Genomic DNA, 72,089 nt, shown 5'->3' on the forward strand with positions numbered 1-72,089 from the left:
ATTCAGGTGAATCGGCCAATACATTCTCAAGTGAATCCTTCTGAATCGGTCAAAAATAATTAAAAAATATTAAGCGATCTGCTCTCGTTTTAAACCCAAAAACTGTAGAGCACTTTTTTGAAATCACAACTCCTGTTCTTGTATCCTTGCATCTGAAAATATTTTATTTTTCTATGATTTTTTTTACCAAGTGTGGCCGAATGGTGATGCAACACCGGGTACAGTTCCCTGATCACAAATGCATATTCATACCTGTCTAAGATAGAACGAAGAGACATAATTGACTGCAAAACAGGCAGACATCGATAGAGGGCAAGGGACTAAAGCTTATTATCATCATGTTCATAAAAGAGAGCATTTACAGAGTAAACACTTAATTTGGAGCACTGAGAATCTGTACTTACAATCAAAGAGATTAGTTAGTGTTTCAACAGTTCAAACTTTAAACTAGCCTTGAACCAAACATTTGATACAACAGAAAATCCAAAGCGAGGAACAAATCTGAACAAAGAACAGTCTGCTCTCCACATTCCTTCATGATAGAGGATAAGCACTGAGATGAACTCCGACTTCTGCCGGGGTACCAAGAATCAAACTCCACTGCATATACAAAGATTCCTGAATACCCTCCCCTTCTTCGCAGCAAAGGACTAGCGGATAGACTATGAATCGCCATCTACAGCATGTACAAGAGATTGAGGCCTCAGCAAATGCCAGACTTCTCGCAACCACCATTTCCTGAAGTCTCATACTGTCCAGACAAACCTTCAGATCAAGAAGCCATTAAAAGCACGCAATATGAGCTTGTTTTAATAGCCTTATTTTGAAACTGGCACAGAAAGTGCACGCATAAAGTAAACAATCATAAGACATTGGAACAAAGAAGTTTAACGGACTCTTAAATGCCTCCCAAGAAAATTGCATAAGCTGCTAGCACTGTGGTATAACATTAATCCGACCACCCATTGACATCCTCAGAAAACCATGCTCTTAATTCAGGATAGAAACAACCTCCCAACCAGATTATTTTTCCCTTTTCCTTTTATGAGTATACTGTGTAGGGCAGAATAAAATTAAGCTGCTCCACGTGAGAAAATGTTCTGTTCAGCCTATTCCATACAAAGAAAGAATTTGGGAAGAATTGAGAAAAAAAGATAATAGGATAATTTCTGGCTTGGATTCTATATTCTCAGGAAAAGGCAAATACTCCTTCAAGCATATCATCATGATCATCATCATCAGTTTTCTCCTTCACTGTATGGCTGCTGCTGCTATCATCCACTTGAGCATCAACTTCAGTCAATTGACATCCATCTATTTCTGATACTTTACAGTAGCCCTGCTGAAAATACTGGACAACGTCTAGAGAGGCATTTGTCTCTGCAGACCCAGACTCTGGATGAAAGTGTGGAATCAAGTACGATAGATTAGGTTCAGATGTTACTGAGCTTCCAGTACAACTCTCAACACCATCAACAGAGAGGACATCTTTTGCAACTTTGCTTCCAATAGAAGGTGATCGAGTCTCTGCAAGCAAACCAGCACTTTGTCAAAACATTGTTGTTTTCATCTCTCATTAACACAAGGGAGCATGGTGACATGATCCGTGGTACTTTAACCACAGCCTGATCCCCAACATTGATTACTCAGGTTGGCTAGTCTGTTTTTACCTCTTGAAGAATCCGGTCCATTTGGCTTGTGGCTCATCTGACTTGCTCCATGCAAGGACTCAAGACAAGCTGGCTTATCCACAGACAGAAGCACAGCAGGATCTTGTGGCCCCAAATAACCATCACGGTTTGAGGAAAGCACATTACTGGTTCTTGGAGAACCTTACAGAAGTAAAAAGATACAATAAGTTTTTTGAATCACATTTTATTGGGAATCAAGTGCAGCATGTTTTAAATGTTAGATTGAAAAAAAAAAAAAAAACACATACAGAAATCAGAAGATAGTATCGGCTTTATATTCATTATACCTCCTACTGGGCCGGGCCCTAAATCATCCGGTTGGGCACGCATCAAGTATGGTGAGAACCAGCTGGTTCAGGCTGTCGAACCAAGCTGAGCCCAGTCCAAGCTATCTACGTTAGTCCCACACCTGAACTGGACCAAGCCTGGATCACCCAGCCCACTTGGTGCACCTCTGGTACCAAAGCCGAACCATGTCTATGCACAAAGGGGACAGGTAGAAAAAACAGCAGAGAGAAAAAGGAGGGTCCTTCCCTTGTAATATATATATATATATATATATATATATATATATATATATATATATATATATATATATATATATATATATATATATATATATATTTGGTGCTATTGAAGGCACAGAATTATATGAAACTATTGAGCTGAAAATCATAGGTTCAAGCTTTAACGACTCAATCTGACAACATAGATGTGTTCAAGATGGTTTGTTTGCTAAGGATCAAACCTAGGATCGTGTTATTTTGATCCAAAAATATGATTTTTTGAGTGATGAAATTTTTATGCACTGTGGACCGTTAATTTTTGAAGCCCTTAAAAAACCTGCTTATGTGTCACAATCATATGATTCAAAACTCATTCCTCACTAAACAAAACTTGTAGATCACATCCATAAGATTTAATCTACAAAAAAAAATGCTAAAATGTATGATTTACAGCTCAATAGTTCCATATAATTTCATGCCTTCAATAGCACCAAATATTAACCCTATCTATACATATATAAACTGTCCAACCAAAAGAAAATCCAAAATCTACAACTAATGATGATCATGTGTTTATTCTCTAATGACTGGGTTTCTCCATCAATCGATGGATTTTTATCATTTATTAACATGTTTCAAATTATGACTTTTCGATATTTAGACATATTTTTGAAAACACTCAAAATAACAGCCTACAATACTTTGTATTGTAAACTTTTAAATGCATTGTAAACCATTGATTTTTCACATTTGAAAAACATGTATAGATGTAAAATCTTTGAGTAAAGCATATTTCTTACTAAATAAATTATAAAGAACATATAAGATCTGATCAATGAAACACTCAAACATTGGATAAGGAAAGCCATCCGATCATCATTAGTTTTAGACTTTGGAACCCCCTTTCTTAGTTGTCAAAGGCAACCTAGGTGACCTAGGCACAGCCCCACTGCATGGGCGACTAGGTTTGGGTGGTGGGGCCCTATATTGCTGCCTAGGCTTTTTTAGAGCTTGATATATTTTTTTGAAGACATCATTTGTCTTCTTCTTCTTCTTCTTCGAGGAGGAGGAGGAAGAGAAGATATGTTATTTGTCAATTGCTTGTATTATGTCTATTGTTGAGAATAAAAAGAAGAAAACGAAAACATATTATTTATCTATTGCTTGTATTATGTCTATTGTTGAGAAGAAAAAGAAGAAGAAGCCATTATTTGTCTATTGCTAGTATTATGTTTATTGTTGTTAATTTTTTTGTATATATGATTTTATTTTTTGTATATTGTTTATTCACATTGTTAGTTGTATGGTTTGTTTATTCAAATTGTTAATTTATTCTTAATTTGTTTGGGAATTGCTTTACAGTGTTCAACGACATATTATTTGTCTATTGCTTATTTTTGATTGATTTTATATTGTATACATGTTTTTTATTATGTCTTTTTATTTATTTTTATTTGAGGTACCACCTAGGCCTTTTTAGGGGCTCACCACCTAGGCTCTACCTAGGGCCTATGACAACTAAACTTCCTTTAGGTTTTATAGTATTTTTCTTGCAAAAAATATAAAGAAACAATTAGAAGAGGTTTTAAAAATTAAAAGAAACAAAAAATTTAAATATATAAAAAGACATTTTGTTTAGAATCTCAGGAAAATATTGCGATATTTTAGGTTTTGGCGATATTTTGAAAATCTCAAGAAAATATCGACTGCCCTTGAAATACTGATAATATTGTGATATTTTCAAAATATTGGCGATATCAGTGACCATGATATATATATATATATATATATATATATCATGCATAATCCATTTTCATCCACATATAATTCTGGATGGCAAAATCATCCCAATTTTTCATAGAAGAACCTACAGATTCCAATCCCCTCTACTCAGCAGGTTAGACCCAACATCCTCATGCAGACATACCAAAGACCTAGTTACCCTCAGTCATCCTCTACTTATCCCTTAGTTATACCTCAGAAACTTCCACAACAATCATCTTTCGAGGATAGACTTCTCCAAGCATTTTAGGAGGTGAAAATCTTCAATCAAAATGCCTTTGAGGAGTGTAATCAAGTGTTGAATACCCATACGCAGTCTATTGCGAAACTCGAGACACAGATGGGTCAATTAGTAGAGGCATTGAGTAGGAGATCCGATGGTAGCTTGCCCAGCCAGCCTGTCATGAATCCTAAGGGCAAAAAACACAGTTGTGGAGGACTGTACATGACCGATACATCACAACATATATATATATATATAGATAGATAGATAGATAGAGAGAGAGAGAGAGAGAGTAGCAGTTCTTAAAGTCTTATCTCTTAAACCCTCCTAAACAGTTTCAAAGGACAAAGTTTTAGGTGTTTGCTTAATCCGAACTTATAGATATATTCACTATAACTTGGTAGAAAAACAAGTACTATAATAAGCACTTTTCATTCTTAGATGTGTTTTTACAGTGATAGAAATCAATAGCTCATATTGCATCATGCTTAAATTAAAATCAAGATTTCTTCTTACATTGATTCAATCCAAATCATGGTTATAGTGTAAAAAATGATGAACATAGATTTAGGGTTAAGCAAAAGAAACATGCGGCTATGGTTTTTAGAATTGTTTAGGACATAAACTGCCAAGGAGCTACTCATTACTCTCTCTCCATATATATAAGGTTTATTTTATATTAAACTAATTGTAATTAACATTAGCTACATTCAACTAATTAAAAAGTCTAAAATGCTTTAAAAAACAATGTTATATTTGAAAATATATGATCACTTTTTGAGGTGAAAATAATAAATTGTACTTTTTGTATTCAAATTTGAAAAGGACACCTTTTTATTTTTTTAAGAAAAAGGTGCTTTACTTTTTGTTTCCCTCTAAATAAATACTTACATAAAAGTGATCATGAATTTTCAAAAATACCATTGCTCTTAAAGGTAATTTAGTCATTAAAATTAGTTGAATGCAACAACATTTTTTTTATGATGAGCCAAAGCGAGGAAAACCCCCGGTGGAACCCCACGACCACCCTTCCTTATGTGGCAACCAATGTTAAACACAATATATATAGGAAAATGGAAACCTACAAAATGGGCATGGTGCTAAATGAAACTTTTTTTTTATATTTACACAAAGAAACCAACCCCTAGATAAGAGATCTAGTCGCGTTGGCTTTGCCCTAACGATCGTTGTCCTGGCAACATAAAATGTCATACTTACCCCTTGCCACCAGGGAGTCACCATGCTTCGGCTTGCGCAAGGGCTGATGACCATGAGATTTGAACCTAGACCACTATGCCAAACCCCTTTGGGCCAATGCTAAATGAAGCATGCTAATGGATTTCTGGTGTTTTTTCAAAATTATGACCGTACATATATGATATATATGATCGTACTGAGAGTCACCGCGCTCCGCTGAGAGAGAGAGAGAGAGAGAGACAGAGAGAGAGAGAGAGAGAGAGAGAGAGGGGGGAAGGGCCCGAGGCTCGACGAGGCAGGGCAGGTCGAGCCTTTATATATATATATATATATATATATATATATATATATATATATATATATAGAGAGAGAGAGAGAGAGAGAGAGAGAGAGAGAGAGAGAGAGAGAGAGAGACACTCCCGCAACCCTGCACCTAAGTTTTTTTAAAGTGCCGCATCGCCGCACTCGCACACGCACCTATGTGACATAGATCAAACCTTATATATCTGTTCTTTATAGTCTATTTAGTAAGAAATATGCTTTACACAGACTTTGCAACATCTAGACATGTTTTTTGAAACGGGAAAAATCAAATGCTCACAATGCATTTAATATTTTACAATACGAAGTATTGTGGGCCGTTGATTTTTAACGCTTTCAAAAACACATCTAATATCGAAAATTCATAATCTAAAATACATTTTTTATTAAATGAATGATAAAAATCCAATATGTAAAGTTTGATCGATGAAAAACTTGATCGATCGTTAGAGAAGAAATATCGTCCATCATCGATCGGTTGTAGATTTTGGACCTTGCTTTGGTTGGCCGGTATATATATATATATATATATATATATATATATATATATATATATATATATATATATATATATATATATATATATATATATATAGAGAGAGAGAGAGAGAGAGAGAGAGAGAGAGAGAGAAGGTGGTAGCTGCTAACCACTTTTCTAGCTAATCAAGCTTTTAAAGGGTTTTTTCATGTTTTCCTTAAATTTGACCATTCAGATGTGTTCAAAATGCTTGATTTTATAGGAATTGACTCTTAAATCATCTGATTCTGATACACAGACAGGTTTTTATAACAACAACAACAACTACGCCTTCATCCCAAAACAATTAGGGTCGGCGATATGAACCAAAAAAGAAAATCATTTTCGGTCTTCCACATGAATCCTTCTCCTCCAATCATTTCTATCCAATGCCATGTCCTCGGTGAGGTTCAAAGCATTCATATCCTTTCCTATCATCTCCATCCATGTCTTCCTAGGCCTACCCCGACCTCTTTTAACTAATATATTTTCCCATTTCTCCATCCTTCTAAGTGGAGCATCATTAGGCCTTCGCCGAATATGTCCAAACCACCGTAAACGATTCTCTCTCATCTTATTTTCAATGGGTGGGAACGCCTACCTTCTTACGTATCTCCGCATTCCGAATCTTATCTTTTATTGTATTTTCACACATCCATCTAAGCATACGCATCTCAGCTACACTCATTTTTTGAATATGATGTCTCTTGGCAGCCTAACATTCCGTACCATATAGGTTTAAAAATTGATGGTTTAAGATTTTCATAAATATTCAAGGCTTAAAAAATCATGTTTTTATCAAAAAACATGATCCAAGTGTTTTGTACGGCTAAATTTAAAGAAAACATGAAAAAATCGCTTCAAAAACTTGGTTAACTGGTAGTTAGCTAGAAAAGTGGTTAGCAACTCTCTCTCTCTCTCTCTCTCTCTATATATATATATATATATATATATATATATATATATATATATGGGTTAATATTTGAAATAACCATCATGAACACATCCATGTGGTCAGATTGAGTTGATAGTGCTTGAAACTATGATTTTCAGCTCAATAGTTCCATATAGATTGGTGCCTTCAATAGCACCAAATATTAACCCTATATATACATATATTGGCCTATTATAGTGCATGACAAATTATTATACATAAACATATGAAAAGGACATGGAAAAGGTCTTATGGCCATGAAGACGTGTGAGCTGGGCAAGCTTTTGGGACTAAGCTAGGTCCAAAATGGGTCAAGCCTGATAAGACCATTGAGCTGGGCTCACATGCATCCACCCTAACATCGAGCTAGAGCACCATGAAACTGAACCAGGGAAGCACTACCCAGCAAGTCCAGGAGGGATCTTAAAAAATCATCAAGTGCACTGGGCCGATAAGACTTGCCAAGTTGGATCAATACACCCAATCATGACATGACTAAATCAATTTACTTACCAGCAATTGTGCCATTCATTAGTTCCTGAGATTTAGGAATATTTTCCCCCTGGGGTAATCTTTTCATATCGCGAGCATCAAAAGATGAAGCACTAGCATATCTTCCCGGAACACCCCTCCTGGAACAAAGAAATCCAACAAAAAGCAAACATCAAAGTAACGTATCAAAAGTATTGGTGGTTTTTGTCTCGTTAAATTGAGAAACAAAAGGCAAGGGAACCATAGGCAAAGGATTTTTCCTGAATAAATGAAAGACAGACAATTTACCCTAACAAACTGAATTTTACCCAAAACTAAATAATCATTTTACAAGCTACACAGGTATAGCTCCTGTGAATCTTCCATTAAAAATTGAACATATGGAGATAAAGTATGGAAACAACAAGGTTGTATTTGTGCAATGTGTGTGTCAGACACACATACACACACACAAAACAAAAAATGGTGCATATTGAGACTACAAAGAACTTCACTGAAAATGAGAATATGTACATTGATAACCAGGGAAAACCACCTCACTCACTTGCGAGTTCATTGGTGTAAAAAACCCATGCCCCCCTTGACACCAGTACACTCAGCTTCGGCGTTGCAGTAAGGGAAACACATTGATGGGTTTATCTATCTATCTATCTCTCTCTCTCTCTCTCTATATATATATATATATATAGTGTTTTTCCATAATGATCCCTACCTTTTTGGGTTCTAGAACAATTTCGTACTACCATCAAACAGCAGTTAAAGTAACCATGCTCAATGACATCAAAATGACATAAATATTTCTATTTTCCTCTTTTCCTCCTTTCTATGTCAGAACCACTTGGTCCTTTGCAGCAATTCTGCAACCAAGTTTTCGACAAGTGGTCGAATGAGCACTACCATCTCTCTTTGCCTTGTACTGGTGGTTCCTTAATTGAAAATCATTTACATCTCGGTGAATATGGTGCCTTAAAGGTTGAGAGGGAGTGAACAAGTTGCTTGCGTAGAAAAGCATGGAAAGTCCAGACTACTCGCATCCATAATTTCCTAGCATGGATGATCCTAGTTGACTCCAGAACTATAAGAAAATCAGCTCTGGTCAAGTATCTTCAAAGCTTCCTAGAGACTCACAAGCACCACAGGAGAAATAGATTCAACAAAATTAGAACTCACCAGTTCATGATATTCTTGTTGGCAATGAGTTTCTCAAGGTCAAGGGGACGCAAAACAAGTTTTCAAACAATTCATTAAGAATAAGTGAAGAGAAATGTGCATTGAAAAAGAATTCAATATCTTTTGTCTCTCATCATCCAGAGATACATAAGTGGGAACATTCATCAGCGTCCCCACTGTAAATGACCCAAAGCTTCCTGGTGTGGACAAGTAGTACCTCTCAAATGTACAAGCACCAACCCAGAACAGTTGTTACTTGAAAGACATCCACAACTTGGGAAAGTCAAGCTGATAGATATTGGAGTTATCAAGCAGAGGCTGGACGCCAAGCAAGTTATTTCAAATAAGATCCGAAGTGATAGGTTTCCATAATATGTGTTTTGTCAAAGCTTCCAGTAAACCATGTGAAATATGAAAGTTTACTCCTGACATTGGATAAGAACAAGGAGCTAAGCAAACAACAATGAGGAATCACATGTGGAAGGATTTAATGCAACAAATACAGAATTTCTTGTTTATCAGGTTTTAAACAGCAAAATAATATCAGCAAAACACAAAAGGATAAAAGCGTGCTGGGGATCTCAAAATAAATAAATGAACTTTTGTTAAGGCACCAAAGGCACTTACAACTGGAGTAAAAACTTCTAAAGAACCACTCACAATCCTTCCCTCGTGCCTCTCCCCAAAAGGGAAAACACATTTGTGCCTTACCAAGTTACCATAGAAATAGACTATTTTCATGAAAGCAAAATCTATTTTAAGTTCATCTGTCAAAATCATAGGGCTGGCCATACCTAACATTTAACTTCTAGAATCCTACATGAAAAAGGAGCTGTGCACATGTTACACTATAGCCTTTTGATGAATCCTTACAAGAACTAAAAGAAAATACCAAAGAAGAGATCTCAAAAAAATGGATAACCTTAAACTCACCCAAAGCTCTGATCAGATTGGAAGCCATGAAAATGGTCAAAGACTGGCAATAAATCCTTTTCCCTAATTTCAATCTCTTGAACAGGCACCTTCTCGATTTCTATCTCTCCACCAGAGCAGTCATGACCATCCATCCCATTAGTCATTGCAGAACTCATTACGTAGAAACAGATCTGGAGAAAAAAAATTGAAAAAAATAATTAGCGAAAAAGAAACATTTACACCAGGCAAAAACATGATAAAAAATAGAATATCCACCTTTGATGTTTGCCATATGGGAATCCTTCCTGAATTTATTTGTACTTCAGCATTTGATAAATACAGGCGACAACTTTCATCAGTCTTATGATCTTTTCCATCCACCCCATTGCTCAATGTTTTCAAGCAATTTGTTCGCATATCATCACAATCAGTGGAATCCACAGAGGTCCTACTACTCCCTACTCTATCAAATATAATAGAAGTTATATTTCCCTCTCTTTCAGGCCAATTTGTTCTTCGGCAAACATCCCACCATTGAAGAGGTTCAGTAATAACCTTAAAGTCCTCATCCTGATTTGATCCTAAAGACCCAGCAACAGTTCTTGGTGAGTGATTATTACAATATGATTCTATGCTGAATGAAGGAAGGAGGTCATGTTGAATGACATGACCTGATGGAGAGTACACCAACAAATGCTCTAAATAATTGGATTTTAAACGACCTGACTGAGGAACATGTACTGAATTGTGAAAAACTGCAGAAATAGCACCATATGGTGCATTTTTCTTTGCTGCAGAGGTAACTGCAGGACCACTAACTGTATTAAGCCATCCACCACTACCATTCTTTATCCTGCTTACAACAGAAAGTGTAATAGGGGGTGGAGGTGGTGGCAGAGGCAAAGAATTACGCATATTCAGCGTGCAAGATCCAGAAGGTAACCACCAAGGTGATGGGGAATCAAGAAACAGGGCTGAACCATCAACACAAGAAGCATGTGAGTAAAGAGCAACTTCACCACCAAAAGGAGATAATGCAAAAATATGGCATGTGCCCCTGGATGAGATAATTGCAATCCACTGGCTGTAGTTGCTGAAACAGATATCTTGTATGACCTATTAAAAATGTAAATGTAATAGTCAACTTCAACCCAAAAATGAAATGTAAACTTATCATGAGCATCATAATTTCTTACCGCAGAGGTCATTCCACGATATAGTTTGTATAGGTGTACATGTGATGCACTCAAATCATAACAGACAGAGTCTGGATCACCAGCAACACGCAGTGGCATTATGCGGAAGACATTCATATTGTTTCCATGTACAGATGCAGTTACCAAAAGGGTGCCACTAGGGTCAAAGCAAAGAGCAGATATCGGACTGGTGTGAGCCCTAAAGTGAGCAATAGTGGCTTTTGTCACAAAATCCTTGACTACAACCTGCAGTAAATGATTTCTAGAATCATCAAATTATCAACTGAATACTACTAATCACATGGGATTTTGCAGTGGATACATCATACAAAGATTAAAGAGAACTGCATTTTCCAGTCAGAGTTGAAGATCTCACCACACCAGCATTATCATTTTCAGTTGAGTGTGCAGATGATGTAACCCTGCCCACCGACCAGCTCCCATTTGATGAAACAGGCGAACTAGAACCATCAGGTAAGATGTCTTGGCAGTATTTAGACAAGGTTTTATACCCCATATCTCCAATATTAATCAAACCAGCAGCAAGGTGCTTGCCTGATTCCACGGCTAACCGGGCCATCAAGCTCCCACTCCCAGGTGAAGTTGATGGACTGGCACCAGGAGAGGGAGTGAGGTTTTGGGGACTAAGACGACCTGTGTTTGATATCACAGACTGATTTGAAGCACAACACAACCACCGTTGTCCCACCGCCATTGGACCATACCCAATGTTAACACCTGTGACTCCTTGACCCAGCAGGGGAATAGGGTAAGTAATTACACTGAATTTATTCTCAAGAGTGACAGGATCAAAACAGTATATCTGCCACCAAAGGAGAACAAGTAAGGCTTTCAAGAACAGATATTGTAATAAAACCTATGATATCCATTACAATATTTTTTTTTGGCACCCAGAAGATAATAATGCTTACTTGTGCTGCCAATGCCACAGCTATGATTCGTGGACTGCAACGAATTAAGTAAACTGTAGAACGGAACCTCAGAACATGCACGTAGCTGTGAGACCTCAGGGAATAAAACCGCACAACTGTCGAACTGGAACTGTTTGCTTCTTGAGGATGACTTGTTCCATCCCGTAATTTTCCACCAGAACTGCCACCTTGAACCAAGGTAGTGCCGTTTGCTTCACCTGCAACAACTAAAAGCAGTGGATGTGATTCTCTAAAGCCACCATCACCCTCTGACTTTGATGGAAGAGACTGCATTTGTAAAAATGTGACTGGACCATCACGCTTTGACACCAGTTCGCGAACATTGGAAGCATTTTCAACATCAAGAACTTGGAACCCATTGGAATAACCAAGCAATAGAACGTGCTTGAAAGCAGAAGGGGCAAGCTCTAACTTGTCAAATCCAGCCCACAGTACCTGTTTGATCAGTGACAGTTTCAAACAACATAAGCATCGAAAAAAATATATTTATGGCAGACATGACTGCATAAGATGGAAAATACCTGATAACATTTCAATTATTCCATAACTATTTTTGTTTTTTACCAAGGCAACTGGGATTACACAGGTGCCTACCTATTTACAGTAATAGAAGTGGTTACATAATGCTAAGTTAGAATTATGGAGACAGACATTGGAAGCAAGAGGTTTTAAGTTGAGTAAGAGTAAGACAGAATATATGGAATGTCGGTTTAGTAAGCAACGAAGTAGTGATGGGAGTGTAGTGAAGCTTGGTGAGCAAGAAATACCGGTGGATGACTGTTTCAAATATTTGGGATTTATCATTCAAAAGTACAGAGAAATTGATGGAGATGTAAATCATAGGATAAAGGTTGGGTGGATGAAATGGAAAAGTGCAACTGGAGTGTTGTGTGATCGTAGAATGCCAGTGCGGTTGAAGGGAAAGTTTTATAGGATGACAATTAGGTCCGCTTTACTATATGGTACGGAATGTTGGGTTGCCAAGAGACATCATATTCAAAAAATGAGTGTAACTGAGATGCGTATGCTTAGATGGATGTGTGGAAATACAATAAAAGATAAGATTCGAAACGACGAGATACGTAAGAAGGTAGGCGTTGCATCCATTGAAAATAAGATGAGAGAGAATCGGTTACGGTGGTTTGGATATATTCGGCGAAGGCCTAATGATGCTCCAGTTAGAAGGATGAAGAAATGGGAAAATATATTAGTTAAAAGAGGTCGGGGTAGGCCTAAGAAGACTTGGATGAAGATGATAGGAAAGGATATGAATGCTTTGAACCTCACCGAGGACATGGCATTGGATAAAAATGATTGGAGGAGAAGGATTCATAAAGACCCAGAATGATTTTCTTTTTTGGTTCATACCGCCGACCCCAATTGTTTTGGGATAATTGTTGTTGTTGTTGTTGTTGTTGTAGAAGTGGTTACATAATGTTGTTAGTGGGAAACCACTCAATTGGTTTGTCTTTTTCCAGATCCTGTCTTGTCAAACTACCGCCAAGTTAGCAATAACTTTGAGCTACATGATTACAATCTTTGGATATCAAAGAACATTTATGTTGATTTTGCAAGAGTTTTAGTCTGCATATGATGTAGAGAAGAAGAGAGAGAGCAGATGGAGACACTCTATGGGACGTTCCTCTATTCATGAACAAGAGGATGTCCCTATGTGTGTATTTATAGAATAAAATAGAGTTACAATAGGACTGTTATTCAGCAGTTTGTGTTTAAGTAAAACTGGTCCAGCACAATGACGAAAATACCACGCCACCTAGAGTCCTAATTATAATAGGACTGGTATGACCCATAGTCACAGATATCGGCGATATTTTGAAAATATCGTGATATTATCGCGTTATATTCGTCAAATGATATTATAGGTAAAATATCATGATACTTTGAAAATATCATCAATTTGATAATATCATGATCCAATTCGATAATATCGTGGTATTATCAATTATTGTTACTGTTTTTACTTATTTTCTACATCTTAAAGGTGTTTTTCTTCTTTATATTGTATTTTTTACTTATTTTTTTAGTATATATGTATTTTATTATCTAAACATAATATTTTCTTACTTTTTTTTTGTTATTATATATATTTTGTTTTTTTATGCCTTGAGATTTTCCCGAGAATTTTTCGAGATTTATCACCAAACCGATATTATCGTGAAAAATAGCTTGGACGAGATATAGCCGATATCAATATTTGTGACTATGGTATGGCCAAAATATTCTCTTTACGTCTCCTTAACACTCCCCCTCAAACTGTGCAAGGGTTAAGACCATAGACAATTTGTTTTTAAGTATCCAATGACGAAGAAAGGGTAATGGTTTGGTCAAGAGATCAGCCACTTGATGTTCTTCAAAAATAAAATGAGGTTGTACTTATCCTTCGCTCGTTCACGGACAAAACGTTAATTAAATTCATCATGCTTCTTCCCATGCTAAACAGGATTAGTTGCAACCGCCACTGCACTTAGATTATCATAATATATAAGAGATTTATTTATCGACTGCCTCAAGGCCAAGATAAGGTGACTAGTCCATAAAATTTCAGCCATGATAACAACCATTGCTCTATATTCCGCTTTCGTGCTTGATCTGGCCACTGTTCTTTGTCGCTTGCTAGACCATGCGACTAAATGTCTTCCCAAAAATACTCCATAACCTATAATTGACCTTCTCGTAGAGGGATCAACTACCTAATCTACGTGTGAATATGCAACCACCACAAGGTTCATCGAATATGAATGATTTGTTGGTTTGGAGTATACAAGACCATAAAAAATCATGCCTTTGATGTATCTAATAATTCTTTTCAAAGCATCCATGAATTGTGCTAACTGGTTAACGACATAGGCCAAATCTGGTCCGGTAAAGGTGAGGTATTGAAGTGCCCCTACTATGCTTTTGAATCTTTTTGGGGAGTCCAAGTCATCATTGTCACTATTTCCATGCAGTTTTGTATTTAGCGCCACTGATATTTTAGCAGGGTTACAATTTGTCATACCACTGCATTGTAAGAGATCTTGGGCATATTTTCTTTGTGAAAAAGCCAAAGAATCGGGTGTTCTATCCACCTATACACCAAGAAAACACCTGAGAACACCAAGATCCTTCATATGAAACTTGTGATGTAGAAAGTTCTTCAGGTCGTGGATGTGTGACTAACTACCTATAATGATGATGTCGTCAATATAGACAAAAAGCAATGTCATATCACGAACATCAATGTGGGTGAATAAAGAGAAATCACATTTATTATGTGTGAAGCCAATAGAACGAACTATTGTATTGAATGTCTCAAACCACACCTTGGAAGCCTCCTTTAGCCCATAAATAGCCTTTCTTAATCTCAAGGTTGTATTTGCAACATCACCTTCGAGGATGCTCCATATATACTTCATATAATTCTCCGTAAAGAAGCACATTCTTCACATCAAGTTGATACAACTGCCAACCAAAAGTGACAGCAAGAGAAATGATAACATGAATTGTCCCCATTCTAACAACAGGATTGAAGATTTCATCAAAGTCAAGACCATGTTTTTAAGTATATCTTTTGGCAACTAATCTTGCCTTATATCTCTCAATACTATTGTTAGCCTTATACTTAATCTTATAGACCCATTTACATCCAACAATATTTGTATTTATGGGTCCGACCACAACCTTCCAAGTACCACACTCATGCAGGGCATTGATTTCTTCATTCATAGCTTTAACCCACCAATTATTTTTACACGCCTAAGTAAAACTGCATGGTTCATTTTCTTCATGGATAGTGGTCACAAACAATTTAAAATTAATAGAAAACATTGTAATGAGATATGCAGAAATACAAAGAGTGCTATAAGCACTTGCAATGTCCTACAATGGACAAACAAAAGAGACAATAGCCAAGTCCACAAAGGGACAACACATACACAAGCCTTGAGATAGGCAAAAATATAAGTCTCTTTATTGAAAGAAAGAGAGCTCTCAAGCATAAAACAAATACAAAGGGGTTCACCCCTATTTATACAAAAGAAAGGAGAGAAAGAGGGGCCACGTGGCCTCAAAAGAAGAGCCACAAAAGGGGGCTCTCATGGAGTCATTGGGAACCCCCAATGGTCACAACTGTGACCGTTGGGGGCCCCAACGACTCTAGGGGGGCGCTTAGGTGGCTTAAAGAAATAAAAAAAAATAATTATAGAAAATAAAAAAAGAAGAAGAAAAACAAGTACCCCTATCGGGTATAGTGTGAAATGACCATAATACCCCTATTAAGTATTATGATGTATTTGAATAAATATATATATATATATATGTATTGATACATATATTTTAACACCCCCCCCCCTCAAACTTTATAGGGAGATGATAGAAAGTTTGTCAAGAAGAAACATGAAGCGGCGAGCGGGAAGAGCTTTAGTGAAGAAGTCCGTCAGCTGATATTCCGAAGTGATATATGAGAGAGTAATTGTTCTTCGTAAAAATTCATCCCGAACATAATGTCAGTCCATCTCGATATGTTTGGTGCGCTCATGGAATGTGTGATTGCTTGCAATATATATCGCACTCTTGTTGTCACTGCATAACTTTGAAGCTCCAGCAATATCAACCCCCATGTCTTTGAGAAGACTGTGAAGCCAAACTAGTTTCATTGTTGTGGTTGTCATAGCCTGGTATTCAGCTTCAGTTGAAGATAGCGAGACTTTCTGTTGCTTCTTGCATCTCCATGAAAAGAAGACGTCATTTGTATAAGTCTGACCCGATCCATTTATATAATGGATCGGGTCCAGACCCAATTCGTGTAGAATGTATATTAACACTCTATTAAGGGGTATTTTCGTACCCTAGTTTATACATTAATTATATTAATAGAATGAGAGGGCAGTCACGATGGACTGCCCCCCCTTTCCTCTGGAACTTCTCTCTCTTTCTCTCTCTCTCTCCCCCCTCTCTCTGCCGATGACAGGTCTGTGCTGAATAACGAGCGTTCTTTCTTACATGGTATCAGAGCACAGGTGCGTGGATCTGCGAGGGCTGTCTTGTTTTCTGTCCATCAGCGTGAATCTGGGAACGTAAGGCACAAGTTCGTAAGGCACAGCGTGAATCTGGAAACAGCACAGGTGCGTGGATCTGCGTGGGCTCGTTCTCTGTCCATCCAGATTCCCTCTTTCCTGATCTAAACGAGGCTGGTTGATCTCGGTTTCACGATAACAGGTTCCCTCTTTCCTCTTGTAAAAAAAAAAACTCGCTGTCCATCAGCGTGAATCTGGGAACGTAAGGCACAACCTCACGATAACAGGTTCCCTCTTTCCTCTTGTGATTCTTTTTCCCTTTGTGATTATATTTCTGTGAAACTCGATCCTCTTTTTTGTGATTCTACATATGTTGGCTCTGTGAAACAGACTTTCCTTTTCTGTTAATCTGTGTTTTTTTTTCTTTTGTTAATCCCTGCTGTTTTCTGTTGGTTCTGAAAAGAACTGCCTGCCGAATGTCTCCTGCTAAACGTGAATCTATTTTTCATTTCAAATCACTGTGTTTCCTTTTCTGTTAATCTGTGATTTTCTTTTGTTAATCCCTGCTGTTTTCTGTTTTCGTTGGTTCTGAAAAGAAGTGTCTGCTGAATATCCCCTGCTAATCATTGTTGCTCTCTCTGTTGACATATGTTTTCTCTCATCTGAAAATATTTCTGTCATCTGTCAGCCGAGTATTCTCACTGGTCGAGTGCTCTGTCATCATCTACATATATTAGTTGAGCAGTGTTTTGTTTTTCATACCTAAGTGTCAGTTCAAACATATTCATCAAATGGATTTTACTCATGGGAATTCATGTCTGTCCTCAAGTTTTCTCGGCCAACTAGTCTATGAAAAACTGAATAACTGCAACTTCTTAACCTGGAAAAGACAAATCATCCCGTTTATAAAGAGTCAGGACCTCTCTGGTCATCTGGATGGATCGATTCCACCACCTCCAGAATTCCTTTCGCAAGAAAAAGCCGACGATAAAGGAGAACAATCTGTTGTTCTTCACAAGAATCCAGAATATGTTGCTTGGATGAAGAGGGATCAATCGCTAGTGGCATACATCACTTCCACTCTCTCACAGGAGGTCCTTATTGCTCTTCCTGATGATTGTTCGGCAAAAGAGCTATGGGATACGTTAGTTCAAACATATTCTCAAATTTCTGAGGCAAGGATTATGTTTCTTAAGCGAGAGTTTCAAATGCTGAAGAAAGATTCCATGTCCATTATGGAATACCTGAATAAAATGAAAGGCATCACAGATCAGCTGGCCGTTGTTGGGTGTCTTGTCAGTGAAAAAGATAAAGTACAACAAACCTTGAGTGGATTGGGGTCAGACTACCATGTCATGACGACAACCTTACTATGTTTACCAGAACTTCCAAAGTTTGAAGATCTTCGTGCGAAATTATTGCAATATGAGATGACTCTGAAAGGATCTTCTGAAGACTCTCATAGGAATTCAGGAACACAAGATGTGCTGGCTATGGGAATGAGTTATGGTCGAGGATGAGGAAGTCCTTTTCGAGGAAAAGGAGGTCAAGGAAGAAATAACTATGGAGGTCGTGGCATACTTCCAACACCCAATATGCAGGGACAAAGACCTATTCCCACCTGCTTCCTATGCAACAAGAAAGGGCACATTAAAGCAAATTGCTAGTTTAATCCTCAAAACAAAGGGAAAGCTCCACAAGCAGAGGCTAGGAAGGATGGAGAAGTAAAAGAGTTGTTGTTGGCAGCCTTGGCAGGATTGAATATGAAGCAAAATGACAAAGGAATTTGGTATGTCGACTCCGGAGCAGCTACTCATGTTACGAGTGATGTAGGTAAACTCTTGACTCTTACTCCATATGTTGGAAAGAATAGCATAGTCACAGGAGATGGATCCCATCATGCAATCTCACATACTGGAAATGCCATTATACACATGTTAAAGTCCTCTCTTAAACTTCCAAGTGTCATCCATGCACCTAATATTCAAAAGAACATTGTTTTTGTTTCAAAACTTGTTGATGATGCTAATGTTTCAGTTGAATTTACTCCCTCTTCTGTTTATGTCAAGGATCTTCGCACGAGGAAGACATTCGCTGAAGGAAAACGATGGGGCAACATGTACATCTTTCAAGAAGATCCTTCCTCCATTCATTCCAACTATTCATCCTTGAAGCCTCACCAACGTCAAGTTTTAGATTCTGATTTTATATTTACTATTTCTGAAAGTAATAAGCCAAGATTTTGGCATAGTCGTCTTGGTCATTGTGGTCGTCATTTCATTGAAAAACTTGTCTTGAATAATCTTATTCCTAAGTCCAGTCTGAGTTCAGAAGTCGTTGATATAAAGTGTTCTAGTTGTCATTTATGTAAGAGTCATGTTTTACCTTTTGCTTCTATTAATAAAAGAGCTTCAAGGCCATTTGAGGTCATTTGTTCAGATGTCTGAGGTCCTGCTCCAATTACTTTTTTTTCTGGCAGTAAATACTATCTTATTTTCATTGATAGTTACTCACGTTATACTTGGATATTTTTTATGAAGCACAAATCAGAAGTCTTTGGATTGTTCCAGAAATTTCACTCTTTTGTTCAAAATCATTTCTCTACCAACATTCTTAATTTCCAGTGTGATGGAGGAGGTGAATTCTCATCGAGTGACTTTGTTAATTTCCTTCAACATAATGGGATAAAGAGAAGAGTGTCTTGCCCTCATACACCTCAACAAAATGGGATTGCTGAGAGGAAGCATCGACATATTGTTGAGACTGCAATGAGCATGATGCACGGGAGCAATCTCCCCGTATCATTATGGACTGAGGCCTTCCACTCCACAGTTCATGTGATAAATCGATTGCCCATGAGTATCTTAGAAAATAAGTCACCATACTTCTCTCTTTTTGGCATACAACCTGATTACCATGAATTACGTGTGTTTGGGTCTATTTGCTATGTTCACATTGACAGCTCACTCAGGCACAAGTTCCAAGATAAGGCCTTAAAATGCAGGTTTGTAGGATATGCAGAAGATTACAAAGGGTACAGGTGTTATGATCCCCTGAGTAAGCGTGTCAAAATATCAAGGAATGTAATTTTCGATGAAATGAACTTTGCTGATCAGGATACTAATTCAACTATGGTGGATACTGATAACTCAAGCTCCAGCATTGAGGTATACTACCCATGGTTAAATTCAGAACTCTTCGCCAATGGTAAAGTAGACTGTCCAGAAAATTGCAGTCAGAAGGAACCACATGAGGATTCAGCCAATGAGACTCAAACGGAGGAGACTGTTACATATGACTTGGAGCCAACAAGGTATAAGGGTATTGTGTACACCCGACGAGAGAAAGAGCCCTCATTCATTTCTTGTACGAATACGGATCCATTTGGATCATCCGCTTCGCAGCAAATGGATATCAGAAGATCCTCACGAATTCGACATCCACTTGACAGGTGGGTAAGTTATAAAAAATTTTCATTGGATTTTCAGTTATTCTTGACATTCATAAGTAAAGAGGAAGAGCCTCTCATGTTCTATCAAGCTGCGAGCTCTAGAAGATGGGTAGAAGCAATGAATGAAGAAATGGAGGCCTTACATGAATGTGGGACATGGGAGATTGTACCTAGACCACTGAACAGAAATGTTGTTGGGTCAAAATAGGTGTACAAAATAAAGTATAAACCAAACGGGAGCATCGAAAGGTACAAGGCTCGACTTGTAGCCAAGGGATTCACACAAGAGGAAGGCCAAGACCTATGTCACATGGGTGTGGGTGCGGGTGCGACACGGGTGCAACACAATTTTAAAATTTTTGGACTCGGCAAAATATATATATATATATATATATATATATATATAAAATTTTATTTTATTTTTAAAATGCCACAGGTGTCTGTGCACAGTCACAGACTGTGACTGTGACTATGCACAGGCACAGCACTGTGCACTGTGCACAGTCACAGCACTGTGCACACTGCAAAGACTGTGCACAGTCACAGACTGTGACTGTGCACACTGCAAAGACTGTACAGTCACAGTGCCTTTTTTTATATATATTTTTTTAAATAAAAAATATAAAAAATTAGTTTTTTAGGGACATTTTTGGACTTGGTCAAAGTTGACCGAGTCCAAAATGTGGACGGACTCGGCCTGGACTCGTTGACCGAGTCCGACTCGGCGTTGACCGAGTCCGGGCCGAGTCCGGGCCGAGTCCGAGTCTGCACCCGTGTCGGGGCGTGTCGACTCGGGTGCGGCACCTCCTTAGCCGAGTCCGTGTGACATAGGCCAAGACTTTGATGAAACCTTTAGTCCTGTGGTTAAAATGGGGACCATTCGCATTGTGTTGAGTCTATCCATTAAACATGGATGGACATTGAGCTAGCTGGATGTAAAAAATGCTTTTCTGCACGGGGATTTGAAAGAAGAGGTCTACATGGAACAACTCACTGGATATGCAGAACGAGACGCAAAAAAATATGTATGCAAGTTAAAGAGAGCACTCTATGGTTTGAAACAAGCTTCTCGTTCCTGGTTCGACAATTTTTCTCTAGAAATACAACGGCATGGATTCTCTCGGTCTCTTTTGGATCACTCATTATTTATTCACAATGAACAAGGAGTCACTACTCTTCTGTTGATATATGTAGATGACATCATCATCACAGGGAACTGTAAAAGTCACATTGAGCAGGTGAAGAAGTTATTAAATCAGAGATTTAAGATGAAAGATTTGGGAGAGCTGCGATATTTCCTTGGAGTAGAAGTTGATAACAGAAATGATATCCTTATCCTTACTCAACATAAATATACGTTGGGCATTCTCGGCAGAGCAGGCATGACAGATTGTAAGCCGTTAACAACTCCAAGTGTCATTCATCAGAAATTGAGTTCACAGGAAGGGGATATATATGGAGATCCCACTAAGTATCGCAGCTTAGTTGGCATGTTGCAATACCTGACTTTTACTAGACCGGACATAGTATATTCGGTTAATCAAGTATCCCAGTTTATGCATGAACCTTGTATGTCACATATGGAGGCAGTCAAACGTATACTTCGCTACCTGAAGGGTACAGTTGGTGATGGGTTGGTATACAAGAAAAGAGAATTAGATCCAGGCGGGGGCCATGAGGGTCATGAGATCGTCACTTATGTTGATGCTGATTGGGCGAGTGATCCAGACGAACGACGATCAGTATCCGGTTATTGCAGCTTCATTGGGCCAAACTTGGTATCCTGGAGTAGTAGAAAACAAAAGGCGGTTGCTAGATCAAGCACTGAGGCTGAATACAGATCGATGGCCACTGCCACGGCCGAGAGCACATGGATTAGACATCTCCTGACAGAAATGGGAGAACCGATTGCTCGGTCACTGTTGTTGTGTGACAATCAAAGTGCCATCAACATGTCATTCAATCCCATCCACCATAGTCGAGCAAAGCACATTGAAATAGATCAACATTTTATTAGGAAAAAGGTTGAAGACAAGGAGATTGAGCCTATGTATGTGCCAACTGAAGAACAGGTTGCTGACATCCTCACTAAAGGCTTGACAAAGGATAGATTTTGATTTCTGAAGAATAAGTTGTTCATGGTCCAACACCATGCACAACTTGAGGGAGGCTGAAAAGAAGACGTCATTTGTATAAGTCTGACCCGATCCATTTATATAATGGATCGGGTCCAGACCCAATTCGTGTAGAATGTATATTAACACTCTATTAAGGGGTATTTTCGTACCCTAGTTTATACATTAATTATATTAATAGAATGAGAGGGCAGTCACGATGGACTGCCCCCCCTTTCCTCTGGAACTTCTCTCTCTCTCTCTCTCTCTCTCTCTCTCTCTCTCTCTCTCTCTCTCTGTCGATGACAGGTCTGTGTTGAATAACGAGTATTCTTTCTTACACTCCAGGCAATTAAGGAAACTCTAAAAATACACAAAAACCAGTAGTTGAGATTCTATCATTAGGGTTACCTCCCCAATCCACATTAGTATAAACAAGAAGGTTTAATGAAGAAGATGAGGATAGAAATAACCCTTTATTTATAGTGTTTTTGATGTATCAGATGACCCGGAGTACGGCGTTCATATGCACAGTTGTAGGAGCATGCTGAAATTGGCTTGCAAAGTGAACCGCATGAGTGATGTTTGGTCTGGTGATGGTTAGGTAAGTGAGAGATCCAATGAGTTGTCTGTAGGGTGTGGGATCTTATAGAAGAACCCCGTCCTCCAACCTTAATTTGGCATTAATAACCTCTGGAGTCTCTACCCTTTTATCATCTGAAATACCAGACTTGGTACATATATCTGCAGCAAGCTTCATCTGTGACAAAATATATGCTCTAGGAGAATATGCAACTTCAATACCAAGAAAATATCTAAGAAAACCTAAATCAAACATGTTAAAATTATTTTTTAACATGATTTTAACATCAACAATACTATTTTGATCATTCTCAGTGATAATCAAATCATCGACATAAAGCAATAAGATAACAATGTTAGTACCTACACTTTTAACAAAAAGAGCAATATCAGTATATCAAGAGTGAAATCCTAATTTAACCATGATATCACTGAAACGATCATACCAAGCCTTAAGGGCTTGTTTAAGACCATATAAGGCTTTTAAGAGTTTGACCTTGTCCAATATTAATTTCAGGTACTGGATCCATATATACCTCTTGATTTAAATTCTCATTTAGAAAAGCATTTTTCACATCGAGTTGATATATAGGCCATTTTTTAGTTGATGCTACAACTATTAGAGTTCTGACACTAGTCATTCGGGCTACAAACGCGAATGTTTTCTCATAATCGATTCCATATTCTTGCGAATATCCCTTTGCTACTAACTTGGCTTTATATCTTTCTAAGGATTCATCGCTTTTAGTTTTAACTTTAAAGACCCAGCGACATCCAATAGGTTTTTTATACGAAGGAAGTTTGACTATTTCCCAAGTATTAGCCTTTTTTAGCGCATCTAATTCTATTTTCATTGCTTCAACCCAATGTGGTAGAGTTTTAGCTTGATTATAGTGCGCGTGGGTTCATAATATGAATGTAAGGTTATCAAACATGCTCGATAATTGGGTGCTAAAGACTCATAGGATAGAAATCTATTAAGGAGTATAGATTTTCTAGAAGAGTGTCGAATGGGGGGGTCTTCTGAAGATTCGAAAATTTGAGAGTATTTTTCTAAGGCACTACTAAGCCTTTCTTGATCTCTCCGAGTGTAAACATTAATATTTTCATTACTAGCACCATCACTTGATGGTGACACATCAAGATTGGACACATCACAAGTGTCTTTTGTGCTTTCAAGATGATTCATAGAGTCATCATTTATGTCATCAATAAGATCATGTAAAAACATATAATCACTTTCATTTGATTTTTCCATATTTTCAAAATCATTCTCATCTTCCAAGAAAGTTACATCTTTTGAAACATATAGCTTGTCATTTTCGAAATCAAAACACCTATAGCCTTTTTTTCCCATAACCTAGAAAAATACATTCAATTGCCTTTAGAGACAACTTATCTCTCTTATGCAAGAGAACAAAGCATTTACAACAAAAAATACGAAGACGATTGAAATCCGAAGAGAATTTAAAAAGTTTTTCATAGGGAGAGGCATTCTTTAGATTAGGTATATTGAGGTTAAGACGACTTCAACCCAAATTTTTTTTGGAATATTCTTAGAGACAAGCAATGTTCTAACGGTTTCTATGATATGCCTATGCTTTCTTTCCGCTAGTCCATTTTGTTGTGGAGTTCTAAGACATGATTTTTTATGAAAATTTTTATTTTGAGTTAAATAATTTTGAAATTCATTAGATAAGTATTCACCACCGGAATCAGTTCTCAAAGTAGATATATTACTTTGAAATTGATTTTGAATATTCATATGAAATTCTTTAAAGAAGGAAAACACTTCTGATTTGTGACTAAGAAAATAGATCCAAACATATCGAGTAAAGTCATCGATGAAAGTGACATAGTAAGAGTAACCCCCTTTAGACATGACCGAAGATGGTCCCCAAACATCCGAGTGCACCAATTTAAAGGGTCTTGAAGGGAGAAAAGTTCTAGTTGGAAAAGGAATAGGCTTCATTTTTCCAAAAATACAATCTTTGCAATTAATGTTTTTTTCCTTATAAAATTTGTTTCTAAACGGAAAAAGATACATTTTTGAATAACTTGGATGACCAAGCCTTTTATGCCAAGTTTCAATATTTTTTTCTTGGACATAAGAACAAAAATGGTTTGTAGGAAGGTTTATATGATGTCCCCATTCCTATGGCCTTGCCCAATCCGCTACCCAGACCGGAGATCCTGCACAAAGCAACCATTAGATGAGAAAGATATTTCACATCCATGGTCAGCAATTTGGGAGACCGAAAAAAGATTTAAATTTAGTTTTGGGACAACTCTAACTTTTGGAAAAGAAAAGATTTTGAGAATTTTTTGAGTTTAGAGTTCCAATACTAGAGATTTTCAAAAAAGTTTCATCGGCTGTAGAAACACAAGAGCCTTTTGAAATGGTACAAACATCGACTAAGGCATTTTCACGAGGGGTCATATAAAAAGATGATACGGAGTCTAAGATCCAATAATACATACCGGGTGATGATGTAGACACAATGGCCGCACCCGATGTAGAGGAAGTAACCTTAAGGATTTATTAAAGAGCCATGAATATTTGACCAAGGGTCTCTTTGAGATCACCATTCATGCCTTCATCTTCTTTGGTGGTAGATTCTTCAAGAGAGGCCACCTTAGGTTTGAAAGTTTCATTGAGCTTTGGGCAAGCGGGTTTAATGTGACTAAGCTCATAACAATGATGACAAACAATCATTTTTCTTCCTCCATTGTAGTTTCCTTGTTTACCGAAGTGCGGAGGTTTATAGGTTTTTACATTGTTGTCGGGTTTGGATATGGCAAGCACTTTATTAACATTCTTGCTCATGCCAAGCCTAGTTTCTTCTTGAATAATTTCGACAATGGCGTCCTCTATTGAAGGAAAGATAGATCTATGGACAAGTGATGACCTCACTTGCTCAAATTCGAGATGTAACCCAAATAAGAATTGGAACAATAGATCTTGTTCCATTTGCTTTTGTCTTAATTCAACATCTTCCATAGCAACCCATTTTTGCTCTAAACGAGTCAACTCATCCCATAGTGGATTTAAAACACTATAGTAATCTTGAATACTTGAATCACCTTGTTTGGTGGTTTTAATTTTTTCTTGCAAGAAATATGCTCTTGCAAAATCCTTTTGGGTATACATACCTTTCATAAAAAAACAAGCCTCATTGGCCCGACAAAATTTAGCTATATTAGCAAATACCTTGAGTTCAACATTGTTCATGAACCAAGCAAGGATTTTTGCGTGATTGCTCTCCCAATCTTCAACTTCTTTTTGATGATTTTCAATGGCATTGAGGAGAGCATCTCCTTCAAGAGCCTTTTCTTGGCCACCTTCGATCTTTGTGAGCTCCAATCTAGGTTCCGGAATGGAACCCATAACATACCCCCAAAGTTTCTTACCTTTGAAGTTGTTCTCCATAGCCGAAGCCCACATCATGTAGTTCTTTCCATCGAGTTTGAAGGATAGGCCGATTTTTGCTTCCATAATGCCACCAAGAAGTGAGAAACGGAAGACAATAGATGATAAATATATGTACCACGCCTTTTCCTCTAAGAACCGAGTGGCTCTGATACCATGTAATGACATATGCGGAAATACAAAGAGTGCTATAAGCACTTGCAATGTCCTACAATGGACAAACAAAAGAGACAATAGCCAAGACCACATAGGGACAACACATACACAAGCCTTGAGATAGGCAAAAATATAAAAGTCTCCTTATTGAAAGCTATGTCACATGGGTGCGGGTATGGGTGCGACACGGGTGTGGCTCAATTTAAAAAAAAATTGGACACGGGGACACAGGTATATATATATAAAGATAGTGTTGTTGCACAGTCTTTAGCGCTAAAGACTGTGCGTTGCACAGTCTCGGTAAAGACTGTGCTCTACACAGTCTTGCTAAAGACTGTGCTCTACACAGTCTGGTAAAGACTGCTCTGCACAAGACTGTGCAGCACAATCTGGGTAAAGATCTGTTAAAGACAGAAGTATATATATTTTTAAAAAAATATATAAAAGATTTTTTTTTAGTTTTTATACATTTTTTGTCCTAAAAATGAACAAAAATAGACTCGGTCAACATTAACCGAGTCCAAAACATGGACGGACTCGGCCCCAGTGCGTTGACCGAGTCTGGCCCGTGTCCGTGTCCGCACCCGTGTCGGGGACTGTCGACGCGGGTGCATCGCCTCCCAAGCCAAGTCCGTGTGACATAGATTAAAAGAGAGAGAGCTCTAAAGCATAAAACAAATACAAAGGGGTTCACCCCTATTTATACAAAAGAAAGGAGAGGAAGAGGGACCACATGGCCTCAAAGGGAGAGCCACAAAAGGGGGCTCCCATGGAGTCATTGGGAGCCCCCAACGGTCACAACGCAACGACTCTATGGGGGGCCCTTAGGTGGCTTAAAGAAATTAAAAAAATAATAAATAAAAATAAAATAATTACAGAAAATAAAAAAGAAGAAGAAAAACAAGTACCCCTATCGGGTATGGTGTGAAATGACCATAATACCCCTATCGGGTATTATGGTGTATTTGAATAAATACATATATATATATATATATATATGCATTGTTACATATATTTTAACGAACATATCATAACTCACCCACTTGTCTAGCATATTAGAGTCTAGTGGATCTCCTACCAATTGTTTCTGTTGTGTCTTGAAGATTGTCTACAGCTCCTTTTGAGATTCTATCATCGTCGTTAACCTTCTTATTGTGTTGAGATTCCAGCTGCATCTTAGAATGCCTTTTATATACCAAGGGAGACTACTGAAACTAAACTGAACGAGAATCTTCATTAGAACCAGCAGTAAAGAACTTGGTTCCTTCATCCTGACCAATATCCAAGTTTTGTTGCATGCTGAACTCATGATCATGATCATCATTTCAACCAAACTGCACTGTAATGAAACACTAATGAAAAAAGATAATGTCACTGAGTAACTAAGAGATGCACAAGCATACAAGCAATAGGCCACTAATGGGTAAAAAATACAATAAGCCACAAAGTGGCAATTGATTAACACACACAATATGGGAGAGAGAGAGAGCTAAAAAATATTAAAACTCTTATTGAGAAAAGCTTAAACAAGCTTACAAAGTAGTGGGGCAAAGCCCCTTATTTATACACAAAAGGAACCAAAGAGGGGCTCCACATAGTTGAAAAAGGTGAAAAAGGATCCGGATCCGATCTGTTTCCACGTCGATCCATGGATTGTGTATCCATACTTATGCATTGTAACACACTTAGACTGTCGGGTCTGGATACACCAGACCCGGATCCATACCTCTGTGTTGTAACATTATAAAACACTGTTTAGGTCACGATTCTATGTATGAAAAAAAAAGAAATCGTATCAGCCGAAAGCCTTGGGTTTCCTCTTCGTCTCTCTCTCTCTCTTCCTCTCTCTCTTTTCTCTATACAGGTGAAAAACTTTCATGGTATCAGAGCGTAGATCCGGCTAAGGCTGATAAGGATTCCGGCAAGAGCGAAGTTCGGAAAAACGAGTTTAAGGATTCCGGCAAGAACAAAGTTTGGAAAATCGAGGTTTTTTTGTCTCCCTCTCCCTTTTCTTCTGTTTCTCTCCATTTCCTCCCCTCTTTGCTCATTCGTTCCCTTTTTTTTTAAATCTCCTGTGTACCCACACCTCACGTGGGTTTCTTTTCTTTGTGAAACTGTGATCCACGTGAACTCTATTCACGTGGGTTTCACATTTGGTGAATCTGCGATTCACGTGCACCATTTTTACGTGAGCACAGACTGTGGGCGACTGTGTTTCACGAATCTTCCCTCTTTTTTTTTAATCTTCCTTTACCTAATCTCCTCTAAGTCTGTCTTTGCATATTCGAATATTTTTTTTATGATTCTTTACTGTTATGCTTTGAAACTTATTCCTTGAGTATCTATTTCTATTCTTGTCAAAAAAAAGGGGGGGTTTCTTTTAACGTGTGAAGGCATTCTTCATCACGTCAATCTCAGTTTCTGGACTGTATAGAAAAGGTTCAGAAACTGATTTTCCTGAATCTGACAGCCTACGATTCTCCTAAAAAAAAGGAAGAAAGCGGGCTGAACTTTTTGTGAACACTCTGGTTGACATTCTTATTGTTTTTCATTCTCAAATGGACCCTTACCTCTCTCAATCAAATCTTTCTTCAAGCTTTCTCAACCAACTCGTTTCTGAAAAGTTGAATACCTCAAATTTCTTGATTTGGAAGAGACAAATTATTCCTTTTATAAGGAGTCAAGGTCTCTTAGGTCACTTGGATTGAACCACTCTCATTCCACCAGAATTTGTCCCGAGAGAAGAGAAAGATGATCAAGGGGTGAGTTCGATCGTGTATGTCAAAAATGTAGAATTTCTCAATTGGAACAAGAAAGATCAATCAGTTGTCGCATACATCACCTCAACCCTGTCTCAAGAAGTTCTAGTTGTCATTCCCGACAATTGTACAACGCTACAACTCTGGGAGCGACTGGTTCAGACGTACTCGCAGGTTTCTCAAGCAAGGATGGTTTTCCTAAAAAGGGAGTTTCAGTTGTTAAGAAAAGAATCCATGACCATCATGGAATATTTGAACAAGATAAAGACCATCACAGATCAGCTTGCAGTATAGGATGTGTCGTAAGCGACAATGACATGGTGCAACAAACTCTGAGTGGATTGGGATCTGACTACAATAAGATAGTCACTTCACTATTGTGTCTTCCTACTCTTCCTTCCTTCGATGCGTTACGAGCGAAATTGATTCAGTATGAAATGACTCTCAAGGGATTCTCTGAAGAAACTCACATCCACACAAATTCTCAAAAAGTTTTTGCCACAGGAGTGACTTATGGTAGAGGACAAGGACGAAGTTGATACGGAGGGCGTGGTCTACTCTCCACTCCAAATATGTCTGCTCATGCGCAGGGATCAAGATCCATTCCCACTTGCTTCTTTTGTAACAAAAAGGGGCATATCAAGGTGAATTGTTGGCACAATCCAAAGAATAAAGGAAAGGGTCTACAGACAGAAATGAAAAGAAAATTCACCAATACCAGAGATAGTGGAGAGATCAAAGATCTACTAATATCTGCCTTATCAGAGTTGAAATTGAAGCAGAATGATGAAGGCACTTGGTTTGTAGACTCAGGAGCAGCGACTCATGTGACAGGTGATGCAAGTAAGATTTCTAATCCTATTCCTTATTTTGGAAAAAGTAAGATTGTTACTGAAGATGGATCCCACCATTCTGTTTCTCATGTTGGAAAAACTGTCATTCCCATGTCACATTCCACTCTTACTCTCTCTGACGTTCTTCATGCTCCTGACATTAAGAAAAACATTGTTTGTCTCCAAGCTTATTGATGATAATAATGCTTCAATTGAATTTACTCCCTTCTCTGTGCAGGTCAAGGACCTACGCACGAGGGAAATATTCGCTAAAGAAAAAAAATGAGACAATATGTATGTCTTTGAAGAAGCTCTATGTCATGATGTCTGCCCTGCTCACCTGAATTCGAAGCCTTCGTTAGAGTCGTGTTCATCTTCTTCTGCTAATGTTTTTAGCATTTCTGAATGTAATAAGTCATTCTTATGGCATAGTCGGTTAGGACATTGTGGGAGTCATTTTATTGAGAAACTTGTCTCTAATAATCTCATTCCAAAAGAAAGTCTTAATGGAAATGAGAGCAGTCATAAGTGTTTCAGTTGTCTTTCATGTAAGAGTCATGTATTGCCTTTCCATTTCATTAATAAGAGAGCTTCAAAACCTTTTGAGATTATTTGTTCTGATGTATGGAGACCCGCCCCAATTGTCTCTGGATCTGAGAGCAGATACTATCTAATTTTTGTTGATAGTTATTCTCGATACACTTGGATATATTTCATAAAGAATAAGTCAGAAGTCTTCTCTTTGTTTCAAAATTTCATTTCCTTGGTCAAAAATCAATTTTCTGAGTCCATTCAATTTTTCCAATGTGATGGAGGTGGGGAATTCTCATCCCGTGATTTTGTTTCCTTTCTTCGAAATAATGGAATAGGAAGAAGGGTGTCCTGCCCCCATACTCCTCAACAAAATGAGATTGCTGAACGAAAACATAGACATATTATTGAAAGTGCCATGAGTATGCTTCATGATAGTAATCTGCATATCAACCTATGGACAGAAGCCTTTCATTCTGTCGTGCATGTGATAAATAGATTGCCCATGGTTGTTCTGGAAAATAAGTCTCCTTATCACTGTCTTTTTGGAGCCCATCCTAGTTATCATGATTTGCGTGTTTTTTGTTGTGTTTGCTATGTGCATATTGATCAGTCTCTGAGAAACAAGTTTCAGGACAAAGCCCAGAAATGTAGGTTTGTGGGATATGCAGATGACTACAAAGGATATAGGTGTTATGATCCCACCAACAAACGTATCAGAATCTCAAGAAATGTTGTCTTTGATGAACAAAACATTGATGATGAAGCTGATGCAACGAATATGCCAACTGAAGTTTACTATCCTTGGTTGAGTTCAGAACTTTTTGTTAACTCGAATGAAGCATGCTCCTCAGATTGCGTGCAGCAAGAAGAAGAGAGTTTTGAAGACACTGGGATGTCGAGATCACAGAATATAGAAGAAGTACCAGGCAGATACAAAGGCATTGTCTACTCTAGACAGAGACCGACAACATCAAGTCATTCAGATCATGTCTCAGACGGCAATCCAACTACTTCTCATACTCTTGAGGTCAGAAAATCAAACCGCATACGACATCCCATTGACATGTGGGTTAGCTATAACAATTTCTCATTGGATCTTCAACTCTTCTTAACTGCTCTCAATAAGGAAGATGAGCCCATCATGTGCTACCAGGCAGCCACTTCTACCAAGTGGGTAGAAGCCATGAATGATGAAATGCAAGCCTTGCATGAATGTGGAACCTCAGAAGTTGTTCCCAGACCACCTGACAAAAATGTTGTCGGATGTAAATGAGTCTACAAAATAAAGTACAAGCCAGATGGAACTGTAGAAGAAAGCAGCCACCTGTGTAGAGAGAGAGAGAAAAAAAAAAAAAAGAGATTCGACTGCACAGAAACTAATTTCGTTACATTAGAGTAGGGCTTCTCTCTATATTAGAGAGAGGCTAAAAGGAAAAATTACAACTAAGTCCTTATGAAAACAAAAATTCAAAACACCTCTAATATAAAAGAACTTTAACCTAAAAAACACCTATTCTCAACACTCCCCCTCAAGCTGGAGCATAGATATCAATCATGCTCAGCTTGTCACAACATTTTGAGAAATTTGGCCTAGCAAGAGGCTTTGTAAACATATCTTCAACTTGGTCTTCCGACTTTAGGTATTTGGTACTGATATGACCAGCTTGAATCATATCTCTTACATAGTGGCAATCAACCTCGATGTGCTTTGTTCTCTCATGAAAGACAGGATTGTTTGCTATATATGTCGTCGCTTTGTTATCGCACATCATGGACATTGGAGAGGAAAACTTCACCTGAAGATCATTAAGAACAATGTGAACCCACATCAATTCAGCAGTTGTTTGGGCCATAGCCTGATATTCTTATTCTGCACTCGACCTGGAAACCACATTTTGTTTCTTACTTCTCCACGAAATCAAGTTGTCTCGCAAAAAACACACAGAATCCTGTGGAAGAATTTCTATCTACTACAGATCCAACATAGTCAGCATCAAAATAGGCTACTATCTCCAGAGTTCCACCTTTCCTGAACAATAACCCCTTTCCAGGAGAGGATTTTAGATATCTAAGAATCATTATGGTTGCATTTCAGTGTACCTCAGTTGGTTTGTCCAAAAACTGGCTAACTTTGCTTACTGCTAAAGCAATATCTGGCCTGGTCACAGTTACATATAATAGCTTCCCTACTAGGGAGCGATAGCTTTTGCTATCAACTGGTTTTGACCCTTCTTCAAACAACTGAACTTTATGGTCCATGGGAATATTTGTTGGTTTAGCTCCCAACATGCCTGTTTCCTTTAATAAGTCAAGAGCATACCTTCGTTGAGACAAAACCATCCCTTCACAGCTCCTAGCAACTTTTATACCCAGAAAATACCTGAGTGAACCAAGGTCTTTTGTAACAAAGTGTTTTTTTAAGATGAGCCTTTGTGGCTTCAATAGCTTTCACGTCATCTCCTGTAAGAATGATGTCATCCACATATACCACCATAACAACTATGCCAGAGTTAGTTTTCTTTATAAATAGTGTATGATCTGCTACTGATCTATTAAAGCCAAAGCTTGACATCACTTCAAACAACTTTTGAAACCATGCACGAGGACTTTGTTTCAAGCCATAAATCGCCTTTCTCAATCTACACACTTTCTGACACTCCCCCTCAACCTCGAATCCTGGAGGTTGTTGCATGTAAACGGTCTCAGATAGATCACCATATAGAAATGCATTTTTCACGTCTAATTGGCACATGCTCCAACCATGCTGAACAACAACTGAGAGAACAAGACGGATGGTACCCATCCGTGCAACCGGAGAAAAAGTTTCAAAGAAGTCAATACCATATGTTTGAGTATATCCTTTCGCTACTAATCTGGCCTTGTATCTTTCAATAGAACCATCAGATTTGTACTTTATTGTATACACCCATTTACATCCAACAATGTCAGCATCTGCTGGGGAATCAACCAGATCCCATGTATGCTGAGATACTAAAGCATTCATTTCTTCTTGCATAGCCAGCTTCCAGCGATTATCAAGTTCTGCCTGTTGATAGTTCAGAGAAATGGTTTCAGCAGATAAGGCTGAAATAAAAGACTTCATCTAATTTCCAATTCTGGCATCGGAGACAAAATGAGATATGGGATATACGGTACATTGTCGTGTCCCTTTTCGTAGAGCAATAGGCCTGTTATCATCATCCTGAAGATCACTATTGTCAGTAGAACTTACCTCAGGAGAAGAAGAAGATGAAGGCTCTTGCGAAAGTGGAGCTCTACGCACATATACCAATGGAGGATTATTAAATCTGGAAGAGGATGAAGTTTGGTTCGGTAATGAGGGCACAGATTCCAAAGGAAAATGAGGTATAGGTAATGGAAGGGACTCAGCTGGATCAACCTGCAGCGGGGAACCGAAAATAGAGTAATATGGAGAGGATTCCAAGAAAGATACATCCGCACTGACATACTCTCGACGAGAAATAGGATCATAACATCGATAGCCCATTTGATTTTTTGGATAACCTATAAATATGCATTTTGTAGCTTGAGCGGCTAATTTATCACGGTCAGGGACAAGTTTGTGTACAAAACAAACACATCCAAATATTTTTGGTGAGAAAGAAAAAAGTGGGGCATTAGGTTTTAGGATATGTAATGGAATTTGATCACCCACAGAAGATGAAGGCATGCGGTTGATCAGATAGCAAGCAGTGGTAATCGCATCACCCCAGTATAACGCAGGAACATTGGATTGAATCATAATGGTCCTGGCAACATCAAGCAGGTGCCGATGTTTTCGCTCAGCCACCCCATTTTGTTGAGATGAATAGGCACAGGAAGTTTGGGGTTGGATGCCATGATCTTGGTAAAATTGTAAGAGACCTTTTGATTTAAACTCGAGAGCATTATCAGTGCAAACAATCTTGACAATAGATTCAAACTGAGTTTTTATTTCAAGAATTAAGGATTTGATAATACTTGGAACTTCAGATCGTTCCTTTATTAAAAATACCCATGACAACTTAGAGAAATCATCAACAATAACAAGATAATAACGACACTGAGTCCTAGTAGGAATCTTACTAGGACCCCATACATCTGCATGAAGAAGTTCAAAAACTTTATTACTAGACTGACTCTGACTCGAAGGGAACGAACTTCGATGATGCTTGCCCAATTGACATGCTTAACACTGAAATGATATGGTGGAAGGAATCTGAGGAAAGACCGACCGAAGCTTTGACAATGAAGGATGACCAAGACGACGATGCCACTGAACAGGACTGAATGAATGTTCCACTGCAGCATGAACAATACCCATTGGATGATGTAGGTAGTAAATTCCATTTTCTTCATAGCCTCCACCAATTTTCTTCCCCGTCAGCAAATCCTGAAAATGACAACCCATTGGATCAAATATTACTCTACAGTTTTGTTCTTTTATAAGGCAACTAACAGAGAGTAAACTTTGAGGAAAGTTTGGAGCATGAAGAGCATTTTTCAACTGTAATGAGGATATAGAAATATTTCCCTGACCAACAACCGGAGAGGAGCTCCCATCGGCTAATGAGACTCCAAGTTGAGCCTTAATATCCTTTAGATCTGAAAAAACACGTGAATTTTCACACAAATGTCTGGATGCACCAGAGTCAATAACCCACTTACTATCAGTCGGATGAAGATGATTTCTGGTTGAATAGGCAACACCAGCTACAGGAGGGGTGAAACTCAAAGGTCGAAGAGCTATCAGCTCATCATATTCCGCACGACTAAGGGTGATACTACTTTCATTTGCAGAGATATTCTCTTGTGCATTTGTTGCCTCGATAGTAGTATATGACTTTGATGAAGAAGAGGTTGGCCGACCATGCTTATCCCAGCAACGATCTTCTAAATGTCCAGATTTTCCATAGAATGTACATTGAAGCTTTCCTCTGCCTCCCATACCACGTCCACGTCCTCTGATATTCTGAATATTTCCACGCCCATAACCAGATGAGACAACAAGAGCAGATGACTGAGTCACAGGCTGAGATTGTGGCAGAGTGATCACAAGTCTACTCAGACGATTGTAAGCATCAGCAAGAGTGGGAACATCTGATCCAGTCAACATTTGAACTTTTACAATAGAAAAATCTGAAGAAAGACCTGTAAGAAAACGAGCAACTATGGTTTGTTCTTGATGATCCTTTTGCTTCGAGCAACAAAGAGGCCTGTGAGCATTAAGTCTTTCAAACACAGCTTTGACAGAGGCATAGTACTGGGCCAAGGTCTGATCTCCCTGTTGCAAATTATATATTTCCTGTTCGACTTGCAGGATACGATTCACATTCGTTTCTTGTGAGTATGTATCACGAAGATTGTCCCACATCAGTTTGACAGTATTATAGTAGATCAATCCATCTGCAATATGGGGTTCGACATTATTCATGATCCATGACATAACTATGTCATTATCTTCATCCCAAGTAACATATTTTCCCAATTTCTCAGTGGGTTCGCCTTCCAACAGAATATATTTTCGACGACATCCAGATACCGACATCATAAAAGTTCTGGACCATCTGGCATAGTTGGTTTCATTCAACCTTACAGAAGAGCCATACGAGAATGGGTTGGCAAAAGCCTTATACTCCCCAATATGTTCCATTTTAGAATCACATTTCGAATTTTCAGCCATACTGCTCATTTGAACAGCAAGTATTCAAGTGAAACTTTTCCAACACTGTAAGAAATCAGTCCTGCTGTTAAAAAACAGCCCACAACCAGCAGGGAATCACTTCAGCTGCTTTCACAACAGAGGGATAGCTTGAACTAACACAGCACGAAACAAAACTCGACACAGCAGGGAGTCACGACCAGTGTTGTACCCAAACACACCACGATAATATTCAATTGCAACACAAATGATCACGCCAACTGCTGTTCCCAAACCATATAAGGCATAACAACCAATAAGACTTCAGAGGACAATTAAAGAGATCAAACATATCTCGATCACACGCAACAAGTATAGGAAATAAATTTCAGAATCACGGCAGGCACTCAATCAGCACAGAAAAACATGAAAAATCACGACTGGCATGCAGCAGCACAGAGACTTGCTGCGTGACCCAAACAGCCAACAACACAAACAGTACAGCAGGAACAACCAACAGCATAAACAGCACAACAGTCACGACAGGCACTCAACAACAGGAACGCAACTCGTCAATGTCCAGGAAATCACGAAGAAAAAAAACTCCAGATTCCAAAATAAAAAAGAGGTTATGGCTCCAGGAAATCCTCGCTGGGAGCTCCATCCTTAGATCTGACGACAGATCTGGGTAACATCCCAGATCTGTTATCAGATCTTCCACAATCGCTGAACAACAAACCTGATTTCACGCAGTCGGGGTTTTTCTTTCTTCGTTGGTGATGATGAGCCTCTCGTGATCACGCTCCCGAGATCGAGTGCTCTGATACCATGTAGAAGGAAGCAGCCACCTATGTAGAGAGAGAGAGAGTCGGCTGCACAGAAACTAATTTTGTTACATTAGAGTAGGGCTTCTCTTTATATTAAATAGAGAGAGGCTAAAAGAAAAAATTACAACTAAGTCCTTATGAAAACAAAAATTCAAAAGACCTCTAATATAAAAGAACTTTAACCTAAAAACCATCTATTCTCAACAGGAATCATTGAACGATACAAGGCAAGGCTTGTGGCAAAAGGATTCACTCAAAAAGTAGGACAAGACTATGATGAGACCTTCAGTCCGGTTGTAAGAATGGGAACAATCCGAATTATTATTTCATTGGTTGTTGAACATGGATGGAAGTTGAGTCAGCTTGATGTAAAAAATGCATTCTTGCATGGGGATTTAAAGGAGGAAGTATACATGGAGCAACCCCTGGGTATCAAGAACAAAATTGTAAAACTCATGTGTGCAGGTTAAAAAGAGCTATCTATGGTCTGAAGCAAGCATCTCGCTCATGGTTTGATAGCTTCTCGCTAGAGATTCAGAAACATGGATTTTCACGTTCCATGTTGGACCACTCATTATTTATTTTTAGAAGTCAGACTGTGAGCACTCTGTTATTAATTTATGTCGATGATATTGTCATCACAGGAAACTCTGCGACACACATCCAAGAAGTAAAAGACTTACTAGGACAGAGGTTCAAAATGAAAGATCTTGGAGTTCTACGTTATTTCCTTGGTGTAGAAGTTGATAACCAGGCTCAGGGCTTGACACTCACTCAGCACAAGTACACCGTAGACGTTCTCAGCAAGGCAGGCATGCAAGACTGCAAACCTCTGGGAACTCCGAGTGTGCTTCATCAAAAACTTAGCGCTCAGGATGGAGATCAGTATGATGACCCCACCAGGTATCGAAACATAATAGGAATGTTACAGTACCTCACATTCACCGGACTTGATATTGTTTATTCAGTCAATCAAGTGTCTCATTATGCATGCGCCACGCACTGGACATATGGAAGCGGTCAAGAGGATCCTTAGATATTTGAAAGGGACTATTGGAGATAGATTGATATATTCACCACAATCATATGGCAAAGATGAGCACAGACTCACTGTATATTGTGATGCAGACTGGGCAGGAGATCCTGATGAACGAAGATCTACATCAGGATATTGCGTCTTCATTGGAAAAAATTTAGTCTCTTAGAGCAGCAGAAAACAAAAGGTCATCGCTAGATCAAGCACTGAGGCTGAGTATAGATCTATGGTTGTTGCTACTGCCGAAGTCACATGGATCAAGCATCTACTAACTGAAGTAGGAGAAAAGATTTCCCACACTACTTTGCTATGTGACAACCAAAGTGCAATCAACATGTCATTCAATCCAGTACATCACAGTCGTGCCAAGCACATTGAGATCGACCAACACTTTGTGAGACATAAGGTTGAAGAAAAAGAGATTGAGACTGAGTTCGTCAATACTGAAAGGCAAGTTGCAGATCTATTTACCAAAGGGTTAACAAAGGATCGTTTTTGGATGCTTAAAGGCAAGTTGTTCATGGTACAAAACCATGATCAACTTGAGGGGGGGTGAAAAAGGATCCGGATCCGATCCGTTTCCACGTCGATCCATGGATTGTGTATCCATACTTATGCATTGTAACACACTTAGACTGTCGAGTCTGGATACACCAGACCCGGATCCATACCTCTGTGTTGTAACATTATAAAACACTATTTAGGTCACGATTCTATGTATGAAAAAAAAAGGAAATCGTATCAACCGAAAGCCTTGGGTTTCCTCTTCGTCTCTCTCTCTCTCTTTTCTCTATACAGGTGAAAAACTTTCAATAGTGTCGTTGGAGCCCCTCCAACAGTCATATTTATGACCGTTGGAGGGCTCCAACGACTCTATGGTGGACTCTTTACAATATAAAAAGGAAAGAAAAAAAGAAAATAAAAATAAAGAAAGTGGAAAAAGCATATCCCTATTGGATATGCGTATATACACGTGAAAAGACTATTTTACCCCTAGTGGGTATTACAATATATATATATATATATATATATATATATATATATATATATATATATATATATATATATATATATATATATATATATATTAACACCCCCCTTCAAACACACGCTGAGATCACCAAGAGTTTATTGAGGAGATAGTAGAAACGAGGTGATGGCAAGGCTTTGGTGAAGAAGTGTGCTAACTGATACTCTGAAGTAACATAAGGTAGTTGAATGGCCCCTCGTAAAAATTCATTTCGAACATAGTGGCAATCCATCTCTATATGCTTTGTTCATTTATGGAAGGTGTGATTGCTAACAATGTAAATAGCACTCTTATTGTCGCAGTACAACTTCGAAGGAGTAGAGAAAATGACGCCCATATCTTTGAGCAGACTTCTCAGTCAGACAAGTTCAGTGGCAGTGGTAGTCATCGCCCTATACTCAGCCTTAGTGGAAGAAAGGGACACCTTTTGTTGTTTCTTACATCTTCAAGATATTAATGATTCTCCAAGAAAAACACACTACCCTGTTATAGAAATACGATCATTGAGGTTACCCCCCAATCAGAGTCAGTATAAGCAATTAAATTAGGAGATGAAGAGGAAGATAAGAATAATCCTTTTGTTATAGTTTCCTTTAAGTATTTGATAATTCTCATGACAGCAACCATGTAAATAGAAGTAAGAGCATTTTGAAATTGACTTGCACTGTGAACAACACGAGAACTATGTCACATAGGTGCAGGTGCGGCGCTTTAAAAAAACTTGAGTGCGGGGGTGCGGTGAGGGTATATATATATATATATATATATATATATATATATATATATATATATATATATATAGTTTTAAGTTAACACTACGTGTATGTGTGTGCATTTATGTATTTATATATAAAATATAGATAAAAATGGACTTGATTAGGGTTAACTGAATATACTTTTGGATAGAAATGGAACTCAGTGTGGTGGACTTCACCTAACACAAAGGAAGTTGTGTTCAAGTGTCGCATCCGCCTGGGTGCGGGTGCGGGTGCGGTGCCCTGTTAGAAGAGTCCGTGTGACATAGTTCACTGAATAAGGTTTATCATCCTATGTCAAAGAATGGACAACACTTGAGTGATGACTGAAGTTAACGACTCAAACCCAAGGCACAACTACACTTAGGATCAAGACAAAATCAAATTTGTATGAACAGGTGCAGCATGCAAAAAACTGGAACAAAGTTTTAAATCTAGGATTCTACATCACCTGGACTCATGCACAATTTTGGATTTTGATGATTCAGGATTTGTTTTAAAGATATGACTCACAATTACATAATGTGATGGGAAGGTGTACATACTCCATCTTAGATAAGTGATTTCAAGTTTGAATTCTATCATGAGCAACTAAAATAAGATGAATAACAATTAAAAATTAAGAGCCTTAAAATCCAACCAAACCAGGGCAACAATATTGCAATACAAAACAGTAAGGCAGTTACAACTATATTTTGCATATTCAAACTTTTCATCTTTAATAACAACTAATGACTGCACAAGCAGTTCTGCTTATGAAATCATCAAGCTTAAGAAAATAATGGATTCCATCAACATATTCTATTATTTCTAGATAGACACTAGTTGGCTGAATTGAAAGTCTCCAATATCGGTTAACAACATCCTTAACACTTGTGTCCAATCTCCAGTCAGAGGTTGAATAGAAGTTCAATATTCCGAATTGAATAGATGAACAGATGTTAATGTTCTCGACATTCCTAGTTCCTAGGGGAAGAAATGAATCATAAATCAAAGAGGCGATCAGACTTAAATTATAAAATAATCAAACTCAAATTGTTCAATTTTTATTTTTCAGAAATTTTTCTCTTTAATACAGGAAAATGGTCACAATAAAAGAAGAATCAATGGAAGATAAAGTGACCACAGAAAAGATGAGAAAGAGATTTACATATCAATGATTCAGAATTGTAGTTCTATTGGCTGTAGACACTAGAAAAACTGAAAAAATAAATCACATTTGCTACTTCAAAATGCTGCAGTAAAAATCACGCTGAATTCTACAAATGCAATATAAATAAACTTTCTTTTCTAAAAAAACAATGACATGATATAACCCATGGATCTCTTAAATGGCCTCCATGTCCAACAAATAGTATGATTCAACCACTTCTTATGACTCTTTCAATCATTCATTCCATCAAATTCTTTTCACATAAATATGGTTTAATTGACTCTGCTTAAAAAAAGAAAACTCCCCCCTCAACTCACCCATCACCACCACAGTAGGGTATTGAACAGTCCAGAACGAGATCTTTCTTACTTTCACTGTACAGCAAGTGAATTAGTAGCAGCATTTTCTTCTTCTTTTTTGTTTTTCATATTTGAACCATGTTGAAGGAAGCCACAACTATGAGTTTGAGAGAATGGTTCGCTTGTGACTCTGTGGAGTCAAAATAATTTTCAAGTTTTGAATGCTAAGCTTTCTTCTTTCATACATCTGTGATTACTTATTAGTTATTATTCAATCAGAGTTTGACATTCATTAAGTCCTTGATGTCCCACTTGCATTATTAACAGAGAAATCTTTCTTGGAAATAAAGTTTGGTTAAATTATTTATTATCTGGCCATAATAAAGCATCGCTAATTACGCAAAAGACTGCATTTCACTTTTCTCCTTTCATATTAGCGCATTATCTGCTTCGATACTTCTCCACGTTTTTCTTAAATTTAATTTCTTTGATACGGTTGTACCTGGCCAATGCATTCATCCATTACAAGCATCTACAACCATGATTAGCACATTGATTGGGATTATCAAGAAAAGTAAAACACTGCCGCTACCCCTTTACCAAAAGGGGAAATGATTCCATTACTTTTCCTATCTTTTCCAACAATTGCCACAATAAGACGTTCCGTTTTGGTTGTGGCAGAGCAGAAAGAAAAATAAAAGCAAAAGAAATATAATAGTTCTAGTTCACTGTACCAAGCACTAACATCAATACTCATGTCAATAGTACTAGTAATTAGCGTTAATATTAAAGCATATCACCACAACAAGATCTCCTTCATGCAAAAAATAAACAAGAGAAAAAGAAGAACAGAAAGATGATAAACCCTTCTGTTTCCTCCAAACACAAAGAAGAACCGTTATTGTGGCGATTCAAAGGATACCCAAATTGCAAAATATCAATCTAGTGCGAGGAATGAACAGCTTGATGAAGAAAATAGTCAATAAACAATCAAGAAGAGAAGGGGTTGAAAAAACAAAAACCTGGTCCTTCCCCTCCTCCTCCTTGGAGGAAATGGATGCGGCCACGGAGGCGCCCGCCGATCGGACGGTGGAAGCGACAGAGTTGGCATTGGAAGAGACGGTCTTCAGGCAGGCTGAGATGATCCGAATAGAAGTCGGAAGCAACCGACCACCTCCACCGCTACCGTTCCTCGTCGACTTCCCATCTTTCCTCATCCGACAACGCCAGAGCCCCCACCCAAACCACCATCAGCGTCCGGAATCAACACCTCGTACCAGCACCTGAATCCAAACCCATCCTCCCCACAACTAACAACCGAATCCCAGCCATCGAAGAAACCATCTTCCACGCCTTTTCTCTACAAACGTCCTATTGGGAAGGTGATGATAAATAACGACGACGGTGGTCTCTTAGAAATGAATGACTTGCTCCATACACATCTCTCTCTTGCTCACCAAGAAACGGAATTTGATTTTATGCAACACGCTTTTTTTTCTCTCTCTCTCTCTCACGGAATTTGATTTTATGCAACACGCCTCTCTCTCTCTCTCTCTGATCCTAATCCCCTATGTAGTCGGATGAACACGCCCTGATCAATCAATCGATCGACCAGAAGCTTTTGTATTATTAAAGGTTGAGAAAAGGAGAAAAATCAAGAAAAAAATAGGAGAAAAGGGGAGTTATCGCCAACAAAAACACAATGGGAAGTCTTTTGGATACCATACAAAATTTGAGAAAGAGAGAGATTAGAATTTGGGCAATAAAATATAAAGGAAAGTGGTTGGTGAGAGAAAGAAGGGAAGAGGCCGATGAGGCAGCGAGGGAGGAAACCCGAACACTTAAATTTCGAGAGCCAGAGAGAGAAAGAAAGAGTATCTGCCCTCTCCTCCCCGGCACCTTTCCCTCCAATTCGGACCGTCCGGTTCGACTTGACTCGACTCGGATTATTTCAGACCGAGAACCAAGATTGACCGAGCCCCTGAATCGGTCAATGAGCGTCCTCTGCAGAGACGGCCCATGACTTTGGGGCGCAAATGACTCGACCAACATTGTGGGTGAAAGAGCTGAGTCAGACACACACAGAGAGAGAGAGAGAGAGAGAGAGAGAGAGAGAGAGGACTGAACCGCGACTCCTCTGGGAGCAAATCTTTGGAGAGCTCAAAACCCGCGGCTAGCATCGAGTTGGGAGACTCCAAGTTGGACCCACCGGTCTGATCCTTTTGAGAGGTCCCTATTCCATAGAAGGCAAAACAAATCCGACTTTCGGACGCTTCAACCCCCCCGTGAATGCCGTAATCCAGCCTTCCCTTTTTCACACGTGGGACCCACTCGGTGACTGTTACGTGGCTCTCTTTCTTCGAGCCCTCAAAATCCGGACACCTTTCAGATAACCTAGACCCAGACCCGGTATGGATGTTCCGGTTTTACTTGCTTCCCATACCCGATACGGCAGGGAACCAAACCGGCTCGAGTCGGTAGATACCTAATGATCTCTATCACCATTTACGCTACCTGGAGACGTATCGGGAATGTCGACCTAACACGCGGGGCGGTGAGTCGCTTTGAACACGGCTGACTTCGTAAGTTAAGCTGGATGGCAATGGACCGGGACCGGGACCGGGGCGGGGGACAGGGTCTCCACCCCCGCCCCGTCTCAAGATTAGAACCCCATTCCCAGGGGATGGATTTTAACCTCCACCCCACCTTGATCCTCGTTTCATGTCCTCCATCCCCGGTTCAAACGGGGATGAGGCGGGGCAGGGCCCTTTTCCCCATAGTCTATTACCATCTTTTAGAAGGACTGGGGGATGGGGCGGGGCGGGGCAGGGCTAAGCGGGGACAAGTGTAAGTCCATCCCCGGAAATGGATTTTAACCTTCGTCCCTGCCTCCATCCCCGGTCCAAATGGGGCGGGGCCCTACTTTTCCCCGGTCCACTGCCATCCCTAGAGCTCATCGTATTATTTGTATAGAGCCTAGGGATGGCAACGGACCGGGGGAAAGCGGGGCCCCGCTTCGTTTGGACCGGGGATGAAGGGTATGAAACCGGGATGGAGGCAGGGACGAAGGTTAAAATCCATTCCCGCCCGGAGGTGGAGGTGGGGATGGACGTGCACTTTTCCCTGCACCGCCCCGTCCCCGCCTCATCCCTGCCCCGACCACTTTTCCCCGCAATATCCCCGCCCCGCCCCGCCTCATCCCCGTTTGAACCGGGAATGGAGGACATGAAACAGGGATGAAGGCGGGGGTGGAGGATAAAATCCATCCGGGCCGGCCATGGAGGCGGGGGTGGAGGATAAAATCTTGAGGCGGGGCGGGGGTGGAGACCTTGTCCCCCGCCCCGCCCCGCCCCGCCCCACTGCCATCCCTAATAGAGCCCAATCAAATTCTCACTTGTGTTGGTGAAGCTTAGTTTATCTAACCAAGCCCCTGAGGTCATTAATGGCAACCAACCTAACACTCAAACCCTCGGCTTTGAAGTCAAATCAAATTAAAGATGTCGTTTGCTTACAGTACTGTCATTTTATTCGTACATTACGGTCATTATTTAGGAAATCTAGTTAAATATTTATGTCATCTGAAATGTCAAAATAAAAATGTTAAACCTTAACAAAATAATGATAACTAAAATCAAGCATTGAAATCATGCTTAATGATAATTGAAAAGAAAAAACAAAAAAAGAAAACCTAAAACCATAACTAAACATTCATTTCATTTACCAAAATCAAAATCAATGCCGTAAATCTTAAATAATCATTAATTTATGATAATTAAAAAAATAAGACTCCTAGTATTTTAAGCAAAACAAAGCTTTCATTATTCATGAAGACCAAAAAATACACACAAAAAAAAAACTAAAACCCTAATTAAATAACCTAATGCTAATTGACCCAAAAAACACAAAAAGTATAAAACCTTAATTAAAAAATAATGCTATTTAAATAAAATAAAAAATAAATCATAATAAACATCATACATTATGCAAATTGTAAAAACAAAACCCCATCAAAGCTTCAATGAAAAATCTCGTTTTAGTGTTCACCTGTTCAATATCTACCAAGAAAACATTGATCATAAATTACTATTAAAACCACAATGAGATAGTCGAGGGATTAAAACCAGAAATTCAACCAAAAACCCTTGGGCATGAAAATCTGACGGTAGAATAAGAACCTTCCGGAGAAGAAGAATAGTTCGGTATCCAACCCCTACCCATTATACAATCATACCATTGGGATTTGAACTTGCTACGTCCCAACACAAGGCTTAACAATAAGCAAAAAGGCAGTAAAAAAAAAACCAAAAGAGATTTTTGCAACAGAGAATTTAGCCAAAATGTCAAAAATAACAAATGTAGAGAGAGAAACGTCAAAAAGGTGAACCATTGGAGAGAGGGAGAGATAGAGAATTCACGGGGGAAGAAGGGGAGTCGGGGTTTGGGGATGTGTGTTTTCACACGCGGGTTGGGTCCCAGGGTGCGCACTGGTCACCCTAGCCTGAATCCCCTGTTGGAGATTTTTGGGTTAGGGTGGACACGTGATACATGTAGGGCTATCAACCGGTTGAGTACCCAACCCATCAGGGTGTATCCCATCCCACCCAAATAACAAATTATTGGGTTTGGGTTTGGGTTCGGGTTTTGCTTGGTCACATAAATGAAATGTCAAATCCGGACATGTTTAATTTCAGAAGTTTACTTTTATTAAAAATACATATAAAGGTCGGATTACATATCCGGCAAAAAGTCGGGTCAGGTTGGGTATCAGACAAAAATCATAACCCAAACCCAGGTTGAGTTCGAGTGGACCCGAATGTTATTTTGGTCAGACCTTTTTATATCCTTACTCAAAATTCGAGTTTGGGTCAAACCGAATACCCAATACAAACTCGATCCATTGATAGCCCTAGTAACGTGGTTCACCAAGTCCTTCTCGAATATTTCTTGGTAAGGGAAAATTTTGAGAGATTTAAAAAAAATATATACATAAATTAAAAATGAAAAAGTATAAAAAATAAATAAATTAAAAAAAAAACATGAAATAGAAAACACGTTCTTCTATCAAAAATAAGGGACAGTTTCGTCGTATAAAAGAGGGATTGTGACATGAATGGCATTGCCATTAAATAAAAGACAACCTAGTTATTTACATGAGGGTAGGGTATTCCCACTATCAGTCTAAATTTCTAAAGTTGTGAGACATAAGGATATTTTGGTAAAAGTCTTAAAAGTTGTGAATGTGGACTTTTAGGGTTTTCATTTATGAGAGAGTGCAGACGGTAGAGCTTTGAATGACATCACTTTAATTTTCTTTGAAAGGCATGCTGGGGTTAGGCAGACCCCCACCCGTTATACAACCGTACCTTTGGGTTTTGAACTTGCAACATCCCCCAATACAATGGTAATGACATTTCGACGACGCAACGAGAGAAGGCCCCTCCGCCCTGCCTATTTATAGGCCCCTCCACGTTAAGCTAACAAAGCTCACCCATTTGCTATAAAAGCAAATGGTGGTATTTTTGCGTTTTATTAAAATATGCAATTTTAAACGCAAAAAAATGAATTTAAGTAAGATTTTTAAAATATAGTGTATAAAACGGGAAACAAATACATGAATTTCTTTTTTTTTTCGCAAGAAATTAAAGTTTTCTGCAAATATTTGTGACTATGCTTGTCCCTCTTGGTTCTTCATTGTACACTCCATGGTCCATTTAGATTTTGAGATAAATGAGTTCTTAGTAATGTGAATCGTGAATTAGCATGATCGTATAAAAAAAAAAAGTTAAGAATGATGATTGTGGTATCTCTCTTTGAATTACAATAACATGTAGGCGGAAAGCCGAAAAAGCAAGAAAAGTGAACCTCTCAACAATAAAAAAATCGTGGGGGCACATTTACATTTCTCCTCTAATCCTCGAAAATCTAAAAGTACTGAACGCACCCTCCTCGTAACAGTAAATCATTGGAGAGGCTCCCCGGACCTGGTTAGGTGGGCCAGCTTAAGCCTTTCAAGTTGAAGTCGAGAGTTCGATATTAGATGTGCGTGATCTTTGCCACAATGCCTAGTTGTCAACGGTTCGGGTTTGTTTTTGGGTATGGTATCAAGTCCGAACCCGAGTTTAATCGGACCCAATATAAGAGAAACCATGCCCGGACCTAATAAGAACTACATGAACCAGACCCGGGCCATCGATAAATAATATTTCTATCATTTTTACATTGAAAATTTGCGAGTCTTAATAAGAACCTAGGTCGGGCTGGGGTCTGGTATAAAATTTCACAAACTATACATGTATCCATGTATTAATCGGACCTTTGGGTTTGGACTCGGGTCTTCTTATTTATCATCATACCCGAATCCTATAGGGTTTGGTACTTATCTGGTCAAGATAAACCTGACCCGTTGACACCCCTACTATAAACCAAATGCAAAACTATCTTTTGTGAAAAAAAAGAGAGTACTCGTAAAGTTTTGCAATGCAAATACCGACTTCGATCCATGTCCAATCGAACGTCTCGAAGGAAAATCAACTAGATCAAGTTATACAAGAGAATTTCTCAAAAAAAAAAAAATTGGAGACTTTATCGGACCAATACATATCGGCAAAAAATCGATATGCTATACCCTTGAATTGGCTATTTTTTAATAAATATAAAAAATACTTAAGTTTATTATTTTAATAGCTTTAATGTCACACTTTGATTAACAAGTAAACTATTCACTTGGCTATCGGTATCGGGACCTAGATGAAACTAAACTTGGATCAGATTTTCAAGTATGGTATCGGGTCTGGACTAAGGTTTAATCGGGTCTATCATAAGAAAAACTATATCGAGACCAGATAAAAAACTACATGAACCAAACCTGGATCATACTCGGTAAAATAATGTTTTTTATTATTTTTACATAAAAAACTTATAGGTCTTAATCGAACATTGGGTCGGGCTCAAGTCTGGTATAAAATTTCACAAACTATACCATACCCGGGTTCATGTATTAATCCGACCTTTGAGTCTGAACCCAGATCTTCTTACCGACCCGTTGACACCCCCTAGTGACAACGACAAGGAAGAAAAACGATACAAACATTAATTCTAGGTGATTGGCAAATTAGAATTTGGTTCGCGAAAGCGACGCTTTCCCTTTAGGATCGTCTTGGGTGACCCCCCTCCCGGTAGGAAAGTATTTTGCCTTCCTCGCTCACCCACAGAAAGCAGAGTTGCATACAAACACGGTAGCGATCAAAGTGTGTTACTTGGACGAGCACACCACCTCACCGCTCCACGTTCATTTCGTTTTCGGACTTCACACTTCTGATACGGTGTCCTTGCTATGTCATCGACATCACCATCTTCGCGGAATGGAGATAGTATTAGTATGCGCTCTCAAATTGACGTGCAAAGTGTTGCCACGTATTGCTGAGTGTTAACTTTGCTTCACGCTCTCAAATTCTCTATAATAGCACAACATGTTAAGGGTTTGGATCTTGACATAATTAAGCTCCAAAATTAATTTCCTTTGTGGTCAATGACATTTGTGATGTAACTGTTGAGATTCGGATCGGATGTGATCCGATACCATATTCAACTAATCAGATGGTGGCTAAACCGAATGAAATTTGGATTCAGATTTGGATATGGTGACAATTAAGCTCATACCAGATTCACTTTTTTACATGTAAAACAGATTTGGTTGTCCGTCTGATTTGGATGTATATTTCTTGGTTTGGGTAGCAAAATATCAAAACCATAACCGCATCTGATTATAATCGGATATTGTTTTGGCTTACTAAATGGAATCTAATATTCATCTAGATATTTGGATAAAATCCTGTTTATTGATCGACATCCCTACTCAGTGAGCATAAAAAATGGGTAATGAGATATTCTCATCAGAAACGGCACTTCTTCAAGGAATATGCTTCATACTTCAAATTTGGTGGCGCTTAAAAAAAATATGTTTTCTATTAAAAAAACCATTCGTGTATTTTTTTTTTTTAAATGGTGAAGTTCTCAATTTGACTTTATTAAATTATATTTCCTCTTAAAAACAACCCTGAATTAGATAATGGATCCTACCAATCGAATGATTCTGGTTTTTATTATTAAAAAAATTAATTATTATTGCTCATCTTTGTGATTTGTTCTATTATTATGAAATGCAAAACCAATTTAATCTAAGTGCTTGTGTATAAACAGACATCCAGCCAGGGCATCCGACCGTCGATATACATTAATTTGTTTTAATTCGTAAGCTGGGGTTTGGCAATGCAAAAGGTACTAAGAGGGTATAGAAAGAAAGTGAAGAACACATGAGAAGAGAGGTGCCTTTTCTCTTTAAATATATGATGCAAATCAGTTGCCCGATTCACCAAAATCTACGCCCGATCTAAGGGAGAAGGAAAAAACCAAATTCAGAATAATTAAATAACCAAGCTTATTATAAATGGCATAACAAATTATTTATACTTGAAAAAGAAAAACCTAACCCTACATCAACTTTTAGATAAATCCAAACACAACCCAAAAATAAATTAGACTTAAACTGGATAAAAAAGTATCCTAAAAACTAGTATTCTTCTCACTTCTTGTTTTTTTTCTTTTTTTCTTTGTGCATCCAAGCAGGATCCAGCTCTACCATGCATCAATCATTCTCTCCACGTTAGAGAAGACTCACCCTCGAGTCGGATTCCAGCTGGGCTTTTTCAAATTTCTTGCAACATGTGTAAACCGTTGAGATGATAGAGCTTGTTCTGTAAGGAGGTTTGACAATGATGGGATCCGATCTATATATGGAAGCCTCAAGCACGAAGAGTACATTGGATCATATAATTTCTTGGGTGACACAAAAAGTGTCAAATGGATTTGAACCTTGAAAGTGAGTAAAAATAAGGTTTAGAATATGTGTTTTGTCAAATGGATTCAAACCTTGATCAAAGTGAGTAGAAATAAGGTTTAGAATATGGGTTTGAGACGTGAGGCTAAGAACTAGGTTTTTAATTAATGGGCCCGGGTAAGCTTAAAACAACATTTAAGTTATAATGGATCAATTTATACAAGCTTTTTGTCTCGCTTAGATTTAAAAGAAGGTGCATAATGGTAGATTTTGGAGTTGAAATATGGGTTTGACTTCCAATCTGGGTGGTGTGGAGTGAAAAAATGGTTCAAAATAGGCATCGGAAGGCTAGGTTTGGGTTTGAAAAAGGCCCATACCTACAGATAATGGGTTCTGGACCCAGGAACCGGTCCTTACCTGAATTGGGACTACAGCGAACGAGTTCGGTCAGAAACTAATTCTTGCTAATTAGGGGTCAGGTGGTTGTCTGCTCGACGACCCTAGGGTGTGTAAGGGAGAGCACCCCACCCAGCCCACCGCCTGCCATGGCGGTGGACCAGGCCACTCCTGCTGGCAAGGTAGGATCGATCTGCCTGGTTGGATTTGACTGGCGTGACGTCGCCAATCGTGTTTCAGTCAGTGCTGACCCCCCCTGTCTGGTTGATTGAGGCATCGGCTAAGCAGAGTGAGGCAGACCCTTGAGGGGTGTCACCAGCAATTACCGGCCCTCCGGAGGTCTGAATAACGAAGGTTGAACCTAATCTGGCTGGGGGAAATCCGGTAGTGCTCCCTATTGGCTGAACCTCGGCTGGTTGAATCCGGTAGTGCTCCCTATTGGCTGAAATCCATCAATCTTTCCATCAGTAATCAAGTTTTTCTTTCTAATGCGATAATCTTTTTTACAGATCTTGCATATTTTGATGAACATGTGTTGAAATAGGTTATCCAAGATCTCTCTTTGAACAGTGTGCCATCATGATCAACTAGTGGATGATCCTAGGCTCCGATACTAGTTGATGCAAATTGATTCCTCAATTTTACAAAAATCTAAACCACAATCTATAACTAAGCTATCAACCAATAAAAGAAAAGCAACAAATAAAGTTTAGGGAGAGAAGGAAGAAAAGAAAAAACATGTTCAGAATAAATAATCAACCAAGCTATTTACGAACTCCATTTATTTATACTTGAAAGAAAAGAAAATTTTAACCCTGTGTTCAATTTTGAATAAATCAAAAAATCCAAACACAACCCAAAAATAAATAAACTTAAATTGGATCCAAATGAATCCTTAAACACTACAAGAAAAGCACTAATTAGCGACATATTTTTTTCGTCGTAAATTTACGACAGCTTAGCGAGAGAAAGCTATTCGTCGCTAAAATTTCACTTATTTGCGAAATTAGCGACGAAAAATATTTCGTCGGTAATTCATCGCTAATTAACAACGGATTAGTGATGAAATTTATTCCGTCTCACGATCCATCGCAACTTAGCGACGGATTAGCGGCAAAAATTTTCTGTGGCTACCTCATCGCCAAGTAGCGACGGAATTTTTTCGTAGCTAATTTTCTCATAAATCTCAAATTCGAGTCCATTTCTTTCCCTTTCTGTTTCATCTCCATCGCTCGTCGCTCGTCGCTCGTCGCTCGTCGCCCGTCGCTCGCCGCCCGTCAACCTCCCCCTTCGGCTCAGGTAACCCCTGACTCCCCTTTCTCTTTCCTTTTTCGTCGGCCATTTCTTTTTCTCCAGGGAGGGGCCGAGCCTCCTTGTCTCCCTGTCTTACAGGATGTGAGGGAGGGGCTCGGCCCCCCTCCCTGTGTTTTTTTTGCCGGGGAGGGGCCGAGCCCCCTCCCTGTCTCCCTGTCTTACGGGATGCACGAGAGGGGCTCAGACCCCTCCCCTATTTTTTTTTCGCCAGGGAGGGGCCCATCCACTACAACAAAGTAGTAGATTAGCGACGACCATATTCCGTCGCGAATCCGTCGCTAACCATGTTAGCGACGGATTAGCGACAACGAGGCGACAGTATGCTTACGTCGCGAATATTTCGATGCTAACTGGCGACGGAATTATTCCGTCGCCAGGTCCGTCGCTAATTGCGACGGAATAACGAGCGCTATATTCCGTCGCCAATCCGCTGGTACTAAACGGCGACCACGGCTTGGCGACAGATTTAATTCCGTCGCTAGATTAATATGAATAGCGACGGATGGTTCCGTCGCTAATCCGTCGCAAACACGAAAAAAAATTAAAAAAAATTATTTGAAAATTAATTACCGAGAACTGTACAATTTCTATTTCCTGTACAATTTATATTTCCTGTAAATAAAAAACAAACCACACAAAAAAATTCATATAACAAGTATCTACAAAAATTAATCGTTCCACTATAAAATTAAGAAGTTTAATTATTTACAATTCAATAATTACAATTAGGAAAAATAAAAAAAAATAGAACTTCAACACAGTCCTCTAATCATCGCCAAGATTTTGTGCGTCTTCTTGTTCATTGTCTTTATCTGTCCCTTCAGCTCCACTACCCTGATTATCGCTAGCAGCCTACACAAGAAAAGAACAGTCAGTATTGATAAACAAAATATAATGAAATAAATTACACACTATATGTGATTCTATCATGTGCTCATGTATGATCTAAGGCAATAAAAAAACTCTATATGTGATTCTATCATGCTCATATGTGTGCTAAGGCAGTCAAAAAATTGAATATGTGATTATAGCATGTTCATATGTGTTCTAAGGCATCTAAAAAAACTCTATATGTGATTCTACCATGCTCAGATGTGCTTTAAGGCAGGCAAAAAACTATATATGTGATTCGATCATGCTCGTATGTGTGCTAAGGCAGTAAAAAAATTGAATATGTGAATATAGCATGCTCATATATGCTCTACGGCAGGCAAAGCCAAAATTTTTATATGTGATTCTATCATAAATGATATATAACATGTTCATATGTGTTCTAAGGCAGTTAAAAAACTCTATATGTTATTATAGCATGCTTATATGTGTGCTAAGGCAGTCAAAAAACTGAATATGTGATTATAATATGCTCATATGTGTTCTTAGGCAGTCAAAAAACTGAATATGTGATTATAGCATGCTCATATGTGTTCTAATGCAGTCAAAAAAACTTTATATGTGATTCTATCATGCTCATATGTGCTCTAAGGCAGACAAAAAGTTTTATATATATATATATATATATATATATATATATATATATATATATATATATATATATATATATATATATATATATATATGTGATTCTATCATGCTCATATGTGTGCTAAGGCAGTCAAAAAATTGAATATGCGATTATAGCATGTTCATATGTGTTCTAAGGCATCTAAAAAAACTCTATATGTGATTCTACCATGCTCAGATGTGCTTTAAGGCAGGCAAAAAACTATATATGTGATTCGATCATGCTCGTATGTGTGCTAAGGCAGTAAAAAAATTGAATATGTGAATATAGCATGCTCATATGTGCTCTAAGGCAGGCAAAGCAACTTTATATGTGATTCTATCATGCTCATATGTGTGCTAAGGCAGTAAAAAAATTGAATATGTGATTATAGCATGTTCATATGTATTCTAAGGCATCTAGAAAAACTCTATATGTGATTCTACCATGCTCAGATGTGCTTTAAGACAGTCAAAAAAACTATATATGTGATTATACCTGAGAGGGACCTGGAATCGAAGATCCCCTATCCTGAACAGCGGCCTTGATCTCATTTCGGAGAAAGGGGGCGACGGTGTATTGGAAGTAGTTATTCAGTGATTCATTAATGATCTCGCGTACATCATCACCGGAAAGAATAGTCGGCTGCTTGGAGCTTATGTCGGCGCAAGAAGTCGGTGAGCCGTAACTGGAAGAACCAATAACTGGTGAAGTGTTCATATTACTCCCAAACCCGAACACGTGACCTTTTTTGGGTTCACCTGCTGCAGTCACCCATGCTGTAGGATCAAATAATGGATGCTGAGTAGCGTCTTCGCCATATCGCTCTACCATCTGTTGCTCATATGCCTCCTACAAAATAATGTTTAAAGTATTCATTAATAATTAATGATAACATTATAATGACTTGCATATATATTGCAATGATTATTAATAGAATTAATACATACCGTTGTCGTTCTCGCCTTCTCTGATACGAAGACTCCCGTGGTCTTCCGTTTATGTGTTTCTACAAACACATCCTTATATGGTACACTGCCTCCTTTTTCTGCTTCCTGCGAAGTTAAATGACAAAAGATTTAGTACACAAATTTGCAACAATACTTATAAAATTAATATTATATATTGATGAGTTACCATTTTCTTTAGGTGGCTCCCAAATGTCTTAGATCCACCTGTGTGTAGATGGGCTTCGGGCATCTTCGATCGATTTTGTGAAGCCTTCGCAGAACGATTTTTAAATGCATCTCCCGCCCACATATCGCACATTTCATCCCAGTAATCTCTCCTGATAGTAATAGGACCATGGCCCTTCCACAGTAATGGATCATCTACTACGCCAGATGCTTTTTTTGCTGCAGTCTTCATAGTGTGCAGCATGTCTGCAAATCGATTGGCAGCCACCTTCTGCCACACCTTCCTTGCATCATTTTCTTCCACCGTAGTTGCGAAGCGATTCAAAGCCTACAAATATTTTCAGAAAGTTAGTCGACATTGCTTAAATAAATTAAATATGAAAAACACATTAACTATGAGGAACAACTGTATACCATGAATGAGGACCACAATCTGTCTAACACCTTCTTTGGGTACTCTTTCCATTGAGCAACTGGTCCTGGTAGATGTTGAAGAAGTGAATTCCTAATCTCCCGTACTACTTCTTGTGGCTCAAACCTCGTGCTGCACATGAATTGTTACACAGTAAATATCAATATAAAATATTTAAAAGACATACAATAATTGAAAACAAAATACTTACGGTCGATTATCGATATACACTATTCGAATGAGTCTTCTTGTGCTAGCCTGAGAAGACCCTGTTTCCTGTGTTGGCTGTTGACTTGTGTGATGAACAGGTGTAGGTGGGTCGTGTACAGGCGCAACATCATCTGTAAAAAAATACATTAGAAATTCTCAGAATGTGCATTTGAACTAATCAAGCATCTAATTAGTTATATGATATACCTATCACAGGAGCCCGTGAAGATGAAGGTTGAGCCTGGCTACTACTGGATGAGCGACCACTATAACCTCCACGAACCATATTCTAACAAATAACATATGTCATACAATACATTCAAATAATTCACATCAAGTATTACAATGCATTCAAGTCATTCACATCAAGCATTGCAATGCATTCAAATAATTCAAATCATTGACATCAAGTATTGCACTAATTCAAATCATTCGTTAATTGCATAAATTATAATACATTCAGATAATTGAAATCATTCACATCAAGTATTACAATGCATTCAAGTCATTCACATCAAGCATTGCAATGCATTCAAATAATTCAAATCATTGACATCAAGTATTGCACTAATTCAAATCATTCGTTAATTGCATAAATTATAATACATTCAGATAATTGAAATCATTCACATCAAGTATTACAATGCATTCGAATCATTCGTATCAAGTATTACAAAACATTCAAATAAAATTTTTAATCATTCACACCAAGTATTGCAATACAACTCACATCAAGTATTACAATGCATTTAAATAGAGGTTTGTAGTATAAGATTTTGCTCACTAGCTTGAGAATTCTTCCTCGTCACTAGTTTGACTTTCTTCTTCTTCATTGTTTGCCCATCCACTTGGTACATCATTTGGATCACATTCCTCTATGAATGTTTCATCAGCCAATGGAGATATGACATGCATATCATGCGCAACATCGTGACCATAAGCGAAGTCACAGACATCATCTGATTGATAGTAATCACTGTCTTCAGCTAACTCATCTTCCTGTAACTGATCATACTCGGGGTATAGTTTGGATTTCACCTTGCAAACTGCCCACCATTCATTTCTATCTGACTTTTTTATACTCGGATAAGAAGTATAATAAACTTGTTGAGCTTGCGAGGCTAATATGAATGGTTCATATATTCCAAACCTGGATTTATGATTCACCTCCACAATGCCTGAAGCTTTGTCGAGTCTTGTTGCAGTTGGATCAAACCAATGACACTTGAATATCGTAACCCTGTTATTCATGCCTAAGTAAGTCAACTCCATTATTTTCTCTATAACACCGTAGTAATCATGTTCATTTTCACCGTAGCTGCTACCCTTGACACACACGCCACTATTTATCGTTGATTTGTTTATACCGTAGTCTTTTGTATGGAATCGATAACCATTTACGATATACCCGTTGTAGCATTGCACAACTTTGGTCGGACCATTTTCTAAATCACATATTCCTTGATCTTTAACATCACCATTGCGAACCTACGCACAAACATAAACAATGATTGTGATCACGATCAATTAAGTAACTTAGTGTTGTTTATAAGTACAAAATTTATGTTAGCTTCTTTACCAACTGTTTCAACCACTCCACAAACTTAGTTTCACGTTCTTTTTGTACTTCTGCATCAGTGAGATGTGAAACTTCGTTTCGCAACTCTAGATCAAATCGTCTGCAAACCACAAATACTTATATTACCGAGTCATGTATCCACATATAGAACATAAAAGGATTTATAATTGAGTTGCATATACATATACTTACTCGATGTATGGGTCGATCGCTGAGCAATTAAAAAGAATATAGATGTGTGCTGCATCTTGCTCTCGATCTGTCAATAGCCTTGATCGGCAACTACCAAATGCATGCCCAAGTGGTTGAAATATCGACAGCTTGTCAGCTACAGTTACTTGTTCTCCATCATCGTTACGGGGCGGGCATGTGTAACGTGTTGGAATATGAGGTTCGAAGTACATAGATGAGAAATTTGAAATCTCTTCTAAAGTGTACGCCTCACAAATAGAGCCTTCTACTCTTGCTTTATTACGAACCTTTTTTTTTAGGTCGAACATGCATATGACAAGAATATACATTTCAAATTTTAAATATCTGTCATTAAAGAGACAAATATAAAAAAACATATACCTTTCAAATGGGTACATCCATCGATATTGCACAGGGCCACCAACCCTTAGTTCATATGGCAGATGTATGATCAAATGTTCCATAACATCGAAAAATGCTGGCAGAAATATCTTTTCTAACAGACAAACAGTGGTGATGACAGAGTCCTCGAGATTCTTTACATCTGATACAACGACCTCCGATGCGCACAATGTTCTGAAAAATCCGCTCAACTCAGACAATACCCCCCATATAGGTTTGTCTAACATATCATGGAATGCTAGGGGTATCAATCGTTGCATAAAGATATGACAATCATGGCTCTTCAACCCATATAACTGTCCATCGTCAATCTTCACAGCCCGAGCAATGTTAGAGACATATCCATCTGGAAATCTCAGTTGTCTCAACCATTGACATACATGTTTTATTTGATCAGGCCCGAGCACGTACTTCGCCTTTGGTTTCAGTACTTTGCCATTATACTCTTTGAGTTCCAATTCTGGTCTTTTACATATTAATTTTAAATCCATACGGGCCTTCGGATTATCCTTCGTTTTTCCTTTAATATTCATTACTGTATTGAACACATTATCAAACACATTTTTCTCTACATGCATCACATCCAAATTATGTCGTATCAATAGGGTCGGCCAATACGGTAGTTCCCAAAAAATAGATTTTTTCGTCCAATTGTGATCCTTCCCAAATCCAGGGAAGGGTGTAGGACTGCGGGCATTTGTTAATACATCTGGAAAGTATCGCAATCTTCTTAGAATCTCTATGCCGGACAATCTTGAGGATGGACCTTCCGTTTCAGTTGTGCCTGCTGTAAATGCATTCTTTTGACGTCGGAACGGATGATCGCTGGGTAGAAATCGACGATGACAATCAAACCAGCAAGGCTTCCTTCCATGCCTCAATCTAAAAGCTTTGGAATCCTCCATGCAGTACGGACAAGCCAACCTCCCATGTGTGCTCCAACCAGATAACATACCATATGCAGGGAAGTCACTGATTGTCCATAGAACAGCGGCCTTCATGTTGAAATTTTGTTTTTTGTGGGCATCATACGTGGTAACACCGTCATCCCACAGTACTTTTAATTCATCAATCAATGGTCTTAGATATACATCAAGATTTTGGCCAAGTGAGGTCGGACCAGGGATCAACAGAGACAAGAAAAGATTTGGATGTTTCATACACAAGCTTGGTGGAAGGTTGTATGGAGTTACAAATACTGGCCAGCATGAGTATGGAGTTGATCTACCCCCAAATGGATTAAATCCATCTGTACATAGACCGAGTCTAACATTTCGCACTTCCATTGCGAAGTTCTGATGAGTACGATCAAAGTGCTTCCAAGCTTCAGCGTCAACAGGATGCATGATCTTGTTTTCATCGTGTCGAACTTTATTTGCATGCTATCTCATGTGTTTAGCTGTCCTTGAAGACATATACAATCGCTGCAATCTAGGAGTGATAGGAAAGTAGCGGAGCGACTTGTATGAAACTTCCTTTAATCTCATGCTACCATTGCCTCTTGTCTTTGGCTTGAACCGAGGATGCCCACATGACAGACATGATATGTCATTTTCCTGCTCCTTGAAATACAACATGCAGTGATTTGGACAAGCATCAATCTTTTTGTAACCCATACATAGAGCGTTGACCATAACTTTCGCACGATAGAAATTTTGTGGCAATTTCTCATCTTTAGGCAACATACTCTTCACAATCATGCACAAACAGTCAAAACATGATTGACTCAAATTATACTCGGACTTCAAATTCATTAGTTGAAGAACTGCAGACAAGATAGTGTGACTCTCACAACCGTTCCAAAGTGGCTCATCAGCATCTCTAAGTAAATCATAAAATCTACTAGCTGCATCGTTTGGTGATTCTTCATCTACGACAGTTCTTACATCACTAGAACTCATAGCAGAACCCAGTTCTGTTTCTGCAGCATCAAATATCAAATTCGTATATGGATTATCGTGCACCACATTCACCCGTGCATCAAAATTGTTTCTAAATTCTTCTCCATGAAACATCCAGTTCTGATAATCACTCACAAAACCCTTCCTGTATAGGTGATGTCTAACGCCATGAGGTTCTACAAATCGATTATTCTTACAAATCTTGCAGGGACACCTAATCCGACCTGTGGGATCTACCGTACTGACACTTGCCGTTGCAAATTCAATAAAACTATCGACACCATCCATATATTCATGCGATAACTCATTGTCCACTAACCTACGGTACATCCATTTACGGTTTGCAGTCATTCTGTCGTATGATGTTACAAATAGTATCCTAACCAGTTAAAAGAGAACCATCAGAATGCTATGATGAACAAAATATCAAATATCAAATTTATATGATGTCATACAATCACAAGAATTATGATGCATGCATTGATAACTTAATATTTTCATGTGCAAACTATTCATGACACGATACATTCATTTGAAGCATGCTTTCAGTATATAATTTCACATAGAAGACATAATCAAATTGAAAGTAACTACATGTAAGCATGGATACAATCACATCAAACATTGCAATACATTGAAATAATTCATATCAAACAAATGTCATACATGTACCTGCAACAAACACACTTCAATATCCCACTAACTACTACCATGCATAGCATGAACTCCGTACTCCAAAAATAAGAACACTTCTATTCTCATACATTAAAATCATGCTCAGCATGATCTCCGAACTCCAACAAAGCAGTCCTAGATATCAACAACTAAGTGAGTGTGTGAACAATAAAGTGTTACATTCAATAAATTAAATAACATGTGATGCGCTTGCATCACTTACTCACCACGGGTATTTACCCGATTTGCATTGTTTTTGTCACTTACTTACCACGGGTGGCGGGGCACAAGCGAGTTCCGTTGAGAAATCTGCAAAAAACACTGTGTTAAAATGAATATTGAAGCTAATTAGGGAAACACAAACACTTATGCAATGCAAAAAACAACTAAACTGTTGATGATATATCTAATGATGAAATGCGATGAAATAAAGTGAAACAGAAGCATTGAACATCATGGAAAAAATGAATTAAGAAGAAGCAATTCACATGTGGAGGATTAAAAGATAGATAAATACTAAAACCATGATTATTCTATTTGTCATTTGCCTAAACATAGATAAATACTAGGATTAAAAGATTCTTTATAAACTAGTAATTCTAAAAAATATTCACAAAATATTCACAAAATAATCAAACAAATGTTTTGTTTTTCTAATCTAGTTTACGCATGCAACAAGAGTTTCTAAACTTGCTATTATTTTTGAAAAATAAAACTCACGCAATTCGTAGCAAAATGGCACTCCAGGGGGTAATAGGCAAATCAGAGACCCTTCTGCAATTTCTAGAAAGCAAAAAATGATTCTATGAAATAAATATCAAAATAGAAGTTAGGAACTCTGTTTATACAATTTTGCCCAAATCAGAACCAAAATCTGAATAAATACGTGGATTCAGTTGTATCCCAATCCAACCATGGAAAACCGTTATCTAAATTTCAATCTGATGATACAATCATCATCGGAAATTCGAAGCGGACACCTGCTTATATGCTACAGGCGGGTCATAACTTATAACAGAACATTTAAAACAAAAAAAACAGCCTAGTCAACCAACCACAGACATCACACATCTTCACATTCACATGCTCAAATCAAACAAAAAAAAACTCCAACTGAAGTAACTGAACCAAAAGAATCTGTTGCAATGAGATGCATAAAAATCCCAAACATATTCTTTTAGCAGCACTATTTCAAGAAATCAGAAAAAAAAACATATATAGCCATCTACATGACGATCCCATCTAGCAACTGAAAATGTGATGGACAAACTGTGCAAAAAATTCTAAACTCTAACTTTATCATTCATGAATCATTAACAAGCAGCAACTAATAAGTAACAACAAATTAATCAAATTAGTTTAGAAACAAATATCCTATATATTTGGAAAGCCCCATCAAGCCATCACCGATTCACCGTTCACCCATGTCCAAAATCGAAACACTAAAAATCAAAACCCCAAACAAAAGTATGTATTTAAAAATCATTCAAAACCTACATCAACCAAACCCCGAATTTCTCCCAATTTTCGTAATCATATGAACTTCAAAAATAATGACCTGGAGGTTGCAGATGAGGAATCGGAGGAAGAAGAAGAAGAAGAAGAAGAAGAAGAAGAAGAAGAAGATGCAAGTGATTACCTGCGCGTCGCCGGGCAGTGGCGGGAGGCTGACGGGGAGCGGCAGCTGGCGAGCGGTGGACGGGGAGCGGCGGCTGGTGAGCGCCGGCGACTAGGCGGTGGCGAGAGCCGACGGGCGGCGGGAGAGAGAGGGCGGCGGGCGGGAGCAAGACAGCGAAACAGGAAAAAGAGAAAGAGGGATGGGATTAGGGATTTACGCGACATTTAGCGACGGCTTAGCGACGGAAAAATTCCGTCGCTAAGCCGTCGCTAAATCAAAATACCAAAATACCAAAAAAGCGATGGAATATATTCTGTCGCTACGCCGTCGCTAATTAGCGACAGATTAGCGACGACAGAGTTCCCTCTTTAAATCCATCGCTAAAATGGTGTTTTTGTAATAAAAATTAGCGACAAAAAATTGCAGTCGCTAATCCGTCGCTAAGTAGCTACCGATTAGCGATAAAAGTTGTTTCCTCGCTAATCCGTCGCGAATTAGCGACAGATTCTATCTCTAGCTAATCTATCGCTAATTAGCGACGAAAAAAATTCGTCGCAAATTTCCGTCGCTAATTAACAATTTTCTTGTAGTGATCCCCCTCCCTGTTTTTTTTTTCGCCAGGGAGGAGCCGAGGCTCCTCCTTGTCTTACGGGATGCGCAGGAGGGGCTCGGCCCCCTCCCCTACTTTTTTTTTTGCCAGGGAGGGGCTGAGCCCCCTCCCTGTCTCCCTGTCTTACGGGATGCGAGGGAGGGGCTCGGCCCCCTCCCCTATTTTTTTCTCCAGAGAGGGGTCGAGCCTCATCCTTGTATTGTTTTGTATATTTGTGCTTTACAAGTACGTTGTTGAGCTAATTGCATGATGCTTAGTGATAAGCATCGCATGCGACTAAAAATGCAATACAAAAAGAAATAAGAAAAAAATGCAAAGGCAAAAATAATGCAAATCGGGTAAATACCGATGGTGAGTAAGTGATGCAAGCGCATCACATGTTTTTTAATTTCTTGGATGCAACACTTTTATGTTCACACACTCACTTAGTTGTGGATATCTAGGACTACTTTGATGGAGTTTGGAGATCATGCTGAGCATGATTTTAATGTATGAAAATAGAAGTATTTTTATTTTTTGAGTTCGGATTTCATGCTAGGCATGATAGTATTTAGCGAGATATTGGAGTGTGTTTGCTGCAGATACATGTTTGACATTATTTTGATATGAATGTATTGCAATGTTTGATGTGTCTGTATCCATGCTTGCATGAAATTATTTTCCATTTGATTATGCCTTCCATGTGAAATTGTATCATGAAAACATGCTTAAAATGAATGTATCATTTTATGAAATATGATTTAATATTTCTAAATATCCTCGTGATGTGTATAAATACGATTTGATAGTGTTACACACAAAAATATTGAATTATCAATACATGCATAATAGTTCATGGAATTACATTTTATGTTAAACATGTTTGTGGTATAGAGGGAAAGAAAATTTATGCATTAACTGAAACAAAAAAAATGCTCACAAACAATCACCAAACAAGAATTAATAGATTAATTAGATATTTTTTTATCATGGTATTATTATGATTCTCTTTTAACTGGTGATGATAATATCTGTAACATTATAGGACAAAATGGCTGCAAACCGTGAATGGATGTACTGTAGGATAGTTGATAATGAGGTATCACATGAATATATAAATGGTGTTGACAGTTTTATTGAATTCACAACAGCAAGTGTCAGTAGAGTGGATCCCACCAGTCGGATCAGATGCCCCTGCACGATGTGTAAAAACAATCGATTTGTAGAACCTCATGGCGTTAGACATCACCTATACAGAAAGGGTTTTGTTAGTGGTTATCAGAATTGGACGCTTCATGGTGAAAAATTTTAGAATAATTTTGACGCACAAGTGTATGTAGTGCACGATAATCCATATGTGAATTTGATATTTGATGTCGTAGGACCAGAAATGGGTTCTGCTATGGGACTTAGTGATGTACCAACTAGGGTAGAGGAAGAAGCAACAAACGATGCAGCTAGTAGATTTTATGACTTACTTAGAGATGTTGATGAGCCACTGTGGAATGGTTGCGAGAGTCATACTATATTGTCTGCAATTCTTCAACTACTGAATTTGAAGTCGGAGTATAATTTGAGTCAATCATGTTTTGACCATCTGTGCTCTATTGTGAAGAGTATGTTGCCCAAAGATGAGAAATTGCCAGAAAATATCTGGCGTGCAAAGGTTATGGTCAACGCTCTAGGTATGGAGTATTAAAAGATAGATGCTTATCCAAATCACTGCATATTGTATTTCAAAGATCAAGAAAATAGCAGATCATGTCCGTCATGTGGGTATCCTCGGTTCAAGCTAAAGATAAGAGGAAATGGTAGTACGAGGTAAAAAAAAGTGTCATACAAGTCACTCCGCTACTTCCCTTTCACCCCTAGATTTCAACGACTGTATATGTCTTCGATGACAGCTAAACACATGATATGACATACAAATAAAGTTCGACATGATGAAGACAAGATCACACATCCTGTTTACACGGAAGCCTGAATGCACTTTGATCGTACTCATCAGAACTTCGCAATGAAAGTAAAAAATCTTAGGCTCGGTTTATGTACAAATGGATTTAATCCATTTGGGGGTAGATCAACCCCATACTCGTGTTGGCCGGTATTTGTCACCCCATACAACCTTTCTCCAAGCTTATGTATGAAGCGTCAAAATCTTTTCTTGTCTCTATTGATCCCTGGTTTGACTTCTCCGGGCTAAAATCTTGATGTATATTTAAGGTCATTGATTGATGAACTGAAAATACTGTGGGATGATGGTGTTCTCACGTACGATGCCAACAAAAAACAAAACTTCAATATGAAGGTTGTTGTTCTATGGGCAATTAGTGACTTCCCTGCATATGGTATGTTATCTAATTGGAGCACACATGGGAGGTTGGCATAGCCGTACTGCATCGAGGATACAAAATCTTTTAGATTGACGCATGGAAGGAAGCCATGTTGGTTTGATTGTCATCATCAATTTTTACCCAACGATCATGCGTTCCGACGATAAAGGAATGTATTCCGAGCAGGCATGGTCGAAATAGAAGGTCCACATGCACGGTTGTCGGGTATAGAGATTTTAAGACGATTGTGATACTTTCTATATAGACTGACAGATGCCCATAGTGTGAGGCCCTTCCTTGGATTTGGGAAGGATCATAATTGGACAAAGAAATCTATATTTTGGGAACTACGATATTGGCCGACCTTATTGATATGACATAATCTGAATGTGATGCATATGGAGAAAAATGTGTTTGATAATGTGTTCAATACGGTAATGAATGTCAAAGGAAAAATGAAGAATAATCCGAAGGCCCGTATGGATTTAAAAGTAATATGTAAAAGACCAGAATTAGAACTCCAAGAGTACAATGGCAAATTATTGAAATCAAAGGCAAGGTACGTACTTGGACCAGATCAAGTAAAACAGGTATGCCAGTGGTTGAGACAATTGAGATTTCTGGATGGATACGTCTCTAACATTGCTCGGGTTGTGAAGATAGACGAGGGCCATTTGTATGGGTTGAAAAGCCATGATTGTCATGTTATCAAGCAATGGTTTATTCCCCTAGCATTTCATGATTTGTTAGACAAACCTATATGGGGGGTATTATCCGAGTTGACTCGATTTTTTAGAACATTATTTGCATTGGAAGTTGTAGTAGCTGAGGTAAAGAATCTCGAAGATTTTGTCGTCACTACTATTTGTCAGCTAGAGAAGATATTTTTTTCAGCATTTTTCAACGTTATAGAACATGTGATCATACACTTGCCTTATGAACTTAGGGTTGGTGGTCTTGTGCAATATCAGTGAATGTACTCATTTGAAAGATAAAATTTATTTTATATTTTTCTCTCTAATGCTATTGGAAATTTATTGTATTACGAGATGTATATTATTGACAGGTGCATGTTTGACCTAAAAAAAAGGTTCGGAATAAAGCAAGAGTGAAGGGTTCAATTTGTGAGGCATACACTTTAAAAGAGATTTCAAATTTCTCATCTATGTACTTTGAGTCTCACATTTCAACATATTACACTTGCCCACCTCGTAATGATAATGGAGAACAAGTTATTGTGACTGGCAAACTATTGATATTTAAACCACTTGGGAAGGCCTTTTGCAGTTGCAGATCAAGACTCTTGGAAGATCGAGAGCAAGACGCATCACAAATTTATATCCTTTTTAATTGCTCAGAGATCGACCCCTACATCGAGTAAGTATACATAATATGTTACACTTAGTTCTCTACGTACATGTTTTCGTAATATAATTATTTGTTAAATACAGACAATTTGATATAGAGTTGCGAAGGGAACTTCTATATCTAACTGATTCAGAATTACAAAAAGAACTTGAAAATAAGTTTATGGCATGGATGAAAGAGTTGGTAAGGACAATGACATGCATTCTGTTCGTGTGAACAACAATATGTTACTTAATTGGTGGTGTTTACAATCATTGTTTATGCTTGTAGGTCCGTTGTGGTGGTGTTAATGACCAAAGAATATGTGATTTACAAAATGGTTCGACCAAAGTTGTATAATGTTACAACAGATGCATCGTAAGTGGTAAGTGATTCCATACAAAAGACTATGGTGCAAACAAGTCAACGATGAATAGTGGCATGTGTGTCCAGGGTAGTAGTTACGGTGAAAATAAACTTGACTACTACGGTGTTATAGAAGAAATAATAGAGTTCACTTACTTAGGCATAAATAACAGGTTAACTTTATTCAAGTGTCATTGGTTTGATCCCACAACAACAAGAGTCGACAAAGCCTCAGGCATTGTGGATGTGAATCATAAATCAAGGTTTGGAACATATGAAGCATTCATATTAGCCTTGCAAGCTCAACAAGTTTACTATACTTGATATCCGAGTACAAGAAAGTCAGATAGAAATGAATGATGGGCAGTTTAAAGGTGAAGTTTAAACTATACCCCGAGTATGATCAGTTACAGGAAGACAAGTTAACTGAAGAGAGTGATTATTATCAATCAGATGATATGTATGACTTCTCTTATGGTCATGATGTCACACATGGTCTGCATGTGACATCTTCATTGTCCGATGACACACGTATAGAAGAATATGATCCAAATGATATACCAAGTAGATGGGCGTCCAATATAGAAGAAGACGAAGATGACGAAGAGGAGGAGGAAGAAGAAGAATATGAAAGTGAAATAAGTGATGAGGAAGCATACTCGATCTAGTGAAATATATGTTTGAGTGTTATGAATGATTTGAATATATTACCATGTTTGATAAGGTAGTAGTTATGAGGTAGTAGTTAGCGGAATATTGGAGTGTGTTTACTGCAGGTACATGTTTGACATTGATATGCTATGAATGATTTAAATGTATTGCCACGTTTAATGTGACTGTATCCATGCTTGCATGAAGTTATTTTTTATTTGAATATGTATCCATGAAATTGCATATCATGTAATTGATCCAAATAACTTGTTGAGCTTGCTAGAATATGGTTCGTGGAGGTCATAGTGGTCGAGGACCAAGTGGAGGCCGTGGGACATCATTAGGTAAATGTCTTTGTGTTATATTTAAATATAGACATTCATTATGTTTTTTCTTATATGTTGATATAAACATTGTTACTTGTTAATCGGCTTTATAGGATCCCAGCTCAGTGATAGGCAGACTCAGCCTTCGTCTTCACGCAATGCTTCGATAGGTATATCATTTACATAATTGTATACTTGATTAGTTTAAATGTGCATTGTGTGAATTTCTAACTCATTGTTTTGTGGGTGATGTTTCACCTACACATGACCCACATACACCAGCTATTTATACACATCACGAGACAACGCCGGATACAAGGTATTCTCAGTGTGACACACGATGACTCATTCAAATAATGTATATCGATAGTCGACCGTAAGTATTTCATTATCACTTGTCCAATATTTTTCTTATAAATAGTGTATATCGACAATCCATTATTAATGTGTATCAATTCATGTGCAGTGCGAGGTTCGAGCAGCAAGAAGTAATACGAGAAATTAAGAAGTCACTACTGCAGCATCTTTCAAGACCGATCGCGCAATGGAAAGAGTACCCGACGAAAGTGTTGGATAGATTAATGTCCGCATTTATGGTATGCAATCGTTTATCATAACTATTGTGTTTCATATTTAATTTTTTGTTATACTCATGTGTGCTAACTTTCTGAAAGTATTTGTAGGCTTCTCATCGCTTCGCGACTGTAAACAAGGAGAAAGACGCAAGGGTAGTATGACAGAAGGTGGCTGCCAATCGATTTGCCGACATACTACACAATATGAAGATTACAACAAAAAAAAACAGCTGGTAGGATAGGTGATCCACTGCAATTGAAGGGCCATGGGCCTTCTACTATCAGGAGAGATTATTGGAAGGGCATGTACGACAAGTGGGAGAGCAATGAATTTCGAAACCGCTCAGCAAAGGCTGCACAAAACCGAGCGAAGATGTCTGATGCCCATTTACACACAAGTGGATTTAAGACTTTTTGGAGCCACTAGAAGAAAATGGTAACTCAACAATATATATATATATATATATATATATATATATATATTATCAAATTTGTAAGTATTTCTGCATACTTATTAATTAGTTTTTTTATCATTTAACATTGCAGGAAGCAGAAAAAAGAGACATTGTGTCTCACAAGGATGTGTTTATTGAAACACATAAACGTAAGAACACGAGAGATTTTGTATCAGAGAAGGTGAGAGCGACATCAGTATGTATTTATTGTATTAATAAACATTACAATATACATGTTACTATGAATTATGTTATCATAAGCATTGTAATTCTTAATTATTAATTTATATTATAATAATTACTTTATAGGAGTCATACGAGCAACAAATGGTAGAGCGATATGGCGATGACTCCACTCAGCATTCGCCTTTTGATCCTGCAACATGGGTGACTGCAACCGGTGAACCCAAAAAGGGTCGTGTGTTCGGGTTTGGGAGTAACATGAACACCATAGCAGTCGTTGCCTCCTGCAACCATGGCTCTTAGAGTTCTCTCGCCAGCATCAACTCCCAACGTCCGATTGACACTGCTATGTCTTGGGATGGTGTCTGTCAGCGTCTTGAAGACAAAATGCAGTACTTTTTAAATGAAGTCATTCCCAACATTGTACATAATGAGTTGTGCAACTTTTTTCGGGACAAGAGAACTTCGTCTGCATTCAACATGAGCTCCAGTGCCCGTCAGGTATAAAGATTCATGTCATTTGTTTCATGTCGTTAGATTTCAAGTTAGTATATGCATGATTGCCTCACTATAAAATTTTTGACACCTTTAGAACACATATATGCATGATTAATTCACTATACAATTTTTATGACACCCTTATAACACATATACACATGATTGAATAACTATGAAAGTTTTTTTACAACCTTACAACACATATATGCATGATTTCATCACTATAAAATTTTCTTAGTGCATTACATAACACATATATGCATGATTGAATCACTATGAAAGTTTTTTGACAACCTTAGAACACATACAAGCATGCTTTTATCACTATGATAACCTTATAACACATATAAGCCTGATATTAGCATATATGAAAGTTTTTTAATGCCTTATAACCCATATATGCATGATTGAATCACTATAAATTTTTTTGACTGCCTTAGAACATGATACACATGATTGAATCACATATAAAGTTTTTTTACTGCCTTAGAACACATATGAGCATGATTGAATCACTATGAAAGTTTTTTGACAACCTTAAAACACACACAAGCATGCTTTCATCACTATTAAATTGTTTTACTATCTTATAACACACATATGCATGATTGAATTACTATAAAATTTTCCTTAGAACACATATATGTATGATTGAATCAATATAAAAGTTTTTTGACTGCCTTAGAACACATATGAGCATGATTGAATCACTATGAAAGTTTTTTGACAACCTTAGAACACATATAAGCATGATTTCATCACTATGGAAGTTTTTTGACTACCTTGTAACACATATATGCATGATTGTGATACATAATATATTTATTTAATAGCCTTATAAACCATATATGCATGCGTGAATCACTATGACATTCTTTGACAACCTTAGAATACATATCTGCATGATTGAATCACTATAAAAAAAAATTTTAGTCTTAGAACACATATCTGAATTCTGTTAACGTCCTTCAGTTTATTGCTAGTCTATGTGTCATTCAACCATTTACTTTGTTGCATTAGATTAGGTGCATTGCATATAATTTATTTCATTATATTTTGTTTATAAATACTCACATTTTGGTTCTCTTGTAGGATGCTGGAGATGATCAGCGTAGAGGAGCTGATGGAGGCATGTAGGGAGGGGCAGATCGAGAAAATGAAGAGGATGATGCCCAGAATCTTGGCGAGGATTAGATTCATGTGTTAAATTTGTTTGACGTACTTGTAACTAATTATAACTTGACAAGGACTGTATTTGGTTGTTAAAGTTGTTTAACTTAGAACTTGTGTTAAATTTGTTTCACATGTATGTATTTTTTATGTGTACTTTGTTTTTTATAAGTAGGTTATATGAATTGTATAACGAAAATTTTTTCTTGAGTTTCATATTTAAAAAAAAATGGATTTTTTTTTTAAAATTAGAGACGGATATTATCCGTCGCTACTCCGTCGCCAATTTAAATCAGTTGTTGGTTTGTAATGGAATTTAAGTTGTCGCTAATGTCAGTCGCCAAATTAGCGACGGACATTAGCAACAGATATGTATCCCTCGTTACAACTTAGCGACAGATTAAATTCCGACGCATAACCAAATCAGTCTCTATTAACGACGGATTAGAGACAAACATGATCCGTCGCTAATCCGTCGTGAAGTAGCGACAGATAAATTCTGTCGTAGTTTAGCGACTAGGGTTATGCGATGGACGCTATCCGTCGCTAAGTCGTTGCTAAACACATTAGCGATGAATTTTATGACAGATTAGCGACGGATAGAGTCTGTCACTAATACACATTTTTCTTGTAGTGAAACTAATACTCTTTTCACTTTTTGTTGCCTTTCTTTTTCTTTATGGATTGACTAGAATCTAGCCATGCCCCTGCATTAATATATGATTACAATTACTATGGTTATTTTCCTTTTCGTTTTCCTTTAATTTAGGAACATAAATCTTATTTTAAGTGTTTATCTACACCATAACATTCTAGATTTGTTTCTTCTTGATTGTCTCTTGAGCTGGATATCTATTTAGCGCCACTAGCATATTTGAGATTATCTAAACTTGGATTGATCTACTATTACTAGCCTACTTTTAGTAGAGGATCAGGATCCACATGCCCTACCTAATAGGTATAGAGGATCATACAGGCTCAGGTGAGACCCAAATGACTAGCGTGTCTCTTTTACAAGGAGACCAAAAGCTTGACACATGTTACCATAAAGTGCAGGCTATCACTAGGTGGGCCCCACGAGGGCATGACTTGAGAAGTTTCAGACCTAAGATCCCTATCTAACCTAAGATCCCTATCTAATTAGTTGAGAACTACGTTGTCTTTAATTCGAATGGCTAAGAGTCAACATAGACTTTAGGGACCTCAACAAGGCTACACCTAAGGATGACTTTCTCCTACCAAATATTGACCTCATAGTAGATAGTACCATCAGGTATGAAATGTTCTCATTCATGGATGATTTTTTAAACAGATCAAGTTAGTTATGATTGACTAGCTGAAGACCTCATTAACCATACCTTGGGGCACCTTTTGCCATACTATCACGCCCTTTGGCCTAAAAATTATTGGAGTAACATAATAGAGGGCTATGATTGTTATCTTTCATGACTTGATCCATGATTGCATAGAGGTTTATATGGATGATACCTTGGTTAATCAAGGACTAGAGAAGATCACCTAGAGTCATTGAGAAGTGTTTTTAAATGCTTAAAAACATATAAACTCAGGATGAACCCCCAAAAGTGCATTTTTTGTGTTGAGTTGGATAAGCTTCATGGCTTTATTGTTAGCAAATATAACATTGAAATATACTGTAGCAAGGAAAAATTCAGGCTATTAAGAGATTCATCTCTAACTTATCTAATAGGTGCAATCCATCTAATATGCTCCTGAGGAATGGTGTTGAGTTTGTTTGAGTTGAAGAATGCCAAAACTCTTTTGACAGACTTTAGCAGTACCTTCTCAACCCACCTATGTTGAACTCTCCAACTATAAAAAGGACGTTGATCCTATACTTAATTGCCAAAAAGATAGCCCTAGGATGCCTACTTTCATCATATAAAGATGGTCG

The 72,089-nt window shown here is 38.1% G+C and overlaps 1 protein-coding gene across 7 annotated transcripts; it reads right to left on the reverse strand.

The window, feature by feature from the left end:
• Nucleotides 1-308: 308 nt before the first annotated feature.
• Nucleotides 309-43,357, reverse strand: LOC149837204 (autophagy-related protein 18g-like). Of its 7 annotated transcripts, none has more exons than XR_016431894.1 (10): nucleotides 42,535-43,357; nucleotides 11,877-12,332; nucleotides 11,321-11,767; nucleotides 10,945-11,190; nucleotides 10,025-10,864; nucleotides 9,767-9,939; nucleotides 7,685-7,803; nucleotides 1,671-1,832; nucleotides 897-1,527; nucleotides 309-765 (listed from the first exon to the last, which is right to left on the reverse strand). XR_016431894.1 is itself a non-coding variant. In XM_090005882.1 (10 exons), exons 1-10 carry the CDS (start codon nucleotides 42,727-42,729, stop codon nucleotides 1,190-1,192), a joined length of 2,835 nt encoding a protein of 944 aa, XP_089862008.1. In that variant the 5' UTR covers nucleotides 42,730-43,357; the 3' UTR covers nucleotides 309-1,189. The 7 variants fall into 7 exon arrangements, 5 of the variants coding, with proteins under 5 accessions (XP_089862008.1, XP_089862007.1, XP_089862009.1 ...); XM_090005882.1 differs by having other exon boundaries at nucleotides 309-1,527; nucleotides 10,025-10,329; nucleotides 10,471-10,864; XM_090005881.1 differs by having other exon boundaries at nucleotides 309-1,527.
• Between the last annotated feature and the right edge of the window lie 28,732 nt (nucleotides 43,358-72,089).

This window comes from Nuphar pumila, chromosome 5, assembly GCF_984573655.1.
Source record: "Nuphar pumila chromosome 5, dmNupPumi1.hap1.1, whole genome shotgun sequence".
NCBI lineage: Eukaryota > Viridiplantae > Streptophyta > Magnoliopsida > Nymphaeales > Nymphaeaceae > Nuphar > Nuphar pumila.

Bases quoted from the DNA above. Each gene is read 5' to 3' on its own strand.
- LOC149837204 (XM_090005881.1), bottom strand. From the start codon at position 42,729: ATGAGGAAAGATGGGAAGTCGACGAGGAACGGTAGCGGTGGAGGTGGT. The intron at 12,333-42,534 runs GTTTTTGTTTTT...CTGATCAAACAG, and splicing joins AGGAGGAGGGGAAGGACCAG to GTACTGTGGGCTGGATTTGA. The intron at 7,804-9,766 runs GTGAGTTTAAGG...TCTTTGTTCCAG, and splicing joins CAATCTGATCAGAGCTTTGG to GAGGGGTGTTCCGGGAAGAT.